The sequence below is a fragment of the Bacillus rossius genome, chromosome 1 (genome assembly GCF_032445375.1).
Source record: "Bacillus rossius redtenbacheri isolate Brsri chromosome 1, Brsri_v3, whole genome shotgun sequence".
Classification (NCBI taxonomy): Eukaryota; Metazoa; Arthropoda; class Insecta; order Phasmatodea; family Bacillidae; genus Bacillus; species Bacillus rossius.
In genome coordinates this window covers 259,839,746-259,911,834 of record NC_086330.1, presented here as the reverse complement: position 1 = coordinate 259,911,834, position 72,089 = coordinate 259,839,746, and the positions used below count along the sequence as shown (strand labels likewise).

Here is a 72,089-nt window from a genome sequence, read left to right as displayed (position 1 = left end):
ACACACGCCTGGCCAGATAACAAGGGTCGTCGCTACCACCTCCCCCCCCCCTGCACCCGGCAACGTACCTGCCTCGGCGCAGTTATCTATCGCTGAGCGGCCTTGGGAATTCCGCGGGCCGCTGCATGAGCAAGCGATGCCACCTTTCTTGATTGTTCGGACGTCAGGTCGGCCCAGGATGACGCGAAGGTTCGAGAAGGGCGCCACAAACTACTTAAGCAGCGATGCCGGTCTTCGCGACAGTTTTGGGGTGACAATGTGCCGTGAGTGCTGCGGGTGAGGCGAGAGTTTTTGTGGGAGACAGAGTCTCGCGATGGTAAGTACCGCGAGTGTGGCGAGAGTTCGGCGATGGAGTTTTGGCGACAGAGTCCTGCGATGGTGAGTACTAGTGAGTCCAGCGAGAGTTCAGCGACGTGAACCTGCGATGAGACCCTTGACATAGTGTGCCGTGTGAGAGCTGTATTCCGAGCGAATTCCGAGCGAGTCCCGCGACAGTTCCGGAGTTCCGAGAACATAGGGAAGTGCCACATCAGCGAAGAGGGTGATAAATCCCCAGCGAAAGTGACACTACGCAGAGCTACGGAATCATGAGAGTGCGACCGAATGGCGCGAGATTGTGTGTGTGGACAGGTGCGTGATAAGGGGTGAACCACTGTTGAGCCTAGGTCCAGTGCGAGGTGCAAACTGCGGAACTTTACATACATTGAGTGACTTTAAGGTAAAAAAATGTTTAAGTTTCAGTCATTTGAGATCAGACATTTTTAACTACAATTATTTATCATAAATGTAAATATAAGTAATCAATAAAACGGTAATAAAACCTAACTATGCTATCTCTTAGGAACCCAGTTCTCCCCTCGCATTATTAAATCTTATCAATATAGAGTCTGTTACAGTCCTCAGTCATAACAGAGTAAACCCAAGTTATGTTATTACTTTGTTACACTTCACTCTCTCTTGATGACTGGGGTGACTACTGGATCTTTTAGTTTCAGAAGGCAAAATAATGATTTCGTCTAGATATTAGTACCTCTGACTTTATTTTACTTTTGATTATTTACACAGTAAGATTTGTTATAAATTAATTAACAATTATATATATAACATAGATATAACATGGATAATATCGTGGCTTAATGTCATTCTGAAGATCTAAAAAAATGAAGAACTGGAAGTTTGACGATGTCTGGCTAAAGTTATGTTACTAACGAGGCGTCTGGGCGCCTTAGTCGTCCCCATTGATGGAGGAAGGACTCGAGGGTGGAGTGGTCAGTTCAGCATCTGGTCCTTGGGAACTTGAATGGTTCTTGGAGACTTGTCCGTTTCTTGGACCCTGTCAGGTACTTGTAAACTGTTCGGTACTTGGACCCTGGCTATGAACAGATTCGAAACACATATGTTCAGGACTGGTTCACAGATAGTTGGAAAAATAGTCAGAAAATGCCTTCTAATCACGATGATGGTCGGGGAGTAAAGGTTGTCAAAACTCACCAAACAGGGTAATGGCTTCCAGGATCAGCACGGGTGCTGAGCTCGCGAACTCGCGTTTGTCGTGGATGTTTCCATGATTTAAAAAAATTAATTAATAAAATATGATGAATAAAACATGACTACTCCTACAATGTAGACCTACACGGACTGACTAAATGTTAATCACTAATGTTGTGGGAATAATATCCCTTGTCTAGCTGATTACATCTTTAAAGAAAAATGGAGACACATCCTGATGCCGGAGATACGGAGTGGTCAGTCCAGAGACGCGGTGCGCAGTTAATTTGGGGTGGCAGCGACTCGTAATTAAAAGGCCAAGTTAATAAAAAGATAGAGGGAAGGATTCGGTTTCCGGACCGAAAGGTTCCGATGATTACCGAGGGGCTTGTCGAGAAATACTGACTTCGATATCTCGAAATTGGTGGTATTGGCCGATGTCAGCTCGACCTACTGGGGTGTGTCTGAACCAAGTAGAGGTCGACTCACACGAGTCGACAGCTAAGGCAAAGAGCTTATGGAGTGGACTAGGCCAGCTCTCTGGTGGCCTGGGAAGGAACTACGAGGTACTGGTTGTTACGTGAGATGCCAGAGGGCAGGCGTTTAGTGGGCGTTCAAACACCCAGGAGAAGTGATTCGCAAAACTGCCACTAGGTGACATGAGCATGTACTTTTTGAGACTGGAGTCGTGGCCTTGGGACAGGCCGACCCTGACCGAGGTTAGTGGCCTGTCAATGCTCTGGCCAGTCTTCCCAGGAAAACTTGGGGAAGGGGTGGGTGGAGACTGCTGTGACAGTGGGAACGAGGCTTTACTGAGCCCGGAGGCGTGATTGAACGTTGGTGAAAATGACTCGAGATCATGCCCGGAAGTGCTCACAGTAGTATAGGAATGGGGATTCTGGGACATGGCTTCTGGCTGTGGTGCTTGGTGCCGAGCCACATCTCTGACGTCACGTCTATCTGTGACGTCACGGCGGCCATCTTGGACTCAAAATTCCTCAAAATTCCTCAAAATTGACTCAAAATTCCTCAAAATTGACTCAAAATGACTCAAAATTTCCCGTTTTAAGAAAAAAATTCCCGTTTTCGAGGGAAAAATTCCCGTTTCGATGGAAAATTAGGATTTCGAAAAACCACAAATGTCTTTTGCCTTAGAAAGAACACAAATTCCTAAAACTGGCTTAAGCATCCTTAACTCAAGCCAGCGTTAAGCCATTTATAGGATTATGACGTCACCGTTGCAATTTTCGTTACGTCCGCCATCTTGAAAATCCACAATTTTTATGTTAGAAAATCGGGAAAAATTTTAAAAATCATTAAAAAATTATTTAATCGAATTAAAAAAATATTAAAAACCACTGTTGCAGTTATCGTTACGGTTGCCATCTTGGATTATATAAATGTTACATATTTCGTTACACCCGCCATCTTGGTTGAGTACCATGTCATTCTTACACTTTACGTTACGACCACCATATTGGATCCTATTAATGTTGCAATTATCGTTATGGTCGCCATCTTTAAATTTGGATGCCATCTTGGAAATCCGTAGTTTTTATGTTAGAAAATCGGGAAAAATTCCAAAATTCATCAAAAAATTAATGTATTTAAATTCTGTATGATTATATCGATGTACGTCCTTGGTTCGATTCCCGACGAGAGTAAACGGTCGATCCTTCCTCCATGAAAGCTACCTAGACTGATCTACCACCACCAGTACCAAGGTTTATATCATCAACTGGTATGACATCATGTCCACCATCTTATCTTCATCCGCTGGAGTCCACCATCTTGTTTTCGTCTGCTAGAGTGTGCCGATACCATGTAGTATAATTATCTGGTCACCATACTTTTGTCCTCAACTGTTGACATTGATCATTGACCTTGGCCTTTGACCTTGACCTTTAAATTTGACCTTGACCTTGAAATTTGACCTTGACCTTGAAATTTGACCTTGACCTTGAAATTTGACCTTGACCTTGAAATTTGACCTTGACCTTGAAATTTGACCTTGACCTTGAAATTTGACTTTGTCCTTGAAATTTGACTTTGTCCTTGTCGACCATCATGGATCCGACATTTTATGTTCAGTACATGCTACCAGGAGCTACCACCTGCCAGAGTACTCCATCTTGTGTGTGTACTTGTATTATGGAGTACATTTCCATCTGGTTAATTTTATTCTAACCCGCTACAGTGCAGTAATCATTTATTACCGAGGTGCCCCCGCCATCTTGAAATTCGACCGCCATCTTGAAATCATGTAATAATGTAGCTAGAAAAGCGGGAAAAAATCCAAAATTCATTAAATAAATCACTCATTATCTTACATATTGATTCGATCCGCTCCCGTCCTTGGTTCGATACCCGATCGATGCAATAATGTTTAATTTTATGAAAAAATAATAATTTCAATATACCATGTTCATCATTCTTAAAGAGACTTTAAATCCTCTACTAACATCATCCTATCAGACATCAAGACCACCATATTGGAAATTCATAATTGTAATGTTAGAGATTCGTGAAAAAGTTCAAAATTCTTTAAATAAATTTGTAATCTATATACTGATTGATTAAATCGACTAAGGTCCTTGGTTCGATCCCTGGCCGATACAAATCAACTTTAATTTTAAAAAAGTACCAGAAAAGTGTAAGGTTCGAGAAATAAAACACCTCAAAGTCTTTTACAAACATAATATTTATTACACAATTTCTATCCTACTACAGAATCACTTGCGAAAGCCAGCAATCTTATAAACATTTAGCCCTGCATAGACGTGCATCGACTACTTCTTAGCTCCAAATGGCTACAAATGCTTCAAAAGGCTCCAAATGCTCCAACAGCTCCAAAAAAAGGCTCCAAATGCTCCAATAACCACCAAATGCTTAACACAGCTCCAAATGGCTCCAAATGCTCCAAACGGCCTCCAAATGCTTGACAGCCTCCAAATGCTTGACTGCTCCAAACGGCTCCAAATGCTCCAAATGTCTCCAAATTGCTTCAAATGCTCCAAACGGCTCCAAATGCTCCAAATTGCTCCAAATGTTCCAAACGGCTCCAAATGCTCCAAATGCTCCAAATGCTCCAAACAGCTCCAAATGCTCCAAACGGCTCCAAAAGCTCCAAATGTCTCCAAATGCTCCAAACGGCTCCAAATGCTCCAAATGTCTCCAAAAGGCTCCAAATGCTCCAAACGGCTCCAAATTGCTCCAAATGCTCCAAACGGCTCCAAATGCTCCAAATTGCTCCAAATGCTCCAAACGGCTCCAAATGCTCCAAATGGCTCCAAATGTCTCCAAAAGGCTCCAAATGCTCCAAACGGCTCCAAATGCTCCAAATGCTCCAAATGTCTCCAAAAGGCTCCAAATGCTTCAAAAGGCTCCAATTGCTCCAAACGGCCTCCAAATGCTCCAAATGGCTCCAAATGCTCCAAATGGCTCCAAATGCTCCAAATGGCTCCAACAGCTCCAAAAGGCTCCAAATGCTTCAAAAGGCTCCAATTGTTCCAAGAGCTCCATCTTCAATTGATTCCAACTGATTCCAATTACTTTTCTTATCGAACTTGGCATGGTTACTAACATGTCTTTATTAGTATACATTTTGACTGGCAGTGGTAACGTATTTTGTACCTTTACGTTATAAGTTTTATTTAGAAATCAGATTTCGATAAATGGTAGATACCATTTGGAAAGAAAATATATTAATTTATCTTCAAGTTTATACACATTTAATTTAAGCCATTATTGTATGTAGCCAGCTTCCCTCAGTTCTTTGAGTATGAAGGATATTTCTTTAATGTTCGAATAGTTTCCTGCACAAAGCGATCCATGTAGTAGTCGTAGCCTGTCAACCAATATGTTAGGATCTTCCCATGAGGTATAATCAAACTCTTCTGCTGCGTTCATCATCCTTGCATGTTTATAATAAATATTATTATCTCTGGTGTCTATCGTTTTAACACCAACCTCAAGGTCACTTTCGTCATCGTGACAGTGATTATCACAAGCTTGATCAGGATAATTTATTTTATTACGACGTTTCCATCGTTTTGGTCTCAAACCACCATCACAGTCTTCGCTCTTGCATGCTTTTGGTGCTTCAGCACAGTACTCAATCATGTCAGCCTTAGATGTGTCAGCACAGTCTTCGTTCACGCCAGCTTCTGATGTGTCACCACAGTCTTCAATCATGTCAGCACCACAAACTTGATCAGGATAATTTATTTTATTACGTCGTTTCCATCGTTTTGGTCTCAGACCGCCATCACAGTCTTCGATCTTGCCTGCTTTAGGTGCTTCAGTACAGTACTCAATCATGTCAGCCTTAGATGTGTCAGCACAGTCTTCGTTCACGCCAGCTTCTGATGTGTCACCACAGTCTTCAATCATGTCAGCACCACAAACTTGATCAGGATAATTTATTTTATTACGTCGTTTCCGTCGTTTTGGTCTCAGACCGCCATCACAGTCTTCGATCTTACCTGCTTTAGGTGCTTCAGTACAGTACTCAATCATGTCAGCCTCAGATGTGTCACCACAATCTTCAATCATGCACGCTTCAGATGATTCATCATAGTCTTCGACCTTGTAAGCTTCAGATGGTTCTCCATCTTTCTCATTTTCATGGAGACGACTAGATATTGGAGTAAATATATTTTCATTTCTAATGTGGTTACAACTTCCTTCGTTTGTTTTAGATTTTAAATTATTATCTTGATCTAGATCAGTAATTTTAGCATTAGCTTTTTCGCCTTCGTTCCTCTTCCGCGATGTTGTAGCCCAGTCTTCGTTATCTTTATTCATCTTAATTGTACAGGTCTTGTAATGTCTATCCAAGTAATATCTTCTACCAAAGGATTTCTGACACTGACTGCAATGAAATGGTTTTTGACAAGGACCCAAATTACACTCGCTTCTCTCATGTCGTTTAGCATTCTTTCTCAAGGTAAACACCTTGCTACAGTATCTACAGTGATGACGTTTCGATACAGCGTCAGATCCTAAATCGGAATTCATATTAGTTACCGAGACTAATGCCAGATGCAAACTAAGAGTTTTAAATTAGATATATTACTTAAATAGAATTTTTTAATTATTTCATCAGCGAGAATTAATTTATCTCATTCAAAGGTACTTTTTGCAAGTAGTTCTGCTTTTCAACAACAGATGTCGCCACATGTTACTTGCAGGTAAATAATATTTAGTTCTTTTATGCGGGATGCGGGATGCTCACTAACGATCGAAATAGAACGATGGCTTCGCTAGACTCCAAGGAGAAGGAAGTTCGTCCATCCTGTTAGTGCTTCTTAGATTTCTCAGAAATTATTTGACTGAGTAATGATAATTATTTTTTTTTAATTTCCGCCTGATAAAAATATTACAAGTAATGATTGAGTAGCAGAAGTTCACTAATTATATGCAACCTTGATTAAAAAATGACATGCTTCATTAAGTAAAAAAATCCTTCATGCAGAGATAAATTCCTCATCAGTAACCAGAAGCACTCGGAGAAAACCATCAGATGTATAGTCAGGAATAATCAGAAGCACCCAGTGAAAACCATCAAAATATTGTCAAGAATAATCAGGAGCACACGGAGAAATCCATCAAAATATTGTCAAGAATAATCAGGAGCACACGGAGAAATCCACCATAATACTGTCAAGAATAAACGGGAGCACACGGAGAAAACCGCCATAATATTGACAAGAATAATCGGAAGCACACGGAGAAAATCGCCACAAGTTTTCTTTGATATCATAAAATTTCAGGAAAAAATAATAAAAAATAAAAATAAATTAATAAAAAATTTAAAAAAATAAAATAAAAAATACATAAAATTCTGGCTTGTACTAGAACTATATCTTTGCTCAACAATGAGAAGTTCACAAGCTAGCAGAATCTGTTTATGTATTTTTTATTTTATTTTTTTAAATTTTTTATTAATTTATTTTTATTTTTTATTATTTTTTCCTGAAATTTTATGATATCAAAGAAAACTTGTGGCGATTTTCTCCGTGTGCTTCCGATTATTCTTGTCAATATTATGGCGGTTTTCTCCGTGTGCTCCCGTTTATTCTTGACAGTATTATGGTGGATTTCTCCGTGTGCTCCTGATTATTCTTGACAATATTTTGATGGATTTCTCCGTGTGCTCCTGATTATTCTTGACAATATTTTGATGGTTTTCACTGGGTGCTTCTGATTATTCCTGACTATACATCTGATGGTTTTCTCCGAGTGCTTCTGGTTACTGATGAGGAATTTATCTCTGCATGAAGGATTTTTTTACTTAATGAAGCATGTCATTTTTTAATCAAGGTTGCATATAATTAGTGAACTTCTGCTACTCAATCATTACTTGTAATATTTTTATCAGGCGGAAATTAAAAAAAAATAATTATCATTACTCAGTCAAATAATTTCTGAGAAATCTAAGAAGCACTAACAGGATGGACGAACTTCCTTCTCCTTGGAGTCTAGCGAAGCCATCGTTCTATTTCGATCGTTAGTGAGCATCCCGCATCCCGCATAAAAGAACTAAATATTATTTACCTGCAAGTAACATGTGGCGACATCTGTTGTTGAAAAGCAGAACTACTTGCAAAAAGTACCTTTGAATGAGATAAATTAATTCTCGCTTTGTGCAGGAAACTATTCGAACATTAAAGAAATATCCTTCATACTCAAAGAACTGAGGGAAGCTGGCTACATACAATAATGGCTTAAATTAAATGTGTATAAACTTGAAGATAAATTAATATATTTTCTTTCCAAATGGTATCTACCATTTATCGAAATCTGATTTCTAAATAAAACTTATAACTTAAAGGTACAAAATACGTTACCACTGCCAGTCAAAATGTATACTAATAAAGACATGTTAGTAACCATGCCAAGTTCGATAAGAAAAGTAATTGGAATCAGTTGGAATCAATTGAAGATGGAGCTCTTGGAACAATTGGAGCCTTTTGAAGCATTTGGAGCCTTTTGGAGCTGTTGGAGCCATTTGGAGCATTTGGAGCCATTTGGAGCATTTGGAGCCATTTGGAGCATTTGGAGGCCGTTTGGAGCAATTGGAGCCTTTTGAAGCATTTGGAGCCTTTTGGAGACATTTGGAGCATTTGGAGCATTTGGAGCCGTTTGGAGCATTTGGAGCCTTTTGGAGACATTTGGAGCATTTGGAGCCGTTTGGAGCATTTGGAGACATTTGGAGCTTTTGGAGCCGTTTGGAGCATTTGGAGCTGTTTGGAGCATTTGGAGCATTTGGAGCATTTGGAGCCGTTTGGAACATTTGGAGCAATTTGGAGCATTTGGAGCCGTTTGGAGCATTTGGAGCAATTTGGAGCATTTGGAGCCGTTTGGAGCATTTGGAGCAATTTGGAGCCGTTTGGAGCATTTGGAGCCTTTTGGAGACATTTGGAGCATTTGGAGCCGTTTGGAGCATTTGGAGACATTTGGAGCTTTTGGAGCCGTTTGGAGCATTTGGAGCTGTTTGGAGCATTTGGAGCATTTGGAGCATTTGGAGCCGTTTGGAACATTTGGAGCAATTTGGAGCATTTGGAGCCGTTTGGAGCATTTGAAGCAATTTGGAGACATTTGGAGCATTTGGAGCCGTTTGGAGCAGTCAAGCATTTGGAGGCTGTCAAGCATTTGGAGGCCGTTTGGAGCATTTGGAGCCATTTGGAGCTGTGTTAAGCATTTGGTGGTTATTGGAGCATTTGGAGCCTTTTTTTGGAGCTGTTGGAGCATTTGGAGCCTTTTGAAGCATTTGTAGCCATTTGGAGCTAAGAAGTAGTCGATGCACGTCTATGCAGGGCTAAATGTTTATAAGATTGCTGGCTTTCGCAAGTGATTCTGTAGTAGGATAGAAATTGTGTAATAAATATTATGTTTGTAAAAGACTTTGAGGTGTTTTATTTCTCGAACCTTACACTTTTCTGGTACTTTTTTAAAATTAAAGTTGATTTGTATCGGCCAGGGATCGAACCAAGGACCTTAGTCGATTTAATCAATCAGTATATAGATTACAAATTTATTTAATGAATTTTGAACTTTTTCACGAATCTCTAACATTACAATTATGAATTTCCAATATGGTGGTCTTGATGTCTGATAGGATGATGTTAGTAGAGGATTTAAAGTCTCTTTAAGAATGATGAACATGGTATATTGAAATTATTATTTTTTCATAAAATTAAACATTATTGCATCGATCGGGTATCGAACCAAGGACGGGAGCGGATCGAATCAATATGTAAGATAATGAGTGATTTATTTAATGAATTTTGGATTTTTTCCCGCTTTTCTAGCTACATTATTACATGATTTCAAGATGGCGGTCGAATTTCAAGATGGCGGGGGCACCTCGGTAATAAATGATTACTGCACTGTAGCGGGTTAGAATAAAATTAACCAGATGGAAATGTACTCCATAATACAAGTACACACACAAGATGGAGTACTCTGGCAGGTGGTAGCTCCTGGTAGCATGTACTGAACATAAAATGTCGGATCCATGATGGTCGACAAGGACAAAGTCAAATTTCAAGGACAAAGTCAAATTTCAAGGTCAAGGTCAAATTTCAAGGTCAAGGTCAAATTTCAAGGTCAAGGTCAAATTTCAAGGTCAAGGTCAAATTTCAAGGTCAAGGTCAAATTTCAAGGTCAAGGTCAAATTTCAAGGTCAAGGTCAAAGGCCAAGGTCAATGATCAATGTCAACAGTTGAGGACAAAAGTATGGTGACCAGATAATTATACTACATGGTATCGGCACACTCTAGCAGACGAAAACAAGATGGTGGACTCCAGCGGATGAAGATAAGATGGTGGACATGATGTCATACCAGTTGATGATATAAACCTTGGTACTGGTGGTGGTAGATCAGTCTAGGTAGCTTTCATGGAGGAAGGATCGACCGTTTACTCTCGTCGGGAATCGAACCAAGGACGTACATCGATATAATCATACAGAATTTAAATACATTAATTTTTTGATGAATTTTGGAATTTTTCCCGATTTTCTAACATAAAAACTACGGATTTCCAAGATGGCATCCAAATTTAAAGATGGCGACCATAACGATAATTGCAACATTAATAGGATCCAATATGGTGGTCGTAACGTAAAGTGTAAGAATGACATGGTACTCAACCAAGATGGCGGGTGTAACGAAATATGTAACATTTATATAATCCAAGATGGCAACCGTAACGATAACTGCAACAGTGGTTTTTAATATTTTTTTAATTCGATTAAATAATTTTTAATGATTTTTAAAATTTTTCCCGATTTTCTAACATAAAAATTGTGGATTTTCAAGATGGCGGACGTAACGAAAATTGCAACGGTGACGTCATAATCCTATAAATGGCTTAACGCTGGCTTGAGTTAAGGATGCTTAAGCCAGTTTTAGGAATTTGTGTTCTTTCTAAGGCAAAAGACATTTGTGGTTTTTCGAAATCCTAATTTTCCATCGAAACGGGAATTTTTCCCTCGAAAACGGGAATTTTTTTCTTAAAACGGGAAATTTTGAGTCATTTTGAGTCAATTTTGAGGAATTTTGAGTCAATTTTGAGGAATTTTGAGGAATTTTGAGTCCAAGATGGCCGCCGTGATGTCACAGATAGACGTGACGTCAGAGATGTGGCTCGGCACCAAGCACCACAGCCAGAAGCCATGTCCCAGAATCCCCATTCCTATACTACTGCTCACGTCAGGGGAGGTCTTAGAAGCAGCGTGCCATGATAGCTTGCAGGACATAGCAGTACTCGTTACGAATCGGAGGCAAATTACAGGCGACGTTCGTGCGCCAAGGCGGGAATAAAAGGATACACAGTCTGACTCGCAAAAGACTCGGCAAAATCGAATCTAGGGCTGTGAAAAATTGAGGAGGCAGGCCTGACAAAGATTAATCTGGAGTTTACAGGAGGAGGAACAAGTTTAAGTTCTTGCAGCAAGCAAATTAAATGACTGTCAACATTATTTTTTAAAAATTCAAATTTAAAATTGTGTCAAAAATACTAGTTGGCGGCACAAGTCATGATTAAAGAGTAATTTCAAGATTTTCTGAAACTAATGAACATCATCAACCCTAAAATACTATTCAATATGGAAGCAGAGACAAATTGAAAACTACCCTTTTTAGATAACTTAAACACATGTGGAGAGAAAAAACTGCATCTGCCACAGTGTCTGCAGAAAAAAAAATGACACAGACAGGTACATACAGTAGAGTTCATACTACCCAAAATCTGGGAAGAAACCAATAATTTCCACTCTGGTCAAATAGATAGCAGCTATTTGTGAAGATGGCAGCTTTGGGGAAGAGATCAAACACTGAAAAACTGCATTTTATGCAGATTGGTTCTTAAATCCGAAATAAAAATGCCACAAAGCATGCAGAAGTCAGATGGGCATCGAAAATCTCACAAGCAAAAGGTTATTTTCCTACAACAAAAGAAATTTCCGAATAAGTGGCCAGACTCCACATTAAATACGAAATTCGTATAATTTTCCAACCCATTAATAAGACTGGGGCGACCATGACATCAGTAAACGACATGACTCCAGAGGAAAACCATCAGCGACTATAAAAAATTAAAACCTATGATCAGCCAAGGCGGAACAGTGTATTGAAAAAAGTCACATAATTGACTTTGATCGATATAAGACAATATTGAAAATCTTCAAATACAAGAAACGATGTATTTTGAAGCTATGGAAATGTTAAAACACAGTTCAAACATAAACAGGGAAAATGATTTTAAATTTAGTTGAATATATGGACCCTTATTTTCATACACCTCCAAAATCAATCAAAAAACTACAGTTGCCTCTAATTTGCACTTAGCCCAGCTAATCAGAAGAGAAGAAGTCACTGATTCGCCAGCAGCTATGATTTATAATGGAAGCCCATCTCCAATTGGCCAAACCAACCAGCCATCATTAAGCAATAAGTATCTGATTAGCATACAGCTAGAGCTAATCAGGAAACATATATTTCCCACACAAGATATAATGGCAAGAGAATATCTACCTCAGTAGGATGCTTCCTTGATGATGGCGACTACAATTTCGACATCGGTGAAACTTCACCTTGGATTTGGATAAATATCAGGTCCAAGAAACTAAAAAAAAAAAAGGCTGTGAAAGCTTGCAATCTTTAATAATAGGTAATGCACTTGAATTTGCTCAAGTCCGGCTGAGTTATCTATGAACCCCTGAAATAACTTTCTTACAACAAAATTTTCGCACTGGCAGTTGTTTCCCGAAGTAATATTTCAGCAAACAACCTCAATCACGGGCGGCGGGCGTCAGATGACTACAAAATAAGCTGCACTTATATGAGGATGATGAGTTGAAACTATTTACAATTATGATCATGTTTTTTGTTAAGCTTGACGCCGTCCCCACTACCTCCATTGATGTTTACGTGATTTTTATACGGTTTGTGATCTCAGGGAAGGTTCGGCCTCGTGGCTAGAGGTAGGGGTTAACGCAGTAGCCCCCCCCCCCTCCGAGCAGTTAGCTGCCCGTCCTGGCCGTAACAGTTGTCCCGAATTGAATAGTCACACGCGCAGCCACTTCCTCAGTTGCGGCTCACGATTTTACTACGCATGAAGGACCTACTCTTGCGCATGATGCGGCGGTTACAGAATAAACCCTAGCATGACATATTACACCCTGACGAATAAAACACTTCACTATTACACTTTACGTATTACACTGGGCTAATGACACGTAGGCCCGTAAACCCGGCGACTCTACCTGACTCATAGACTTGTTCCAGATATTGACTCGTTAGTAAATTTAGTGGCACGATACCGTGTGGTGGTTACAAATAAACCCTAATATGACATATTATACCCTGACGAATAAAACACTTCACTATTACACTTTACGTATTACACTGGGCTAATGATATGTAGGCCAGTAACTCCGGCGACTCTACCTGACTCTTAGACTTGTCCCAGATACTGACTCGTTAATAAGTTTGGTGGCATTTGTCGCCTACTGGCTGCCCCGTGCGGGCTGAAACTATGTAGCCGGTCGGCTAGGTTGCTGCAAGAAGCGCCGACGTAACTTCTCGTAGACTCCCCACAGTACTTACGTATTATGCTGAACACTCGTCTTGGAGTACTGATTAATTTAAGTGAAATACCGCATGGTAAATTAAGGCCGACCACGGTACTGTACGAAAAAGATTGAGAAAGATTACGGCTACTGAGACTAAATGTCGGTCAAAACAAAAGTTGCTGGTTCCGTGTTGCGCGGAGCTGCCGGCCTCTCCGAGCTCCTGAAGGACACTGCCACTCTCACCGCGCGCGACCCCCCTCCTCCACCGGCCGTCCCGCGGAAACGTGTGATTTTCGCGGGAAACTGAACCGGCCAGGTTCGGGACCAGGCACACAGTGAAATATAATTTTTAAGAGGACTGAAATATTAAATGATGAAAATAATGTCTAATAAAAACTTGTGGAAAATATACATAATTACTTTTGTTGTAGTTCGGCGGAGGGATATGCCACACCCGACCGGATCCTTCTGCCGACGTAGCACTTGTTGCCTGGTGTTCGCCTCGTTGCACGATTTACACTTTGGTGCGCGCACGAGCATGTTCGGTGCACACGCCTTTGCGAGACGTTGATGAGGCATAGCGGTCTATGCGACATAAAGGAGCATTGGCGGTCGGTGTCAAATGCCCCCCCCCTTCTCTGAGACCGCTATGTGCATCAACGCCTCGCTTCACATGCTGAGTACTTCACTGACGTCCGCCACACTGCGAGCCCTACACTAAGCGGTGGAGTGGTGGTGTGTTGTAAAATAATGATTCTGCCCGGAATGCGTCTTCAACTCGATGAATAACAAGGGAGTACGCCCTGACCCGTGCCCGTTACCCCCTGGGGATGGGCGGCGACGTGCGCCTCTCCTAGCACAACCTGGTGACATGTGGGTGGAGGGGTCAATGGGGTCTGGGTGTAGCATGGTGGTGGAATGGACGACATGGATTGGTGGGATGATATGGGTCGGCCATGTGTGTTGGCATCACTGGACACCCCCTACAGGCCACGCCCGGGTGGAGTAGCTCGACGGGGACCTGGACCACTTGTACTCCGCCAGGTAGGCCGGGGGTTGGTGGGTCTTCTGTGGTCGTGTGGCGGGAACTGTGTTGGTGTGTGTCTCTACTGGGCAAAGTGTGGTAGGCTCACTCGTGTCCGGTTGGGTGGTCGGGAAACTGGACTCCACTGCGGGGACATGGGTGAACTATACCGGCTCGCTGTCGTCCGTGCAGCACGTCCTGACCGGGGTCCGACGTATGTGTGTGGGGCGTCTACCCCTCCAGGCCGGTTCCTCCTCCCCGTCCTCGGGCTCGACCACGGACACCCGAAACGTGGTGTCCGCCAGGCTTACATCAAGCGGCCACAGTGGCTCGTCGTCCTCCTCCTCAGAAACCTCTCCCCTCTTCTCGTCAAGGAACCAGACTAACTGACTCTCTACCTCCGCGGGGACATGCTGAACTGTGACCAGTTGCACTGGGGACCTGATCGGGGTGTCCTGGAGGTCGTATTCGGTGCATTCGGGTGCCTGATCGTGGTTACCCCCCTCTGGGTCTCCCGTGTGCATGTCCCCCTTGGTGGCGAGTTCGGGTCCTGCTCCATCCCGCGGTGTCTCTGTGGCCTCCTGGGGTGTGGGGAGTGGGGAAGAGGGGGCTGTTGGGCCAACTCTGACCCTGTGCGCGACTAAGCGCAGGTCGTCCAGATGTACTTTAGCGGGTCGCCCTCTTGGTGTCCGGACTGCATAGGATGAGGGGCCCGTCCTCCACAGGACCTCCCGCGGCTCCGACCATCGAGGCGCTAGCCCCGCACAAATGTTCCGTGCCCCAGATGACAAATGGTGCTGCCTGACGTACACCAGCTGACCTGGCTGGATCGGGGGTGAAGGTGGCTACTCAGGGGCATGTGGGCCGCCAGGAATTGGGCCTGTTGTCGTCTGGCATCAACCCTCCCCTCCTCACGATTGGGGCGCACCACCGTGCCCCATGGCGACGTCGGCCACCCTGCTCTCCCCGGGCAACGCCAAGTTTTTCCCGTACAGGAGCTCGGCAGGATAATGGCCGGTGACGGCGTTGGTGCGGCGCCGGAGACAATAGAGCCGCTTTGGCAGGTGAATGTCCCACTTGGAGTGGTCGTCCCCCAACCTTAGCCGCAGTTGCGCCTTGACATCCTGGTTTCACCTTTCAGTGGGGTTGGCCTGGCGATGGTAGATGGGGGTGGTGTGGTGGTCGAGGCCCCATCCGCGACAGTCAGTTCGCTAGCGCCTCCCGCTGAACTCACAGCCGTTGTCCGTCATCAGCATGCGCCGAAACCATACCGCGGGAAAATTTCATGGTCCAGCAGGGCTGCTATCGTTCCGGCGCACACGTTGGACACCGGGAAGGCCTTGACTTACCGGGTAAAAATGTCAGTGATGACTACCAATAATCTCTTTCCCCGAGTGGTCCACGGGTAGGGCCCCATTATGTCCAGGGCCAGGGTGTGAAACGGGTCGCAGGCCCGGCGGGGACGCTGCTGTTCCACTCCGTCAGACCGCCTCGTCTTTCTCTGCTGGCACTGCTGGCAGTGCCGCACCAGGTCCCACACATCCCGCGTCACCCCTGGCCAATGGAAGGTCTTACGATGTCCAGCTGTGTCTGGTGTGTGTCTGGGTGGCCCGCCAGCTCGTGCGTGTGGTGGAACCCCATGGCCTGCTCATGGGCCTGTTTCACGAACTGTACTAAGTCGCTCAGGGTCCCCACAGGCAAGAAAGCGGGATGGTCGGGGGCCCTTGGGATGTGAAACAAGGTTGAGGGAGCCTCCTCTGGAGTGACTGGCGGCGCGACTCTCTCTGGTGGCAACAGCCCTTCCCAATCTTGGTCATCCTGAAAGGTGATGTGTGGGTCGGGATGGCGCGACAGTTCGTCGGCGAACTGGTTGTCCTGTCCAAGGATGTGCTCGACCGCGAAGTCAAAGTTCTGGAGCATTAGCGCCCACCTCGTGTACTTTGACTTGCGGCCCTGAGCGGAGTCCAGCCAGCGGAGACACTGGCTGTCCGTCCGTAGCGTGAACCGGCGGCCCTCCAGGTGGTGGCGGTAGCAGTGCATAGCCCAAACGACGGAAAGGCACTTCTGTCCGTTCACATGGTACCGCCTTTCGGGCTGGCCGAACTTGGTGCTGGCGTACTCCACCACCCGGTGCACGCCTTTGTCCCCCACCTGGTTCAGGACAGCCCCCATACTCTCCTGACTGGCGTCCGTCTGAAGGTACAGGGGAAGGTCAGGCTGCAGCTGGGCGAGCTGGTGGCACTCGCGGAAATGCCGCTTTACCGTGGCCAGTGCAGCGTCCGCTCCGCTGGTCCACTGAAACCGGAGGTTGGATGACAGCAAGTCCGTCATCGGGGCTGTGACACTGGCGAAATGAGGAATGAATGAGCGCAGCCAGTTGAGTAGGCCCATCAACTTCTGCAGCTGTGTGTGGGTTCGTAGGGCGGGTTTTGACTCAATCAGGTTCAGGTGCTTTGGCAGGGGCCGGCAACCCTCGGTGTCCACTATGTGCCCAAGTACTCCAGCTCGGCCGCGCCCACGTGGCATTTCTGTGGGGCGCATGTGAGGCCGTGTCTGGCCAGCCGCTCAAGGACCAGGCTGAGGTGCCGGGCATGGTCCTCCCACGACCGTGACCAAATGATGACGTCTTCCAAGTACGCTGCAACTAACTCGTCCGCATACCTGTATAACACACGTACCATCATGGCCTGGAAGGTCGCTGGGGCGTCCATCAGCCCGAATGGAATGGCACAGAACTGAAAACGTCGGCCATCAGGTGCAGTGAATGCGACCTTCGGATGTTCCGTTGGACATACAGGCACCTGCCAGTACCCGGACTTGAGGTCCAGGGACGTGAAAATTCGGGCGTCGCCCAGCCCTGCCAAAGCGTCCGTAATATTGATAAGCGGTGGTGGGGCAGGTATGGTTACAGAATTGACTGGTTTGAAATTAACGCAGAAACACATTGAGCCTTCTTTCTTGTTCGCCATGACAATCTGGCAGTTGTACGGCGATTCACTGGCTCGATGACTCCATCGCGTAGCATTTCTGTGATTTGGGTCTGGATGACATGCCTCTCAGTTGGTCCGAACCCGTACGGCTTCACGAACTGGGTTTGGCGAGGTCGGGTGGGGATGGCGTGTTGTGTGGTTGTGGTACGGTGGAGCATGTCCGTGGCTGCAAAAACCTGAGACTGTTGGGACAGGACACATACGTGTGGCTGGCAACCGTTTCGACAAGAGCATGCACTGGCTGTCCATTCATCCTGACAGAAATCCTGAGCAACTGGCCCGCCCCAGGTCCCAACTGCCCTAATTGGTACGACTCACCGCACTGCTCCAGTGGCGCTGTCGCTGCCGTCAGGCGGTCCGCAGGTGCTGCCGGTGTCGCCTGGGCCACCTGGTGTCCGGTGCAGCTCGCCGACGACCCGGTGCGGGCCGATGACGGGTCGGGTGAGCGGCGCCTGTCTGTCCTGATGGGCCGAGCTGGTGTGTCAGTGGGCAGCGCCGGTGCTGCCGGTGTCGCTGGGGCCAACTGGTGTCAGGTGATGATTTTTTTTATTGGAAATTTGCTTTTTAAACCAAGGTTTTTTTGATGTATTTTCCTATCTCTGGCTGGGGAAAGGTCTTTCAGTATATTTATAATGGTCAGTCAGATACAGTAGATTGCTAGAAGGATTGAGTACTGGGTAGGTCCTTCACTTTTTTTCTCACAAATCTGATAGTTTTCATAAACCACTTATGAATACTTATCGTAAACCTCTTAGGCCAGCCTCCCTGAGTCACTTTGCCATTTGGAGAGGTAGCCCATCACTTTTGCAATTGTACGGTTGTAGCAGTGGCAATCCTTGTTCGGCACATGCCATCTCTAGACTTTAAATTTTTCTGATTAATTATCTTGACTACGTTCATGGCAAGTCTCATAGTGATGTTTCGGACTGATCGAGCTTAAATGCCAAGTTTGAATTTTTTTCTTTCCTGAGCCATTTCAGTGACCAGGACGGATGTGTAATGTCATTTAAGTGAGCATCCCCTGTGTTACTGTGTGAGTTAAATAGAGACCCCCTTATATAGGCTAGCAGAGTACTCCCAGGTGAAACACAATGGCTCAGGCATGTTTTTTTATATACTTCCTAGCAGGCAACTTGACTGATTGCAAGTCTACCTACCCTCATCTGGGCGGAGGTGCTTTAAAGAGCTAGTTCCAGGTATACTAAAACAATGTCCAGTAACATTCCACGTCGGAAATGTCTGTCATGTTTCTTATCACTCCCAAACAGAAACAACTGCTCAATTACTAGCATTTGCTTTCAATTGTTGTGCTTCATGAGGATTTTCTCAAATAATTAAAAATAAAAAGAAGCAAATTTTAATTTTAATGGTAATGTCATATATCACATAATAATGTTATAATTTATTAAACAAACACAAATATGTTTTGACGTGACAACGTCTAATAAATCGATGAACGCTGGCTGCACGCACGAAAAATTGCCCCACTACAGATGTCCCAATATGGATGTCCCACTACGGATGTGTCCTGTTCAGAGAGCCACTGCTCATCAACTGAGTCTATTGGGTGCTAAGAAAATAAATAAATAAATAAATAAATAAATCTCTCTGGTATGTTGCGGATGGTACAGAGAACTCAGCCGGCACGTGGCGGCGTACTGCTCAGGTTTCACCCTGTCATGCTGCAGGGATAGGCGGGTCGCGCCGGTTGGATCACGCCTGCGCATGTCGCCACACACGGCTTTGGGCAGACGACAACATAGCAGGGTTTTAGGTTATTGTTGTGCACCGCGCCACTGGAGTATATTCGCAAGGAAATGGAGCTCTTACAAGTACATATTATTTTAATTACTAGTGTAAATCAGTATATTTAAACAGTGTTGTATGAGTATTGTTTTAGCTGTGTAACTAAATATTTATTGCTGGTATGATACTTTTCATGCTTTAGTTTGACATTGGTAACTATTTGATCAACTAAATCACACACTGCATTATAGTTATGAGCCCACGAGCGTGTAAATATTTCGAGTCCAACAGAGAATATGCTAAATAAAAGAAATTCAAACAAATATCGTGCGTGGAATATTCCGAATTTATAACATCTGAAACAATTATTTCCAATATGGCCTCGTGGCTGTGCGGTTAGCATAGCTGACTACAAATCGATAGGTTGGCGGAACAAATTCCGGAGGCTGAAATTTTTTTGGTACCTACTTGTAAAAATAAATACGGCGCGCACGACACTTCAAAAGTAATAAATATATTTGAATTAATGAATGCAAATATAAAAGTAAATTTATTAATTAAATTGTAGATTTAATTTCACTCCTTCTTTGTATCCATACAAAATAGTGATAATTCAATAAGAATGATTCAATTGTATTCATAAAAGTATGCAGAGGTAGATTTTATCATACAAAAATATAAAATTTTAAAAAAATTTCTTCCTCAAAGAATATAATATTTTTAATGCCTAAATGGTTTGGTTGCAAAAACCCATTATTGCTTAGTCTCAGGCTGAATATGATATTTCATTTTCTTCTGGATCAATCATTTCATCAATGTTTTGTTATGATGTTGTCACGTTAAACTATCGTCCGTAAACCGACTTTACAGACAACCAATTTTTTTGTATAATTTTTCAATATTTTAATGAGGAAATAGGCTGTAAATTGAGAATTCTAAATAGTTTCCTACTAGACAATTCTAGATACCTCTAAAATGTTTCCACCTGGTATTACAAACATTGTTACACAGAAAGTCTGATCTTTCTTTCTCTGGAATGTCACTTTACTTGTTTGGTAAATTGGTGCCACCTCAGCCCTATCAACAGGCCAGTAAAAATGTACAACTGATTTGTTTATACTGACATGCACATCAAGAAATCGTCAGGAAACCATTGCTTACAGTATGTTTTTATTTTGTTTTTTCTTAGGGTTACAATACTTAAAAAAGGACTTTTTTGACGTGATGTCTAATAAATCGGTGAACGCCGGCTGCACGCACGAAAAGTGTCCCGTTACACGCATTGTCCCGTTTCGCTGTGTCCCGTTATGCTCATTTTATATTGCTCTTTGCTAACCTGAACCTCCTACCATTGCGACCGAGTCCGTGGCGTAATTCTGTTTTCATGCATTTCAATGTAACATTTTCATTGCTCTTTGCTAACCTGTGTTCCTCCTAGCATTGCTGCAAAGTCCGTGGCGCAAATATATTATTTTTGACTGCATTTTGGTGTTGGGTAAGCCATTTTCCTTCACATCATCCTTGAAACACTCCCATTCGTTTCCTACTTTTCCCATCATCGTCCTATCCTTAACAGAATAACACAGATTGGAAGAAGTTAAATAGCAAACATGTATAAAAGTTATAGTTAAAATAATCTCTTCGTTAAAGTAATAAACATATTTGAATGAATGAATGCAAATAAAAGTAAATTTGTAAATTAAATTGTAGATTTCATTTCACTCCTTTTTATCCATACAAAATAGTGATAATTTAATAAAAATGATTCAATTTTATTCATAAAACTATGCAATCATTTCATCAATGTTTTGTTATGACATTGTCACGTTAAACTATCGTCCGTAAACCGACTTTACAGACAACCAATTTTTTTTACTATACAATACTATTGTGTATGACTATCATGTATAAAGGATGACCATATGTGGTTCATGTTTATGTCTGGTTGTACTTTGTTCTGGACACTGCTGTAATGAGTGCAGAAACTTTTAGTATCTGGACTATATTTACTGTTTGTAAAGGAGAAATGCAAAACAGTGTGTGCTTCTATTTGCAACATTCAAGACACATCACAGTGTAAACATCGACAAATAATTGTTTGCAACAACAGCTGACCAGTGTGTTTACTTATGTTACTTCCTGCTTGGCCCTTATATCCTTTTAATTATTTCCCCTCCCATCATGCTTCCACCCTCTTTATTGGAATCCCTTCCAAACATTTCTCTAGCTGTGGACATGCCATACATCCATATTTAAACCATGCTATCTGATATCCTGTCAATGCCAAACTAATCTTTGGTTAGTTTACTTAACACTGCTCCTTCTTATACCTAGCAACATAATGTCACTGACAGCTGAATACAATGCGAAATCATGTGTGCTATCTCAGGTGCCAACCCTGCCAGGCTTTTATGTACTGCCAGCACCGACAATACTCATAAGTCCAAATCAGTCTATCTGCAGGTGGTCTGATCTTTATTGTGACACTGCAAAACACACCGCCACCTTGCACCACTACGTTATCTTCGCCAGGGTTCACTTCAATGCCAGCACCTAGTCTGGAAGAGCATGCATTAGACAGTTTCATAGCCAATGACTTCAACTGTGTCGCCACACTGTACATACACTATAGACATTGCCACCAGTCATAACAATGACACTTCAACTGGGATTTCATGTGCTTCTAGTCACCACATTTATTTTTCCACGGATAGACACTGCTTACAAATTCGATAGAGGAAAGCATTCGGATTCAATATGTTAGAACACCACCTGTTTATGAGACATAACTTTTCGTATAATAGGAGGAATTGTGAGACATACAATGAAAGAGCTAATGGACCAATGAACAGTTGCCATTGTAATTCCGAATGCCACAATATTTGATCAGCCAAAGCACAGCTAGGTGCCTAGGAATAGTTCCGATAATTTTTTAACAGCGAATGACACAAATCCCAAAACAAGCTGTCCTTAGGGAAAAGTAAATGTGAACTACTGCCTCACTGCCAAGCGATAAAAAATAATTGCCCCTCTGGCCATTTCTATTCTGGACACCAATTCATCTGTCATGCCATCTGCACCTGAGGGACGAGACCACCTAAAGCAGAAACACCCAGATGTCACTCCAGAGCTTGTAGTTATGGAATAAGCTGCAAACACTACTACAGACTGATTCTATCAAACATCCAACATATTTTAAAACTAGTATCATATGAAAATATTTGATGGACACCTAAAAAATTAAATTTTCAAATAAACATAGTTAAGCTAGTGATGTGTATGGAGCAGTCTTAATTCTGTATCCTTATTGGACAAACTTTATTTGTTGATTTTTGAAATGATAATTTGAAAGTGAGGCAAAGCCTGAAGCATAATCGGGAATAACCTTTGCCACTGATACGGGCCTGTGTCCTACAGATTAGGGGAGATGCAGGCCCGAATCCGACAGCTGTGCCGGAAATGAGGTATTTCGGCATGTTTTTGTTTTTATTTTTATTATAATTTTAAATTATTTTTGGAAATTTTGTTTTTCATATTTATTGGTTACAAAAGGGTGATTTAAACTTTGTTAGGCTGGTGTATTCTACTTAGTTAAACTTTGCAGCAGTGGCCCGAGGCACCTTTTCTCAGGGACCAATCTGATCTTTTGCAAGTCTAATGAAGACAGCAGCCCGGATGACATTTCTCCCACTTGCCGTCACGTCCGGGGTCTTTAATATTAATTCCCTACATGACTAAATTTGCATAGGGCAACTTCTGGCTTGCAAGCACTATTTCATAGAGGCCCTCTGAGCCCAGCGAGTCTCGGCACGACCGAGTATCCCGTGGACTTTCCTTCCCAGCCTCGTTGCGTTTTTTGTCCACCCTCACCCCCCAGCTCCCCTCTTGGTTCTCAGATTTTGGCCCAGGATCATTGCCCTGACGTGAACTCGCCAGGCAGTGGCCTACTTCAAGAACGATTTGCCACAGGAAAAAAAAAGTGCACATATGGACCACCCACGACATCTAGTGGCAGAAACAGTAACTCCTGCACTTGTCGCCAGCGAGTGGAGCTAACGCCTGCGACACCTAGTGGCGACTTTGCTAACCTCCTTTCCTTCCCCTTTAGGCCTCAAAAGAGCAGCACTGGCTGCGCCATAAGGCCCTATGCTTTCCACTCGCAAACAGTAAAAGTCGATTGTATGTTTCTTTCTGTGCCTGCCTGTAGAGAGCGCGGTGGTCGTCCTTCGGCGCATTTACTGATGTGTTGTTGTTACGCCCACCTATATCACCTCCGGAAGTTCTCGGCCCAGAGCCGAACCTTCGACCACTTTTCCCTAGGGCTGAGTGCCTGTTTTAATTAGGAGCATTGTCTGCCATTGCGACACTTAGACTTCGGCTACTTACCGCTTCATCTCGGCATCCCCTCTGTTGAGATGATTTTTCGCGGCCACGCCGAACTCTTTCGTATAAGGAATGTAGTCAGTGGTGTTAAGGGATGTGATCCCAGTTTCAAAATTGTAACGCCCCTCGTGCCTCAAAATAAAATTATTTTATTTTGATAAAAAGTCCTTGGAAACTGCTGGGAAAAAAACAAAAGAAAATTAAAGTTAATTACCAGAGGGGGCACGAGGCGGTGCACAAGACAAAATTTACACTCCCTGCACACTAGTAACTAGGGGAGTTCGTGGATCGATAAAATGAAGAAGGTATTTGATAAATAAATACACTATATCGGTAATCACGGAAATTTCGCGGATTCATTTAGTCGCAAGCTAGAATGCAAACCTCCACACTGTCGCACTGTGTTCATGATTGGACTGCAGTTATTTTGACACGCCCCTCTACGAACTTTTTAGTGCATATTATTTTGTGTTGGAATTGCTTATTTTGAAGTCGGTTTTTTTTTGTTAAAATGTTTTTAAAATTGTGATTCTTTGTTTCACGAGGTGCTTTCCAAAGGTGATAAGAGTGATCTTAGTACCTTCCACTGAGCGCTTGTGGTTGGTTGGTCCCATCGAAATGGCTTTGAGGGGGAAAAGTCCTCAGGTAGAAATTCCGGTCACCCGTCAGTACCCATACAGCACAAAATGTTACAGATATGTTTCAGAAATATAACTTTTGAAACATTGTAACATGTTTGAAACATTTCGCAACCTACCTGAAACATCTCGGATATATTTCAGAAACGTCCAAATGTCCGCCCTGTGAAATATTTCAATGAAACCTCCCTGCAACATCAAATGGTAATGTTTCTGAAATGTTTCAATGAAACCTCCCTGCAACATCAAATGGTAATGTTTCTGAAATGTTTCCACTAATGTCCCATCAATATTTCTGAAACATTTAACCGAAATATTTCCATAAATGTTCTGAAATACATATAAAATGTATCATGTGACCCAAAATACCTCTGTAAATTAGGATGACTGAGGGTATATTTATAATTTAAAAGAGTATTGCACTTTAACAGATACCATAATGTTACAGCTGCATTGGTCAGCTAGTTGCAGTGAAGTGCAGTGACTGTGTTCTAATTCATCACAGCATTCCCTCGTACACTTCCTCTTGATCACTTTTTGCATAATGCCCCTTGACCACACCATTAGAAAGTGTTAATCGGTGGATTGATATGATCTTGTTCGTATCTTCTTGTTATCGTCAAGTTTTGCTTGTCCATAGTAATGTGTCATTTTTTGATTATATAAAAAAATAGATATTGTAATATTATTTTGTTTGAAATTATTTTAAAGATGTGCTCTGGTAGGGCATAGAATGTAAATTTTTGTCGTTTTTAATGTAATGATAATTGATTATATTACTTAATAATTTGGCTTGTACAATAATTAAAAATTTACTTATAATTTCTAATGTAAGATTAAAAAGGCCTGCCGACAAAATCCAACAATTCAGGTAAATTAATGAAACCATATTCTCCACCCTACTGAGCTTAATTTATATATATATATATATATATATATATATATATATATATATATATATATATGAACCAAGTTAAAGAAATAATTTAATTAATAAAGACATCAGATGTTTTCCCAGGTCAGCGTACCAGACTTGCCTAACATTAATTTTACAAACTATTTTATTATTCTAAAAACAAATTATGGTTATAAAAGTAAAATTTAAATAAGTCTTCAGTATGCTTGCAAAGTGAATGAAACTTACATGAATGTAATAGGTAGCCCAGCATTGGTGTCCATGGTTCCTGTCCATTGTATTTTATTTTAATGGGGAATTTGAATGTGATATAGTGGCAGGCAGGCATGCATCTACATCAGTACATGGGGAAAAAGGGACAAGCTAATGCACAAAGGTTCCATTATTAAATACAATGACAATGTCATCTTGTAATGAATAAATTAAATTGAGGCTCCCCAAGCTATCTGGATGTGATCTCCTTATGCTCAGCACAGAAAGTATGCTAATATTTACTTAATCCATAAAAACCAAACCCCACTTGCATAGGAGACATGATTACTGAGAATTTTAAAATATAATTTTCACAACCCAATGTGTTATGGCCACTTCAAGTTTGTTTTTGAGTATCATAAATGAGCACTTGTCCATCGATGTCTTTATCTGTATTTGAACAATGTCTTGAGAATTTGGGTATGGTTTTCTATTGCATTCCAGATGTTGACATTCTCAAAAATCACGACACTGTTATTGTGTACGGTATCAGTGGTCTAGATAATCATGTGGTATTACATTAACTTAAAATACTTGATACACACAAGAAAAAAAATCGCATTCAACCTCAAACAAATGTTATAGAAATAAAAAAATAATATACCTATATACAATACACTAACATATTATAATAGAAAATTCCTACTTGTATGTTGCACAGGAAACCGGTATTAACATAATGAACAGCCATGAGACTTGACCTGTGCTCGTATTGTGATGTACTTTTCTCCTTATTTAATGCTATAGTAAGTATATATGGCTGGTGCTTGTTTTTTGGACATTTGCAAGAAAAAAATGTGCGCTTGAAAACCCTCAAAAGACATGTAACAATTTTATGTTATAATTAATGTATTTTTCTTCTTAAACACACATATACTAATTTACAGAGGGTCTAAATATGAAACAATGCAGTCTTAATACAATTTCATCATATAGCTTTATAATCGACATATTGTTTTCCATTTCACACAAGCTCAACATAAATGAGACTGGACTAGAATCGGCTGTCCTCACTAAACAAAAAACTTGTCTGACCAGCCTAAATGAAGTGAGATGGTGGTGTAGTAGTGGAATATAAATGGGAATGAAACAAATGTGCAATGAGAAATACTCTTTAACATTGCAATGTCACTTTCCCTAATTGAAAGACTTATTGTATCAGACAAGAGCTCAAATTGATCCAGCTTCCCTAACATTGAGTGGCCAGTGACTTGCTGAAGATAAATAGTGGCAGTCCATAAAAAATCTGGTTTCCTTAATTTTTTCTATAGATAGCATGTTAATCTACCTAAAGTTCGTGGATTAAGCTAGGTTTTATATTTGTATTTTAATACTACCAAATTGACTAAATAGCCTAAGGATAAAACAACAAATACAATATGGCAATAGTATATAGGGTCTCTAAAATCCAAATTTTCAAAGTAAATACACAAAATAATATTAACACAACAGTACTTCCACACAAACTATATTCAAATGAGATCACAAATTTATTGTAAACAAATAATATAAATAATTTTATAATATGCAGTACAAAATTTTAAAATAATATGAATGGCGAGTTATACTCTGTACAAAATAGAAGGTAGCTAGTTTGGCCTAACTCGTCAACAATGAAGTCATTAGAGATAGAGAAACTTATTCAAACAGACAATAGGGTTTTGGATTGTAACTTCTATGATCTATGTTATGAAACCAGCCAAGAATGCACCTGAAGTAAGTTAAGAACCATGTATAACCATAATCAGAAAGCCACACCAGGTCAAACCAGGTTCTTTCCATTTGAATACTTAACAATAGAGGCAAAGATGCAAAGGGGTATTTTCAATAACAAATAACAATGTAGTCTGAGAAGTAGACTTTAATAAAAAAAAACTATATATATATATATATATATATATATATATATATATATATATATATATATATAATATATACAATACATGAAACTTTTAACTGACTCTCTATGCAGATGTTCTTGGAGATTTTTGCTGGAAAAAAAAAGAAGAAAAAACAATTATTTTTAACTTGTTTCAGGTCAATTATGACATGTATGTGAGATTTTTAAACATGTAGACACTAAGTTGTTACATTATTTATTTTTAAATTACCATGCAAACAGAAAAAAAAAGTTTCTGATGCCAATGATAAATTTCAAAACTGAAAGCATCTTAAAATTGACAAATTGGTATTGCAACCTATGCATTTTTTTTTTCAAACTTATTAAGCAGGAATACTTCTTCACTGGGAATTTCTTAACATGCTATTTACATTCCTAATAATCAATTTAATGGTGTCTGGTTAATGCAAAGAGGCCCATGACATTGTATAATAACACATTTTAAGCAAAGTTTTAAAAGAAAACTTAAATTTAAATCCTAATGATTTCCTAATAAGTGTCTGTGTGAACAGTGCCTGTGATGTTACATCATTACAATTCAGCCCATGTTTTTGTGCAATAATACTCTAAAATTTCTAGTAATTTTTTGAGCAGATTCTCAATATTATCCTTTGTAGTGCACATTTAATGTTTATTTTCATTATTTAAATTGCTACCACTACATAACTATACACATGTAATCTAATAAATCATCATTTAATGTGTTTCCTTTATTGTCATATAATGGATGGAATTAGGTTTTGTCAAACTCTCCAAATCAAACATAATTTGTTACTACTATAATTTAGCATAAGAAAAACTAATTTAAATAGAAATACCAATGATGCTTATGCTTAGTACAACACAACTCGAAGACTTGTACCTTCTCTGCGGGAAAGGATAAAATTTATTTCAATTATTTTGCGCTGTAATCCCAGCCCACCAATAACATGAAGGCCAGATTGCAGAAATAACTTTGTTAAAACGAAATGGCAATTAATGAAACCGCTGTCTAATTATATGTGTAGGCCTAGTGCATTCACTTACAATAAATTACATTTATGACAAGCCAGATATAATAGAAGGCTTTATTAAATTTCCATTAATAGTAATACGTACGCCTACAACATACAATAAGTACTACTGCATAGTGCAGAAAATAATAAAAATAATTACTTAACCAGCAGAAATGTAAATTATTTAAAATGAAACACTTCAATATTTATATTAAAATAAACACAACATAATTAATTTATGTGTTGTGCACAGTAAATAAACATTAATTACCCTTAACTACATATTATAGGTTATGAAATATATTTACTTAAGTATATTATAAAAGCCCGAAGGTGATAACTGAATAAAATAAATTGGTTTAATCAAATGCTATTAAAACCAAAATATTTAGGAACCTATAAGCCTATATTTGTGTGATTTTTAACTAAAGATAATAAATAACCCATACATTAGCATTCGTGTTCTACAGTCAACGACCATATATAGCTACAGTAAGTAGAAAACTCATTAGATGCTTTCGCAATTTTATTAAATCGCGAATATCCTGTTAATGCATCACATAAATTAAAAAATCAGACTGAAAACAGCGCACATATAAATATGGCACGGGAATGTTAAGCATACCGACAAAAAAAGACATTCCTTAACCTACAGCTTTACACATTTCGAAGACGCATAAAAGAATGTTTCTATACCGGTACTTGCTTAAGTGCGAAAGTAAAAACAAAAAAAAGTAAACTAACATGAAATAAATAATGTTAAAACTTACAATTTATTCACCACATATAAAAATCCAAGTACCAAAATACTGCGCCAAAACAAGAAATAATACACAAAGACAAAGATTTCTAAACTTCAGTGCCAACAAGCATGATGGGAAGTTTCAATATAATGTCTCAGATACATTTCAGAATCAACCACAATGTAATATTGCCAAACGAATCTTGCTGAAATGTATCTGAAACTTCATTTATAGACATGAGTACTATGTTTCCAATGAAATGTTTATGAAATATTCCAGACACATGACAGATGAAATGTAATCTATTCGAAACATAGTAATGTTACTGCAATATCACAGACATGTTACTGAAACATTGTGTGCTGTATGGGTAGCTTTACGAAATTTAGTCGATAGAGTTTCATTTTGCCCGGTTGCCAAGGGAAATACGCAGGGATATACATATACATATCAATTCTTAGGAGCCTTCCATGGCGCTAATTAGCAATAGCAACATTTTTTTTTAAGTTTGTTATTTTAATTTCATTTAATTTGGTTAAACGTGACTTCAAGAGGTAGTTTAAAAAACATTTCATACCTGTATTTATATTTACGAACTTAAATTAAAAAGTATAAAATAAATAATACTTCAGAGTCCCTAAAAATGTAACTCTTCAATTCTTAGGAGCCTGCCATGGTGCTAATTAGCAATAGCAACATTTTTTTTTTAAGTTTGTTATTTTAATTTCATTTAATTTGGTTAAACGTGACTTCAAGAGGTAGTTTAAAAAACATTTCATACCTGTATTTATATTTATGAACTTAAATTTATAAAATTGAAATTCGAATATATATACAATTATGTGGCCACAATATCTGTCACAATTTTCAACAAATCTCTTCCAAACTGATACATAAAAAATAGTAGTGGAAAATCTTGGTCCAGTTCGTTAAGGGCGTGTCTCCCATTTCAGGTCATGATTTTATATGTATATTAATCACTGATTATCGTTGTGTGTCTTTACTTATTGTTCTTGATGCTACAGTCTCTTCGTTGGTAGCCCACTGTGTTCGTTTGTGCTATAGTAATTCTCTGACTGGTTCATTCCATGCAATTTTCTGTTTTGTCTGTGTTCAAAATTTTTTGGATAGCACTTGATTTTGGCTTATTTTCTAATACTTTTTAGTGCATATTATTTTGTGTTGGAATTGTTTATTTTGAAGTCGGTTTTTTTTTTGTTAAAATGTTTGTTTATTTCCACACCTTGCTAAGTATTGTAAAGAGAGGTCCGTCATGTAGTGAAAATTTAAGACTTATATGGTTTTCTCATGGATGCCATTGTCAGAACTGGACCAAATTTAAATGGGACCACACGGGAAGCACCATAGGGACTCTGAAGTATTATTTATTTTATACTTTTTAATTTAAGTTCGTAAATATAAATACAGGTATGAAATGTTTTTTAAACTACCTCTTGAAGTCAGGTTTAACCAAATTAAATGAAATTAAAATATAATGAAATATATATAATAATCAAGAACCGGAGACCATTGCCACGGTATAGCCGTGGCCCTAAAGCTGGGTGATTCTGCAGTGGCAGGCTAGTGCCTTTCGCGCTATGGAGGCCATATTAATATTTTAAATTTTAAGTTTGTTATTTTAATTTCATTTAATTTGGTTAAACGTGACTTCAAGAGGTAGTTTAAAAAACATTTCATTCCTGTATTTATATTTACGAACTTAAATTAAAAAGTATAAAATAAATAATACTTCAGAGTCCCTAAAAATGAAAAAAATAATTTGATTATTAAGTTGTAGAAGAATACACAATTATTTTTTTACTTTTTAGTGCATATTATTTTGTGTTGGAATTGTTTATTTTGAAGTCGGTTTTTTTTGTTAAAATGTTTGTTTATTTTTTTCATTTTTAGGGACTCTGAAGTATTATTTATTTCATACTTTTTAATTTAAGTTCGTAAATATAAATACAGGTATGAAATGTTTTTTAAACTACCTCTTGAAGTCACGTTTAACCAAATTAAATGAAATTAAAATAACAAACTTAAAAAAAAAATGTTGCTATTGCTAATTAGCGCCATGGCAGGCTCCTAAGAATTGAAGAGTTCCGTTACTTTGTCATGGATCCCATGATCAGAACCTAACCAAACTCTCATTAAAATACCCTTGAAGTACGTCTTTTCCAATAAAAAAAATTTATCGAAATCGGTTGGCGTGATATTGAGTTATTCGTCCTTTTGTTGCGCACACATTTAATGAAAATTTAAGACTTATATGGTTTTTTCATGGATGCCATTGTCAGAACTGGACCAAATTTAAATGGGACCACACGGGAAGCACCAGCTTTCAAATGAAAAAAGAATCATCAAAATCGGTTCACCCAGTCGAACGTACTGAGGTAACAAACATAAAAAAAAAAACATACAGTCAAATTGATAACCTCCTCTTTTTTTTGAAGTCGGTTAATAAATACACTATAATATACACTAGCCTGCCACTGCAGAATCACCCAGCTTTAGGGCCACGGCTATACCGTGGCGATGGTCTCCGGTTCTTGATTATTATATATATTTCATTATATTTTAATTTCATTTAATTTGGTTAAACCTGACTTCAAGAGGTAGTTTAAAAAACATTTCATACCTGTATTTATATTTACGAACTTAAATTAAAAAGTATAAAATAAATAATACTTCAGAGTCCCTATGGTGCTTCCCGTGTGGTCCCATTTAAATTTGGTCCAGTTCTGACAATGGCATCCATGAGAAAACCATATAAGTCTTAAATTTTCACTACATGACGGACCTCTCTTTACAATACTTAGCAAGGTGTGGAAATAAACAAACATTTTAACAAAAAAAAAAACCGACTTCAAAATAAACAATTCCAACACAAAATAATATGCACTAACAGTATGCTAGTTTATTTGTTTCCTTGGCTGACACCGACTCCAAAAATAACAATAATTGTAACTACATTATATTATCGTAATAATTTGATTGACTTTTAAGTAGTCTAATATTTTTCATTTAATTTTACTTAGGAGACCTCTATAAAACATTTTGATCATTGTTTATTGTTATTCATAGGTATGTGTTGAGTAAGGGCGCGGTTACACGGGACCCTGAACTTATTCAGGTGAATATGTTTAAGTAAACACGTTTACAAACGCGAAAGTGTACGGTTACACGGTAGTTGCTGAAAAGTGTGTTTAGCTCTAAAACCGATTGTCTACTGTCAACGAATGACTGTGTTGTTGATCTCTATTTTGTAATTGTATCCAGAAAACGCGGGATTTTCTCACTTGTTCATACAGCATTATCAGCAGAAATGGAATGTGTTTACATATTGCTCAATATATTTTTTACAAATCGGGAATTCAAACAACATGCACAGTACAATTTTTAAACTTTTTTTTTAGCGAGAGTACTTATCTCAGTTTTAAAAAAATTAAGGTCAGGATTAATCAAAAAATATATATAATTATCTGTTGCTTTTTTTTTGTTGCATTCGGTAAAATATTACTCGAAATTGTGCCAGAAACACTTTCCATCTTGAATTTCTACAAAACACTGTTTATATTCTAAACAGCCAATCAGAGGCTAATGTAGAAGATATGTCGATCTGAACTACTTTGCCAACCTGTTTAAGTTAAATGGGAAATGGCCTCGAACGAAACATGTTCAGACTGTGTGTAACCACACTCAACAGCTGAACATGTTCACCTGAAGTAGTTCAGACTCCCGTGTAACCGCGCCCTTATATTTGAATTGGGTTGGTACCTACCTACCTTCTTGCGTGGTAAACACATAGATCGTACATACATATTGATGAGTAGAAAAAGTAATTTGATTATTAAGTTGTAGAAGAATACACAATTATTTTTTTACTTTTTAGTGCATATTATTTTGTGTTGGTATTGTTTATTTTGAAGTCGTTTTTTTTTTGTTAAAATGTTTGTTTATTTTTTTCATTTTTAGGGACTCTGAAGTATTATTTATTTTATACTTTTTAATTTAAGTTCGTAAATATAAATACAGGTATGAAATGTTTTTTAAACTACCTCTTGAAGTCACGTTTAACCAAATTAAATGAAATTAAAATAACAAACTTAAAAAAAAAAATGTTGCTATTGCTAATTAGCGCCATGGCAGGCTCCTAAGAATTGAAGAGTTCCGTTACTTTGTCATGGATCCCATGATCAGAACCTAACCAAACTCTCATTAAAATACCCTTGAAGTACGTCTTTTCCAATAAAAAAAAAAAAATTATCGAAATCGGTTGGCGTGATATTGAGTTATTCTTCCTTTTGTCGCGCACACATTTAATGAAAATTTAAGACTTATATGGTTTTCTCATGGATGCCATTGTCAGAAATGGACCAAATTTAAATGGGACCACACGGGAAGCACCAGCTTTCAAATGAAAAAAGAATCATCAAAATCGGTTCACCCAGTCGAACGTACTGAGGTAACAAACATAAAAAAAAAAACATACAGTCGAATTGATAACCTCCTCTTTTTTTTGAAGTCGGTTAATAAATACACTATATCGGTAGCTTGGTCTATAGGTTTTCCTGGTTTATTAGTAAGAGATTTAGTTTTTGCATTATTTCAACATGACAATAAAGATCTTAGTAAGTAAAAAAATTTAAGGGGGCACCCCGGGATTATTTAAAACAATACATATTACATCTTAACAAATAAAAGATTACATAAACAAAAATTAAAAAAAAATTGCCCCAAATTTGAATGTCCCAACGATTACATATACATGAGTTTCCTTGACTTTACATGTCCCTGAAGATTACTTTCTTACAGCCCTGCTCACTGGTATCTTGTTAGTTAATTTAGTTGATTCGATGCAAGTGGAATATTTATATAGCTTATATCACCCGGTTCTTCCCAGGGTGACGTCGGACCGAGAGGAAAACTCTTCTAAAGGGGGAAATCAGCAGCAGGTCCCGAAGATCATGCGGGGAGCAATTTCTCTCCCCGGAAATTTTGACCCTGTCTGAAACACAGCCCAAATTCAATACGAATTAGACCTGCGTCCAGACAGTCATACACAGTTGGCGCGAAAGCCAACAACGGGAATTTGGGGAGAAAAAAAAAACGGATTACTCACCAAACAGGGTGTGAAAACAGGGCTCGCGAGGTGTCTCGCGCCGACATCAGGATGACGCGCATCGAGAAATCGCGGATGACACGGAAGAAACCAAGATTTTTAGGAAAATAAAAAAATATTAAAATTTAACTAAACATGACTTTTTCTAGATAATACATCTGACTGGCTACTGTACCACTGGGATCACATCCCTAAAGCAAGCTGACTACATTCTTGTGCACACGATTTCGCCTTTGCCGCGACAAGCCTCTTAGCACAGAGGGCGCTGAGAAGACGTGGTCAGTAGCCAAGCTCAGAGAACTAAGTGCCACAATGGCGGACAAGGCTTCTAATTAAAAACTGGCGCTAACGCCCTAGGGAGGAGGGGGGAGGTTCGGTTCTAAGCCGAAAATTTCCGAAGGAGTCCAAGGCTGGCGTGACAAGAACACGACATGCGCGCTCTCTACTGTCCAGAATAGAAGGCAACAAACAATCGACTTCTACAGGCCGCGAGAAGGAAGCATAAGGCTTAAGGTCGCCGCGGCGCTGCTCTCTAGCGGCGTAAAGGGGAACTAACTGAGGCGGTGAGCTGACTTGCCACCAGGTGTCATGAGGGTGACCTCTGCACGCTGGCGACCAGGCCCGCGGTTACTTTTTCCTCCGCTAGATGTCGGGGACGTCTCTGTCGGACCAGGGAGAAGGTCCTTGAATTAGGCCATCGTCCCATCAGGTCACTGCTCCTAGCTTGATTTCTCAGAACTAAAGTGAGGAGGAGAGAGAGGAAGGGGGGACAGAAATAGCCACTAAGGTGGGAACGCAGCTCCACTGGAGACTGCTTCGTGACGAGACTTGCTATTTTCAGCAAGCCTGTATACCAAGTAGCAGCTTGCAGCCCAGGAGCTGCTCTATGCAATTTTGGTCATGAAGAGAAATAATATTACAAACTCGGGACGTGACTGCAGGCGAGAGAAATATCAGCCGGGCTGCCCATGTCCACATACACAGCAAAATATCAGATAGGCCCCCCGGGAAGGGGCTTCGGTCCACTGGCACAAAGTTTGAACACGTGGCATACACCGGCCTAACAAAAAGTAAATCACCCCCATGAACAACCAGATAAATTAAAAAATTATAAATCCCAAAAAATTTTAAAATTATAGAAAAATTTAAAATGGTGACGAAATGCCTAATTTCCGGCACAAAATGTAGCAGTAGCCAGTCAGTCGTTGTCATTAGGCAGCAAGTTATGTCTTAGTTTAAACTTTTATATTTATTTTTTATTTTTCTAAATCATGGTTTCTTTTGCGACCTCCGTGCTATTCTCGGTCCGCGCCTTTTGGTGTTCTGCGCGAAACTATTCGTGAGTCCAGGAGCTACACCCTGTTTGGTGAGTACTTCGGTCTCTTTTCCTCCCCAAATTCTCGTTTGTAGGCCTTTTCGCGCCAACTGTGTTTGACTGTCTGGAAGCAGGTCTAATTCGTCTGAATTTGACTTGTGTTTCAGACAGGGTCCAACATTTGGGCGCCAAAATTGCACCCATCATGTTGTCCAGGACCTCGAGCTTCGAGTCTCTTTAAGAAGAGCTTTATCCCGGCCAGACGTCCAACCTTGAAGCCCCGGGTATATTTAAAAATATAACTTCTCCCTTACAACCAACGAACGAACTTATCTTAATGAATACCAGCGAGCAGTGGCATAAGGAACTTAAAAAACAAGAATATATGAAAATGTTTAGATGAAACGATAATCACTGTAATAAGTGGACAGATCTAGTATACTGTATTATGTAAGGAAGGATACTTCATATTTCTGTTTCTGTGATTGATCTGTTGTTAAAAGTATAGCATGACTTGTTTTAATAATATCGGGCTGGCTCTCTTTTAATAACTTTAATATCTTGTTAATACCCTTCATTGTTAATCTTAAAGAATCCAAAACAAATTGCAAACAGGTTTAATTTACTTCTTTTTAAATAAACCAGGAAACCTACAGACCAATCTACTTATGTAGTGATTTATTTCTTATTAACCTATATCTATTTAAACGATCCTCTAACTCCCAAGTTACTTGTGTGCAGGGAGTACCTATTAAATTGTCTTGTTCACCACCTCGTGCCACCTTTGGCAATACTTGTCCTTTTCTTTATATTTTTACTCAGCTGTTTCCTAAGATTTTTTTATTAAATTAAAATAATCTAATTTTGGGGCATGAGGGGTGTTACACAATGTGGAGGTGATTTGGGGGATGTCACTTGGTCGCTTTTCTGATGATGTAATAGTTATTTGCCCAGAACAAGATCTGGGAAAGAAAAGTCCTACACTTTGATGTGGGAGTGGACCCTCCAGCCAAGTGTGACTGACTGAGGACGCACCCCCATTGGTGAACACTGGAGGGAAAACTTAGTGAAACAATTGGTTGGTCCATATGTTGCGAGCCTATGGACACATCTCTAACCATGCTACCCCTCGCACACAGGTATAGGACATGGCAAGTAGTAGGCCAGGAGTTTATGTCATAAAGGATTACTAACAGTTTAGTAGTAATGAATAGTCATTTTACTCTAGTACAGGGAACTAAGAAGTGCCACTAACAAACACACAAAATACACTGGCAAAACCATAATTATGTGTCACTACCTATCTAACAATCTGTGATTCAAAAACAGAGACAAAAACATTAATTACTAACAAAGAAAAATATGTAAAACAGAATTAAAATAGAGAAATACTGGACAGCCTCACGACAGTGTCTGGCCTTGGCGGTGGCCAAATGGGATTGGATGCAGGACTACAACATGCCACTACCACATTCACAGAACAGAATTTATGTTATGAACACAACTTAATTCAGAAATTCTTTTGGGCAGTATGTTTAGTTTATTACTGAAAAAGATGAAGACAATTTATTTTGTATGATGATAGTTTTCCATTCATTTAAATAGCAAACAACACAACTATTAATTATAATTATGGTGGCTATTGACTGCAGCAATCTGTACAGATTAAGCTCCTGTGTGCAATTCTGCGGACAGAGCTGAAACCTTGGCTTCAATTATTGGTCAAGGAGCTATGATGTCACTTTTAATGTAACTTTTTTACACAATAATATTTTATCGGGATAAAATTGAGTTTAGATCATGCTATTTTCGTATTATGATGTATTTGCTAGACTGTTGATAGTATATAAACAAATGTATTTATATAGGATTCAAAGGCAGTAATAATATGTATTGAATTTTAAACACCTAGATCGTGGTGTTTTTTGTTATATAATTAATTATAATGATTATCACTTTTTATGCTTCTTTAATTGCTGAAAGTGTGTTTTCAATGTGATGAGTGCAACATGACTCTTGAACAGTTAGTAAGGGGAATCTAATCGAACACACAGTATTTTATTAAATTGTTAATATATTTCTACGCCTTCACATCTTAGCCAGGAAATCGTTTTTTTTTTTGTTTTTTTAAGACGCACGTTAAAGCCTTGTCTTTTTCCTCTAATAATATGGACGTGGGTTGCTAACTAGAATAATGAAGGTTTGTATTAAATGTGATTATAATCGAAATTAAAAAATAGTTCCACACTTTTAGACGTACATGTTGTGGGTGTTAGGTGGTTATTGAACAGTGATTTTATGAGTAGCATTTCTGTAGATGTAATTGGATGCATATTTGGGTGTACATTTGATTGAAAATGTATTTTTTGTTCTTAAGCTCAACGTGTCGTTCCCGGCAACGGGATGCCAAAAGCTGTTTGAAGTCACGGATGAGCATAAGCTTCGTGTATTTTATGAGAAGCGCATGGGCGCTGAAGTGGAAGCAGATTCTTTGGGCGATGAGTGGAAAGGTTATGTTGTGAGAGTTTCTGGTGGAAATGACAAGCAAGGATTTCCCATGAAGCAAGGAGTTTTGACCAACAGTGAGTAATGCTATTTTGATTCATTATCCTTTTATGTTGTGTTTTGAAGATGATGCAACTGAGGTTTAAATTAATGTAAATCTTGGGTTACAATAATGATAAAAAGTGAGGTAAAATTATTTTGTCACGGCTTTTCCGTAGTTAAAATATCAAACATTTCAGAATATATTTTTTCTAACACTAGGCATTCCTCTATTTACTCTCTAAACTGCTTTTGAGTTCCTACTGGTTTCTGAGAAATCATATATAATCATGTTACGTGTGAATTGATGGTTCCGCTGCTATTTTTTTGTTTTACGGTGTGTACCGTGTGTTTAACTTATGAGAACTTATGTCAAATATTGAGAATGGTTAATTCGGTTAGGTTTGCTACATTAAAAATACTTTAAAACTATGGTGATAGGTTAGTATGACCAGTAATTATCAATTTATGATGTAGTTATCCTGAACTAACCTTTATAGTATTTGTAATGTAGCTAGACTTATTTAATTTCTCCTTCACATGGCTGGCTTAGAACAGTAATTATTTGAGATGAAGTAGAGTATTTTTCCATTTGATTAACCTGCCAAGTGTTTGCTTCGACTTTACTCGCCTGACACTGCAAGCGGCCCTATGAAAGATAAAAGACCATTTGGACGTCTTTCATGCGCTTATTTATCCTGTAATATGTGCTCCTGAGTTGCTTGTGCGATCTGCGAACTACGTTAACCTTCAGTGAACTTCAGAAATATTTGGGCCTTGGAATGGTCTGATGTGAACTGGTTGCTAAGCTATTTTGTAATTCCTAAGCAACCATTAAAAATATTTTACAGTATTTTCAATCTAGTTATACTAACCTAGCTAACCGTTCACAATATATTAAGGGGGCAATTGTTCGGTATTACGTAACTGTTCATCCCTTGAACCTGATGGCAAGAAAGATGTAAATTTTGTCTTTTATAGACTTCAGTTATGGAGAAATTACAGAATTGTCGAGCTATATTTAAAATACTTAAAAAATAGTGTGGACAGTTGATTAGATGAGGTTAGCTACAGTAATACCAAGAAATTGTTTGAACATTTGGTTATGTCAGGACATTGTTCTCTTAAATACATAATTTCTAAGTAACCATTAAAAATATTTTTGAAGTATTTTTAATGTAGCTAAACGAACCTAACCAACTACACATATTTTAAATTTTAATTTTCCTAACTTTATCTAATTGACTATTCCCACAATTTACAAATTTGTGATATTTACACCGAAAACACACAAACATGTCCTCTGTATGGACTTGTCAAGGTTAGGTTTGCCCACACAGGAAAGAGGAATAAACTGTGACCACATCAATGCACTGTTATTGTAATGTAACCTACAAATGGTATTTATTTAGAAACATTGTTTTCAGGGTAAATATAGGAATGTCTTAGTGTTCGATAAAAGAATATTTGGAATTTTGTTATTTTATCTACGGAAAAGTTGTGATGTAAGAATTTTACCCTCAGCACTAATGTTAAGTTTCTCTGTACGACTAGGCTAATAGAAGCCTAGTATTTCGCAGTGTGGTAGTTAATATGTTTACATCTTTAAAACTTAAAAAATTGTTTTCACTGTAAAAATAACTAGTGGCTATAATTACTTTTTTTATGTACATTAAAATAAATTTCTTAAAAGCTAGAAATTTAATCTCATTTGGATAATTTTCAAGATGGGTGGACTTCTTGGAGAAAGAAAAAATGGTAAATATTTACTTGGGCGGTATTTCCGAAAAAAAATGTTAAAAATCCGAAAATACCTTTATTTTATGCTCTTCAACTTCCTCTTTTCATTAAAAGTGGCGGAGGTAAGAAATTCCAAATACTTTAGGAGATATCGAATTTTTAAATTTCATCATATGTAGTTGAGCGGTATTTGCAAAAAAAAAATGTTAAAAATCCGAAAATACCTTTATCATATGCTCTTCAACTTCCTCTTTTCATTAAAAGCGGCGGAAATAAGAAATTCCAAATACTTTAGGAGATATCGAATTTTTTAATTTTGCAATACAAGACCTGTGGAACCATTCGAGCGGCGCCATTTTTGTTATTTTGCCGTGTGTTCGTGAATCGTGAATGCGTAATTAATAAAATAGTTGATTAGGTCAGGTCAGTTACATTATTAATACTTTCAAACTAAGCCGACATTAAAAATTATTTTGTGAATTAATTTTAATGGCTGTTTAGTTTTAAAATATTTATAATGTAACTGACCTGACCAAACAAACCCGGACAGAGGGTGAACAGTAAACTAAAATGGTCGATTAAGTCAGGTCAGTTACATTATAAATACTTTCAAACTAAGGTGATATTAAAAATAATGTGAATTAATTTTAATTATTATTTAGTTTTAAATTATTTATAATGTAACTGACCTTACCTAACAAACCCGAACAAAGGATGTACAGTAACAACTCACGTAAATTTTTTTGTTACTTATTACTTGCGCAACAATATCAAAATAACAAATAAGACTTTAAAATTAGAAACGTTAAAAACTCACCTAAGTTGGAGGCGGTAATTAAACACCGTTTAAACAATAATTGAACTAAATAATCACGTATTAGTTCATTTGAATTCTGGCCTATCACGAACAATCACGTGACATCATTATCCAATAAAAAACGGATAAGGTAGATGTACCAGTAGTCGTCATGCTAAGAAGAGTTTTATAAAAAAAAAATTGTGTACATAACCTTGTAGGTGTATTACTGCCCCTACATGTTTGTTTTTAACCTCAAACTTTACTCTACAATGCTATCCAACACTCTTCGATAAACACAAATTATTTTTGTAGATTTATAATTTTGAAAAAAGTTTGATTTCGAGCCAGTAGTCGTCATGCAAATTTTCGTGTTTGCCAGTGTTCGTCACATGTTTGTGCCAGTAGTCGTCATGTGCGATTTCGGCTGCATTAGTTTTAATTCATGGATCCAGAATGGTAGTATTGTACTATTTGGGCTTCAAATTTTATTTGGTACTATATTTTAAACATCAAAATGGCATTTCATAAAGATCGTTCAGTAATATAATGAATAATCCTCATTAAATTTTGAATTTACTTACAGCACTCACGGAACAAAGAGGGACAGCACATAGAGCTGTAGCAAACCGAATGTATTCGTTACTGAGTAACGGGTGTGCCGTCTAGTAACGAGTAACGAAACGTTACACACGGCTGCATTTTGTTACTCGCATTTCTTGTATATTTTACGCATGTGCGCGCATATTCAATGAATTTACGATACAAAGAACGATGTTTGTTTATTAATAAAGTATAATTTGGAAATTCCTCGTCTAAGTTTTTTTACTGTTTATTAAAGGTATTATGTGTGTAGACAAAGTTTGAGATTGGAACAGAAACAACGTAACAAAGTATTTTTTTACAAATTAGAAATATGTATGTTTTTGTTTTTCACTATCGCGTATTTTCACGTTTTTTTTTGTTCTTATCTTAAAAGAGATATAATAAAGCCACTCTAATGAGATTTAATTGTTTCTTGGTTAACAAAAACTGTTTAATTATCAAATATTGTTAATTGTTTATATTATATTTATTATTATTTACGCGACGTCATACTGTACGCGTACGCAATACGACTCAATTCGTTGCTGCAACATAGCATGTTATGCGGTATCACAAGTAAAATATAAAAATGAATCAGGGCCCGCCCATCTTCCTACCCAAGGGCGATTTGCCTTTGTGTTTATCGGACAATGTGTTCCTTGGCACACTATTTTTTTCCGCTGCACATTTTATACTCATACCATTCGCTACATCTTTAAGAGCAGCTTCCATGGCTGACTCTTCATACAACAGTATTTTCCGTTTTGGCATTTTGCCCTGTAATTAAAGAACGAGACACATTACAATGTTTAGTTTACTTATTAATGTCAAAATATATATCGAATGACCCCTAAATTAATGTAAACAACAATGCCTACACAATTTTTGCAATCAATAAAGTAAAGTAATTTCCGACCCAGAAGTCGTCATACACATGCATCGGAAGTCGTCATAGGTGACGACTACTGGATCTGATCATAATAACGTACTTTGTCTATTAACAACAAAGAACCAATATTATTTAAGAACTTTAGGGTGTAACTTAGCACAACTTTAAATAAAATATTAAATGTACCAGTGCTCGTCAGGTATGACGAACACTAGCAATACAAGGTTTTTATTGATCCGGTTTTCGTCACCCTAACTAAATCATACAAAGAAAACGAATTTTTTTAAATAAACACTTTCACCTCTTCAAGAACATTTAACTAACACATTCAGCACAAAACATCACGAATAAACATGAAAAATTACAGAATTAGAAGTAAAAATGTGCACTAACGTCCTTAGTGTTTTAGTATAGGAATTCCCCTATTTATCTTCACTGCTCTACGAACTTTTGATGCACGGACTTTTTTTGATTGAAAATAGTGTTTGTTCCGAAAACTATTGTGGTAATTTCAGCTAGAACGTCGACTAAATTTTTGTCAATATTTAAGTTGGCGATATATTGAGCTACTTCTCTATTATTTACATTTGAAGTTGCTAGTGACGACCATTGGAGCAGTGACGAGTACTGGGGCACTTACCTTACTCGTACGTAAACAAGAAACAATGGTGCACCCACGCCACAGGAATGCGCTGGTTTTGTGCTGAAATTTAAAAATTCGATATCTCCTAAAGTATTTGGAATTTCTAATCTCCGCCGCTTTTAATGAAAAGAGGAAGTAGAAGAGCATATAATAATGGTATTTTCGGATTTTTAACATTTTTTTTTCGCAAATACCGCTCAACTACATATGAAGAAATTAAAAAATTCGATATCTCCTAAAGTATTTGGAATTTCTAATCTCCGCCGCTTTTAATGAAAAGAGGAAGTTGAAGAGCATTAAATAAAGGTATTTTCGGATTTTTAACATTTTTTCGGAAATACCGCCCAAGTAAATATTTACCGAAAAAATTAGTAAAACGGTTTTTTAGAGCATTATAAAAGTTTGCAAGCCTATGAAGTCTAGGGAATACGTGGGATAAAATCCATTTTAAATAAGATATAGTGATTCGAAAATTATTAAAATATGTATCAGCAATATTTGGCTGAAGTTAGCTTTATTTCAGACTTATTTTTCTACCCCTTTTTTCCCGCAACCAGCAATGTGGGCGGAGCCTTAGCGTACAATACTATCTGGGTCATTCTCACGAAAGTGGCATATTTGGTTCATTGATTTTACTCAACTTAAAGTAGCTCCTAAAATTTAACAAAAAAATTTAGTTGTGTACATGGTCATGGTAGACTCATTCCAATTAGTAGCCAAAATCAAACTTCATATTTATTATATATAAAAATTATTTCTTAATTTATAGCTCCATGGTAATGTATCAGTTATCCATATGGTAATGTTCAATAAAATTAAAAAAAAAATACATATAGTAAGTAAATGTTATAAGTTATTAAATATATAAATTCCACATGCGAACAATGTACAATGTGTGTATATATAATAATAATAATAAAAATAAAAATATTTTAGAGAAAAAAATTAAGGTTACCATGGTACATATTACAAAATGTAATAGTACATATTACTAAGCCTACCATTTCTCTTCGTGCTTTATTGTACACACAAATCCAATGGATTTTAAAATAAAATAAAAATAACAAACATGGTCCATCTGAAGCCATAACATCTCTTTAATAACTACGTATTTCATGATTGCTAAATCAATGTTGTGTAATATCTGATACTAAACATGGTTTCCATAGATTTTAAAAGTCAAACTTGAACTGGCTTCCACGGCTATCACATGGAACAGGTGGACTGATTTTCCGTATAATGTCAGAATATGGGTAGGTATGAATGTCTTCACGGTGTGGCCATATGAAATAGTTCTTGATGCCAGAAGGTTCCATGGCATTCACTTTCACAAAACTTTATACTTCATCCTTGATAATATCAACAACTTCTCCTGGATATTGTTTGTTTTGATAACTGACGAGCACCCATTCCCCACGAATGATAGTTTCACCTAAAACATTGCAATAATACATTAAATAAATATTTTTCAGTTTGATCACAGTAGCAATAAACCTGGAGAAAAACATTTTAATGTATTTAGTTGCATTCTTTATCTCATAGTGTTCTATATTTTACAATTTTAACAGATTTTATTGGGCAGAACTTGTTCCTTTCCTCCAGGTGAAAGTGTGAGTAAGTTCATTTTCAATTGCTGTTCCACATAAAAGTCTTCTTTTCACTTCATGGGATACTACCTGTTTCTTTACGATTTCCTTCACTTTATTCTTTGGAGTCAGCTCTGTATTTTTAGATTTATCTACAGCTCTAGAATATCTTTTCTTATAACATTCCACTCTTGTCTTCAATTTCTTAATTTCTTTCTCTGCGTTTGCCAGGCGGCGATATACCTTAGCCCTGTCCCGTTTGATACGGTGATATCCAGCCTCCTTTCGTGAACTTCCTCCAGATGAAAGCTTATCATCACAATTTTCCTTAGCAGGTACATTCTAAGATCACGTGTTTACTCCACTAGTAGTACTAGGTTGAGAGTGTGGTCTAATATCATTTGGCCTAGTTTCTTCACGTGGTTCTATACTTGCTGGAGGTGTAGCGAGAGATTTCAAGGCTTTTAGTTTATTACTATGGGTTTGATTGTTCATGCACCATTTTTTCCTTTGGATTCTTTTTTCACATTCTGTCAAATCTTCTATCATTTTAATCTGGCCTGCTTTGTTCTCTTTAAACACCTCTCTTTCTCTTTTTGCAAAGCTTCTTTGTATGACTTTGGATCATTTTTTATTGTTTCTCTTCTATTTCGTTCACACTCCTTTTTCAATCTTAATTTCTCTGCTTCTGTAATTTTGTTTGGATTTTTCTTCGCCATAGCTAAGTCCTATGAAAATAAAATGAAAACTGTAAGGAAGAAGAACAGTGTTTATCTAAATATTACAAGCTAAGTAGCACTTAAAGAACCTTCTGAATATTTCATATGCAAATGTACAGTAAACCATATTGTGCCCTTGAAATCATTTGTATGGGAATAGTTTAGTTAGATACCCTTATCCAAAATAGAATTTCTTTTATTTGGCTAAAATTAATTATTTAACCTAATTCAAGTTTTTAACTTATCTACTTAATAATTTTGAGCACTAGCATGTAGTAGCAGATGTTAGACAGAATTATATTAGTGGTTAAAACATTACCATGGTTGAATGCATTTATCATGGCCCACGGTAATGTTAGCCATGGTAATGTAGAAACCATGCTTTTGATAGGTTCACTGCCTACAGATTGAGGTTATATCTGTGCCCTCTTTATAGAGTAAAGAAATAGCTTATGTACACACATTTAAGTGTGTTTACTAAATTTCTAAGTTGGAAAAAATTACTAAGTCCACGTAAGTACGGTTTAATTTTAGGTCTATGAATTGTAAATATGATAACATTTTTATGCCATAAGTGATTCTCCTTGAAATGTATGTGTTTAATTATACTATTTTGGCTAGTGCCCCATTATAGGCCGACTCTAGATTTCAAGGTTGACAAAACTGGCAAAAAAGGTCTGCCTATATTCGGACCAATACGGTATTACATCAGAAAATGCAGCAATACAAAACTGACTAATTCACTTCTGAAGATGCATCCACTTAGCAAACATCATGTCAAATCATATGCCAAAACTAATTTATTTTTTGACTATTCGTGCCCCTAACCTTTTGTGTGAATCATAATACTACTATAAATTACAAACAACACAACTCTACAATAATATTTAATATAGTACAAATTTAAATTAATTCAAATGCAAGCTATCTAAAATAACTTTTCAGTATATTTGCAATCACACATGAGAAAACCATGTACATACGACCATTTTTATAATTAATTTAATACCACACTTAACTCAACTAGTACCAAAATTAAAACAAATTTGGCCCTAATGATGTACTTATGTACCTGAATACAGCACTTGAACTGTAACACGTTTGCAGGTAATTAATATTTCACAATCTTCCACTCCTGTCTTCTAACAACCACCACAATAACTAATAGTTCTTAAATGTAACACATTTGATTTTTTTTTTCTTCACAGAAGCAGCTAATCTAGAAAATTATGCTCTTAGGTTGCCATTTAAGTTTCCATGCGCTCAGAAAGCAGCAGACGGAGAATGGTTCTGTGCTGTTAAACATTTTAACGTTTCCATGTCTTGGTGGGATGGGCCTCATGAGAATTAAGGCTGTGTCTGAAATAATGTACAAAGTATTGTTCTTGCTACATGTTATATTCTACTTACCCTTGTGGTGTACTGGCGCTTGTTGGAAATGTAGTATTTGTGGCCCCTGCAATTGTATTACCCAGCTAAACAGGTTGACATTTGCATTTGTTTTTCAAAAAAAAAAATTCATTTAAACAAGAATGTTAGACAGAAATAAGTGTTTTTGTACACTACATTATGTACACACATTGATGGCAACCTATTTGATGACTACCTTTTTTTAATTTCATTCAGGGTATGTGCAATAATTTTTGGAAATTTCATATTATCCCTAACATTGAAAATTTATTTAATTAATTTATTAGTCTCAATATAATATAAAGTGAAACTGAAATTATTTTAAGAGTAAAATTACTTAATAATATAACCTATAAAACACTTCTTAAAATTCAGAAGTTCCTTCACCTGGAAGTATGCCAAAGGTACACTTGCAGACCTGCATACTTCACTTCCAGATCTGGTAGCCCTAGTGATACACCTCTGGGCACCAGTACATGTAGTATATACTTCAGGTGCTGTTTCTATGAATTTAAACATGGCTTTTATTTCTGCGATAAATTTATTATCTGTTATCCTATAGTATGTGCAGTGTAATGACCATTTTAGGTAGATTTCAAAGAAATGCTACTTATTGTAGATGTTACCAGGGTGCGACTTTCAAAAAATGTTTATATAGTTTTTTGTTTCATGGTCCAGCTATGTGTGTGTATGTACACACATACATATACATACATACAGATATATTTATATACATCACAATATTGTGGACATAATAACTGTCACAATTTTTCACAAATCACATCCAAACTGATGCTCATAATCTAGTAGTGAAAAGTCTCGGTCAAGTTTGTTAATGGGCAATATGCAACCAAAGGGGTAGAAATGGAGGTTTTTTGAAAAATCACTGTAACTCCCATAATATGGAAAATATCACATGTGTTTGAGCGTATTATAACTCGTAGGAGTAAACCAAAAATCTTTTGTCTGAATAAAGTTTTGATACAACTAACCATAACTGATAGGGGTTGAAAATACAAGGGTTGAAGGACAAAAAAAAATCATTGCTCCGTTCGTAGGCACAGCATCCAATTCATAAAAATTATGTATAATCTTATAATTTTCATCTAAAACTTTTGTCGTAAACAATTTTTGATTAGTTGAATCACTGTTGCAGAGATGGAAAAAATAAGGGGTAGATTTTAAAGAAAATAACTCCCTTAGTAGGTACTATATAAAATCCTTTAAAATTGTTTGTAAAATTATAATTTTTATCTAAAACTTTTGTCTGAAATAATTTTTTTATAGGTTTACCATGACTGCAAAGAGTGAAAGTTAAAACAAATTTATAACTCTTTTAGTAAGGACACATTAGAATTCATTCAATTTGTTTGTAAATATTATAATTTGTATCTAAAACTTTTGTCTGAAACATTTTTTGATAACACAAACTATTATTGCAAGGGATTGAAAAAACCTGGGGTTGGAATAAGAAAAGAAATTAAATTTTTCCCACCTGGTACACTGTAGAATCCATTCTTATTTTTGTTTCACTTTCTAAATATTGACTAAAACTATTGTTAAAATAAATCTTTGTTTACCCAACCATTAACTGCAAGGGGTAGAATAACAAGGTTTGAAAGTAAAAAAAAATAATTACTTTTTAAATAGATTTATTATATGAATCCTTAACTTCATCTAAAACTTTGCCTGAAACAATTTTTGATGAAAGTAATTATTATCATAAAAACATAGGTTGAAATTAAAAAAAATTCTTAACTTTTTTAGCATCGAATTTGTTTGTATTTATTTGAAACCATTTTAATATTGTCTTAAATCTTAGTGCAAAGCAAATTTTTATACGACCAAGTTATTAGTGCAAGGGATGAAAAATAGTGTTCAGAGGTCAAAAAAATTAAATAATCTTGGTATGTAATTATAAACTCGCTAAGTTATTCAATACTGCGTTCTATACTGTTTGTAATATTTTAGATGCATGGAAAATTAGGCAATATTTAATGTATCAGTTTGTAAATATGTTATGTACATTAAGTTCTTAAAATGTTCCAGAAGTTTCCAAAATATTTCCAGAATTAATTGCTACTTTAAAATCTACCTACACCTGTAAGATGTGGTGAAAGGTATTTTTTTTATTTCTATTACTGCTGTTTGTGTTGTATGAGAGCCTAAAATTTTTTATGAATAATCGTGGCAAATAAACTTCACTTATGTGTATGTTATAGTGTATCTGATTTTTTTCCTTCTAGGCCCATGTAAAGAGCTCAAAAATGTAATTTTGTAACTCCCTTGAATAATGTATAATATATAGTTTTAAAAATTATCTAGTAAGATTAAAAAACTTTTTTTTGCCTCGTACAACAGTCCCAAAACTGAATGAGTTTTGGTTAAAATAAAAAAAAATCAATTGTTTTGTAATTTAACAATTAATTTTTGGTGAATTCACCCAATTATCAACTATAGCCCGGCAACTTAGTAATTGACCTTGTACGTTTCTGTTCCGCGCAGCTCCTCCCTCCCTAACTTCCACCCCTCCTACCCCTCCGAATCGTCTGCAGGTAGGGGAGGGCCACTCCTCCCTCAAGGACAACTTACACGAACGCACTTCACTCGCTTCGCGATGAGGCTGAAAGGTATTCACTCTAACAAGATATTTGTTGCGTTTGACGCAGCATTATGGGGGTCATTTGGTTGACGCAATAATGAAATCGGTAATCGAGGGGGAAAAGACTCCTGAAACGTATTTTGGAAACCCTCAAAATTACGAAAACTACATATATTCATTCCCACTTCTATATCTAGATGAACATACTTATCAGATGCATGGGCACATCTATAGAAGCATGCACTTAACTTTTCTAAATATATCCCATTAATGAAATGTCACTATCACCGATGAAAGTCTAATAGGGCATTGGAACCTGTGAGAAACAACTGCATGTCTATTTAGGGCATTGAACATAAAAAAACTATACATTACATGCAGCCGGCAATCGTAAAGTGTCAATTAAATGTAAACAAAATTGACAACCAAGTTGAGTCAAAATGTTAGCTGTCAGGTATAAGTACACCATTCCCCTTAATAAGTAATATTAATATATCAAGCCAATAGAACATTTATTCACATAGGCTATGCAACCTGCATAGTTATCACATACAGCTGCAAAAGAATCATTAGAAAGATTAATTAATATTTTGAATAACCATAGGAAATATTAACCTTACCTAGTCGAGTCGAAGCTATGTACAGTATCTGTTCCACTTGAATTTTCATCAGATGATGATTGAAGGGTTACAATAATTTTGTCGATTTCGATGTCCATGATTCCATCACTTCTGAAATATTCAGCTTCAATACCTTTAACATGTTCGCAGCACTTTTCCCACTGTTCAACGGAGTACGAAGTAAACAATTTCTCACATAGTTTTTTTTTTTTTTTTCGTCCAACGAGTTACCTATTTCCTCAGAGATCTTCCTCTTGATGTCCCCCCACGCTAGCTCGATTGGATTTAGATCCGGGTGGTAGGGGGGCAATCAAATCACATCATGGCCATATTTGTTTATGATTTCGTCTACCTTGAATATTTTTGGGGAAGGATGCTGTTTCACCAAACACAAAAAATTGGCTTTGTTCATGTCAGAAGAAAACTGGATGCTATTTTCCCTAAGCCAATCTTGAATGTCATGTTTAAGAGTAGCTAATGAAGGTTTTCTATTGGTTTGAACATTGTGGTAACTAGCATTGTCTAAAACAATGACACTTTTCGTTGGCAAATTTGGTAGTAACTTTTGTTCTAGCCACAACAAAAAATTTGCATAGCTCATATCATCGTGATAGTCACCGGATTTTTGTTTTTTATTTAAAAATCAATAACACATTCTGGACAAAGCCTTGTTCGCCACCAGCATGCACAATTATCAATTGTTGCCTTTTACCGATAGATTCTGTGACCCCCATTTCAGTGCTGGATTGCCAGCAAGAACTTACACTGTGAGTAGCGTGTAGATATGTTTCATCAATATATACTATATTCCGCCCTGCAATTCGGTATGCACGAATGTCTTGTAAATATTTTCCTCTCCATGCGGCAATTTCAGGTTTCTCTATCAAAAGTTTTCTTCTAGACTTGACATTTTTTCCATCGAAAACCGAGACGTTTCAACAGTTGCGCAAGTATTCTTTGCTGCAGTTCACAATACCGTCATCTGGTAAGGACTTTGTCAAATTCTATGTCGGCACTGTTTTTCTAACTGTCAAAAATTCATGAATTTTCCTATGAATCGCACATTCGGAAAAGTCATCAACTTCAATTCTTTTCTTTCGATCTTTGTTCTTACCCGTGGGTGTGGAAAATGATAAACTACTTTTACTAGTAATTTTACCTTCCGCAATGAAACTTTTAATGGTTGATTGCGAAACACCTGTCGCTGCACTTGCCGATTCTGTGACGTAATTTAATTTTTATAAACGTTTCTGTTCTTTTAAATGTGTTCCAACATTGTAAACGATTTCCCTTGCTTGTCTATGTAATGGTGTACCGGCTGAAATGCGTGACTTAATTCCTGAAGTTGAAGCCATAATGCAAACCGTATCGTGTAAACCGACCTGCGAAGCACTATCTCGGGAGCGGCGTATCCAGGAAGCACAACCGTCAACTGATCCCCTCCACTCCACTCCGCTAGAGAATCACGTGACCGCCGCCTGACACTGGGGTCTGCGCATGTCGAAAACAAAGTTGCCGGATTATAGTGTAGTAATTTTGTGCTGTGCTTATAAAAATGTGGCAATCCTTTCATACGTTTACCTCTGGTTTTTTTAATATGGTAATACGTATTTTATGTGTTTTCAATCCAGTAGACATCTACTGTATGCACTCCACATGCTTGTCAGACCCAGAGTGATGGTAGCTGTGGTTGGACTTGTCGCGTGGTAGACTACCATCATTTAGGTTTGACGGTTGCATATACCGTGTGCAGTCGTCAGTGAATAAATGACACACTTGTGTAACAGGTACTTTCTGATGGGTATTGTCATATGTTTGTAGGTTATTGTGTGGAATGTTGGGAAGCAAAATAAGCAGATTTATCTGTATGAATAACATTTGAGGATCACGGTTGTATTTTTTTATTCACATTCTATATTGTTATCTTAGGTTTAACATGTTTTGTGTTTGCAGCTATTAGCTATAATGGGAGTAACTCAAGATAGTAGTGAAGGAGTTAGAGTTCCTCGCTCTTTGAAGCCCATTGTATGTTTATTTACAACAGCACAAGTTGAGGTTATTACAGATGTGTGAATCAGTGAAATGTGATAATTAAGTAATGCACTGATGTCCCGTTAATCTGGACCCTGCTCGTCTAGATATCCAGTCAATCTGGGATGGATTAAAAAAATAAAAACAGGATTTACTTATTTTAAGTTTACCAATAAAGTACTGAGGTTTTTTGTACTGTACAACTGAAAAATTTTGAATTTAAATTACAAAGATTTTTTTTTTTTAATCCTACATCAAGTGACCCAGACAGGGTCCGGTTTAGGGGAACCCCTGTATTCCAGTGCAAGTGCATGTTTGATGTGAATTTTAATTTAGTAAACTTCCATTTGCTGCTAAAAGATTTAAACTAGACATATTAGCATATTTAATTGACATTTTAGTTGTCCACGTATGTTTAGTCAAATATTATGAACGATATTAAAAATTTACTTGGCATAATCAGAATTTTTTTCTGTTAACTTTTCTCTGTAGAGTTCTTTATATATTTAGATATGCCCTGAACTCCAGGGAGAGACTAGTGTTGTTTCATTTTTGAATTGTTTCTTCTTAAGTACAGTAAAGGTTCTTTAATTGGGCATTTTTGTGACCACGGCTGTGCCAGGTTTGGAAATGTCAGTATAGTTTTTTAGGGGAACACAGAAGAAAAATTAATGCACAGTACAAAAAGATTTAAAACCATTTGTAATAACTAGAGACCGGATTATATGCATTTGCATATTTAGCCCATTTTCGTTGATTATTGCATATTTTACCTAAAATCTTATGATGATGCATAATTTTGCTATAATTGCAATATTTCTGGGTAGGATAGTTAATGATTGATAATGAACAAATGAAATCTTACATTGTAGCTGGCCATATCAATTAACTGCACGATTCGAGCGCACATAGCAGCCACCCGTCTATTGTTTTGGTAGCATAATATTACTCTAGGTCAGTTGCTCCAATCAATTGTTTACAGAATACAAACCTCTGGGATTTGTTTTCGTTAGTTCAACTGTTCACTGTTTGGAATATAATCGTACACTACTATCACTAGGCAATTAAATTACGCATGTAATTGTTGACACGCTCTCATTGCATTTGTGTAGTGTTGTATTTGTTTGTGCAAACTTTAAAATGTACCATGCCACCAAAAAAAAAAGTATTTTTTCGTGAATAGCCGACTATTCTAAAATATTTACATACGATGGAAGTCAAGTGTTTTATATTGTCAAGTTTGCAAGAAAAATATTCAGTGTGCAAAATAATTTTCAAATTTACCAGCATGTCAAGATAAGTCTTCATGTCGCAGGATTACAAAAGAAAGGCCTAACACAACAACTTATAACAGCGGCAAGTAGCAATAATTCTACTTCAGAAGGCAAACAAAATCTGTTTAATATGCATTTATGTGAAGCATTGCTTGTGAGTAATATTCCTCTCCATAAACTTAGAAATTCTACATTCAAATATTTTCTGCAAAAATATTACTTGAATCCAAATATACCAGGTGAATCAACTTTGCGTAAACATTACATACCAACAATTTACTTACATGTTGTGGAAGACATACGCAATTAACTCCAGGATAGCATTATTTGGATTTCAGCTGTTGAAACTACTGATAGTTGTGGCCGCTACATTGCAAATTTAATTGTCGGTTCATTAAGACTAGAGCCTTCTGCTTCCTATCTGGTGGCCTGCAAAGAACTTGAAAAGACAAAACATTCAACAATTGCCAGATTTGTGAATGAGGGTATTAAAAAATATTTCCTGAAGCTTCTGCAGATAAAAGATGGTTTATATTTATCTCAGATGCTGCTCCCTATATGATCAAGGCAGCCAAAGCCCTTCAAGAATTTTATCCCAATTTGATTATGTGACATGCTTTTCTCATGGAGTGCATCGACTCGCTGAAGAAGTATGATCCACATTTGGAAATGTAAACAAACTGATTTTGTCAACAAAAAAAAGTGTTACTTAAGGCACCTGCTCGCATCTGCCAAATATCCCTTTACTCGGTGGGGTACATGGATTGAAGCTGTACTGTTTTACAACAAACATTACAAGGACATCAAAAGTGTACTAAATGACTTTGATAGTGCAGAGGCTATGGCAATTTGTTAGTCTAAGGAAGCATTTAACTATTCTGGTATCAAGAAACACATAGCAGTGATTAGCACAACTTTCCCCATATACCTGCAAGTATTAAAAGGCTTGAAACTCAAGGTTTGGCCTTGACTAAATCAATTCAGTTCAAGAATAAAATCCGTCAAATGAACTCCACATTGCCAGGTGTGTTCCCGTTTAAATTTAAAGAAAAGCTTGAAAACATTTTGAGCAAAAACTAGGGCTTTGAACATTTGTGTCAAATTGGTAGTTTTATTAATGGGACAGGTGAACTTTTGCCAGAAACAATAAGTGCTAACATAGCACCCAAATTCAAATACTGCACAGTTACCTCAGTGGATGTGGAATGGTCTTTTTCCACTTATAAAATTATTTTGAGTGATCGAAGGCACAATTTTAGTTACAAAAATCTGGAACAGTACCTGATTGTTAACGTCTAAAAGAATACAAAATGTTAAATAATTATTAAATTTTCTGTCAATATATGTGGTTTTGAAGTAAAAAATACTAAAGACTACTATTTTTTTATAATTTAATGTTGCAATGCATGTTTCATGCATATTTGCATACATATTTCAAGCATGTTTAATGCATATTTGCATGCATATTTCATGCTTGTTATGTTGCATATAATCCGGTCTCTAGTAATAATAAGAAAAACTCTAGCAACAACTTTACTGTTTTAAAAAATCTCTGATATTAGATTAGTAGGTCCATAATTTAAATTCCTTCAAATAGTTGTATGTGTTACACTCAAGTTTATGAGTTCGGCCAGCTTACATAATGATATAAAAATTCATGTTATCTCTGATATAGAGGTTAAATACGATTCTTGTAACTTGTTTAAGGGTGCCGTCTAAACGCTGGAAGAAAGACACTGTAGACATTTACCTCTATGACTCGTTTAAAAAGTACTTGAAATTTTTAATTTTTGTTTGCGCAGGAGAGGAATAAAAAGTACATTCAACATCAATTTGGTGGTTTTAAGTTGCCCTGTACCCACATTTTAATTTTTGTGTCCCCACCAGTATCACAAAAATGACCTTTTTCAGTCTACTTTTTTGTGTAGTAAAAATCGTCAGAATTTAAGGAACTCACCTGTCGGACATCCCCTGGACCTTCCTGCATTTATTCCTGCATTTTAACAGGCATGTCTCAGCGAAAAAATTTAATGGCAATACTAGAGGTAAACGTCTGCGAAACTGCTTGCCGCTTGTTGTGGCACCCTCTGTAATGCCCTGCCATATGCTTCCCCTTCCGCCGTGCTGAAAGTAGAGGGAGGTGGGATGATACTTGCGTATCAATTACATCTCTTCTCACGAATGCTCGCATGAAGTTAAAAATGTGAGAGCACGAATACACGCTGTGTAAAATTCAGTACCTACCTGTGTCCGTGAAGTGAGTGATTGTATGTATATACATACATTAAATGTAATTTACTTTAACTTTAACTCAGTGATATATTTGAAAACAATTTTGTTTCTACGCATTATTTATTCTTCTATTTGCTTTAATTTGTGAATTCTTAGGATATTTCAAAGAAAGACTACCTATTGTAGCCGCGACTTCAGGAAAATATTAATATAATTTTTGTGTTAGTGCCATAGACAATATTACCGTAATTTTGCACAAATCATTTTCAAACTGATACATAAATTATAGTGATAAAAATCTTGGTTGACTTCGTTAATGAGCATAATCCCACCAGAGGGGTAAAATTGGGAAGACCTTTTGTTAAACAGAAAAATCGCTGTAACTCCCATAGTATGACAAATACCATATCGTTTGAACGTACTCGGAGTAATACCGAAAACCTTTGAAAAAATTTTTGATAAGACCAACCATAACTGCAAGGGGTGGAAAAATCATGATTTGGACAAACAATTTTTTGTCTGAAACAATTTTTGATAAGACAAACGATTGCCCAAGGGGTTGAAATAAAAAGGGGTAAAAAAAACTATATTTCCATACCACATACACTATAAAATTTGTTCTTATTTATGGTAAAATCTATAAAAAATATTGAAATGTATAACAATTAATTGTAAATCTTCTAAAACTTATCCAAAACAAATTTTTATTTGACTGCAAGGGGTTGAAAAAAACCTCATGTGGGTATAAAAAAATAAACAAAACTTCCGTACTATCAAAGCCATTCTTATTTTTGTTTAACTTTCTAAATATTGTCTGAAGTGTTTGTGAAAGTAAATTTTTATGTAACCAGCCATTACTGCAATGGTTGAAAGACAAAAATCATAACTTTTTTCAGTAGATACACTATCAAATCCGTAATAATTTGTTGCATAAATCCTATACATTATCCAAAACCTTTGGCTGAAACTATTTTTGATGAGAGAACTATTTACTTTAAAACAGGGGTTGAAAAAAAATTCAAAACTTACTGTCAAATACGTTTAAATTTATTTTTAACCATCTTCATATTGTCTTAAACCTTGGTCCAAAGCAAATTTTTGTGTGACCACTTATTAGTGAAAAGTATGAAAAATAGTTTTGGAAAGTAAAAAATGCATAAATACATAAATACCTTAGTGGGAAATAATATGAAAGTCATTCTATGTTATTTAGTGCTTGATGCATTGAGCTAAAAAATAATTTTAAAACTGTTTTGTGGCATGGAATATATAAAAAATGTTTAATCAATTGATTTGAAATATTGGAGAACGTATAGAATGTAATATACATAAAGTTCTTAAAATGTTCCAGAAGTTTGTAGAATATTTCCATAAGCAATGGGTACTTTGAAATCTACCTTGTAGGCTGTGCTGAAAGATGGATTTCTTTTTCTCCATTTGTCATACTGACGAAACTGTGTGGTTTAACACTTATGAAAAAAGTTGAATGACAATTTTCTTTTGCAGCTGCCTTGAAAAAAATTTTTTTGCTGTAAGGTGCATTTTTAGTATGTTACTTGAAGATTAATGATTATTGAATGCATGTTTTGCTTTAAAGATTTAGCATTTGGAAAAAATTTGGTTAGATTTGTTTCAAAGACAATTTGGTTGTTATTAAATGTCTTTAAAACGTATCTACTTTAACATCCTAAAACTGAAGTGTAAAATATTCCATTATCACATTCAAAAATGTAAAAGTCATTAGTAACAAATATGAGTTGTTTAATTATTTATGTTCTGAATATCCCGACTACCGACTTCAGTCTGGAAACTTGCCTGTTGCCAACATTGTATTTTTGACACTCTTGTGACTGAATAAAACTGCCTGCGCCACTGGTGCAAAAATGCTGTTAATTTAGTAACCAACTAAACTTTAAAAATATTTGCAGATTAAAATTAAAGAACATTTCAATAGTTAAACATTTTTGGTATTGAAAGTTTGTAAATTAAAATGCTCATTCACAGCACGGCTGTACTGGTGGCACCATATAGGTTTCAAAGTAGTTTTGCGAATAACTGAGAAACAATCACATTGAAATCAACAGTCTATGTATTGTAGTGTCCAGATATTTATTTCTAGGACAGTGATACAGACAGAATTATTTTTACGCATGAGGTCACAATTGTCTGTGTCATATACACATACCTTAAAGTGTTAACATGATACTACTAACCACTAAAATAAGTATTTTGCAATATCGCAACACAAAATGTGTGTGCTATTGGCGTGCCAACTGTGGCAAACTGAACTAGAGAAGCAAAGAACGATTCGGGTGGCGGCCCCAGTCTCCAGGCGAGCAGTACTGGAGGGGAGGAGGGAGGGTACTAGGAGCAGGGCAGGGAGAAGGTGAAGAGAAGAATGTGGCAGAAGATGGTGGCGAGCAACATTATACTTCCTGAAGTCACCACCCAGCTCCAAGCAAGAACAACATGCTATATATGCCGTAGCGCGTTTACGCATCAGCGGAACACCACCCTTAAACTTGATTGATTGTTCAGCATTGCTACAGGCCTTCATGTGTGCTGTGCGTGCCTGCAGGCCGTGTGCGGCTGCTGCTGCGCAAGGGGCAGTCGTGCTACCGGCCGCGGCGCGACGGTGAGCGGAAGCGCAAGTCAGTGCGCGGCTGCATTGTGGACGGAAACCTGAGCGTGCTGGCGCTGGTGATAGTGAAGAAGGGCGAGCAGGTGAGTCTAGTGTCGGCTCACTGCAGTCCGTGGCTGCTAGTGCTCCGTAGATTTCCCTCAGTCGGGGCCATTCCATGTCAGATCAGCATAGTTTTAATTTAAATTTAACTTGACCCTCATAGATTTCAATGAATTTTTGTTTATAGTTTACTAGGTTTGTGCGATTCCATGATTTTCAGTTCGATTCGGATTCGATTCTCACAAGAGTTCAAATTCGATTCAGATTTCGATTCTTTGGGTAACTTTATCTACATAGTCATTAGTCTGGTAGGAATAACTAAAAAAAAAATTGCATTTATTTTGAACCGTGTGTATTTAACTTAAATGAATAAGAAAGAAAATTCTGGAATAGTACCTATGTAACTAATAAGTTCATTTTAACATTGATAGGGACCTGATTCCTGCCTTATGTTATACCAGGTACATAACTGAAGGATGATATTTACACTATACAACACAATGCAGCTTTAAGTAATTGCTAACATTTAAACACATTTCAGGTGATAACTGGGTCATATTAGTAATCCTTTGAACACTACATTATTTCACGATCAGGCCTACAGGTTCTGATGTTAGAAGGTTAACTGTTCTACACTTTCAGGAGACAGATTCTCTCTCCGTGCTGTTACGATATTTCCTGCAGAGGAAAACAGGCGTTCACTTGGAACAGATGTTGCAGGAATGCACAATAGTGTTCTCGCAGCATCAGAAACATATCTGTGGCGAACTTTGTTTTCTTGCCACCACTGATATGGATTAGTAGTACGTTTCTGAATGGGTTCATTTAAGTACAAAAGGATGTCTTTTTCCACCATATCTTTCCGAGTATTTTAACATGATGCATCCAACTTTACAGACTGTTCATCAAAGCAACTCCAAACACTTAAATTAGACCCTGAGGTTTAAGTTTGGCTTTTAACTCTTTGTGCTTTAGAATTTGCTGCTATCAGAACAGTCTTTGGAAATTAATGTTTTTAAAATAGTTACACCTTTCTTTTTCTCATGATCCTTCAAAAGTACTGATTTAAATCTAAGATCAACAAGCATTGCAGCAACATATTCATCTTTTGATTTGTAATCAGGAAATCTTGAGAATACAGCCTTCAACAAATTTCGTCCGAAAATTATGCCTTCGCCTGGTTCTGCTTTGCACACAAATGAATCTAACAAGTTTTTTATCCCATAAATAACTGGTATAACTAGAGAAATTGTGGGGTAGTCTTGTCTACTAAATTCTTTAGTTGCTTCATTTATTGGCTCTAAAATTCTGACTGGCCCTTCTGCGAGTTTCCATTCATTGGCAGTTAAATTGTCAACACCATCAAAAGAAGCTAATTCTGCAGCAATAGGCTCTTTTTGTTCAACAAGTCGTTTCAACATAGCAAACTCACTGTTCCATCGGGTGTCTACATCCTGGATCAATTCATGTTCTGGTTTTCCCATCTGCTTTTGTAATTCATTAAGACGCTGACGAGCTTGGGAGCTATGTTTGTAGTGCCCCACTATAGCACGGCTTTTTTTGCACAGCGCCTTAATCCCAGGAGTTTCCTTTTTGGCATCATTTATGGCTAGCTGCAAAGTGTGCCCTAAACAGCTAAATGAATGCCAACTGGTTTTAGCAGCTGCAGATTTCATGTTTCTAGCAGAATCTGAAACTATGTAAATAGGTATAGTGTTTGGAATTTCCCACTTTGCATTTAGTCTAAGCAGAATATTGGCAATTGCTTCCCCACAATGTTCTCCGGTGAAAAGAACATTCCCCAGCATGTGATGAACAGGAACGAAATCTGTGTCCACATAATGACATGTTAATGATAAATAGCTGTCATTACTGCGTGACGTCCACATATCTGTTGTAAATGCCACCGAATTGACGCCTTCTTTGAAGTCATTATTGATTTTCGTGTGCATTTTTTCCACGAGACCATTGTACAGCTCTGGCACTACACACCTAGAGAATGTTGTTCGGTCTGGTAGGGAGTACTTGGTTTCAACTAGCGCCATCAAGTCAAGCCTTTATCTTGAACTATACTGTATGGCTGTAGATCCACAGAAATCATTTTGCCAATGGCATTGGTTATGGCAATAGCTTTGGGATGGTCTCTACCATACTTTACTTGGCTACTAAACGAAGCTGACAGAGTGAGTTGTAATTTGTTACTTGATGTGGAAGGTGCATGAGTTAATTCTTTCTGTAGTTGTAAGTACTCTGCATATACACTCTTGTTTAATGTTAAGTGCTTCGCCATGCTAGAAGTGCTACCATGCACCTGTTTGAGTTTACTTCCACAAGTTTTACATTTCGAATGGCTTTCTGATATTTTGTCATAAAATTTCCAAAGATGACTACAGCCCTTAAACTAGCCACAATTCTAATCCATTACTTATTTAATCACTTCACCACTGTTTAAAGATGTCAAATGTTACCAACGGTAAAGTCAGCTGCCTCACTGGAGTCACCGAGATAGTGCGATGCGTGCTGCGCACAGAAGTATAATTTATTAATTAACCTACATTTGCACATATGGCCTAGCCAGTAGGTTTATTTAAATTAAAACCATTAAGTAACATATATTTCTTCAACAAGATCTGTTCCCCTAAAAACGAAAAAAAAAAAAAAAACAACATAAATATGATTAATTTATTAACTTCACGAAGTTAAACCACACAAAGATGATCAGCTTAAATGAAGTTTTGTAAAAGGCAAAAGCATAAACAGTAAACAGTACTTCGATACTGACAGAATGTTACGATTCAGTGATTCGATTCCTTTGTGTTGGCACGCGGAATCTATGATATGGTGGCATGTCAACTGGTCTACACGTCCGGCACAGCTAAAATATTTTCATGTCGTGAATGTTTTAATGTTGGTTATTCTGTTAACAGAAGACTGTCACAGAATGGCGATCTTTGTAAATGTATGGTTGAACAAGGAAATATTTTAACTGTTAACAGAAAATTGTGCGTTGATGGTTGTAAAATTCATTTTTAGTACGTGTTATTTATTTTTCAAAACAAATAAACCAACAATATTTTTTCCCTGTACAACGTGAGAAATGGTCATGAGTAATATGCCGTAAGTAGGCAGAAATAAAAATGTTTGAGCAGATTGTTAAACTAATTCATAAACAAGCAGTTTTCGTAAGGTATTTATCTTTACAAGCCTAAACAGTTAATGGTTCTGAATGTGTAAATTATATCATACACGATCTTTGAAAAAATTTAATGTTCGGCCTAACATATATTTCATAACGTTATGAAATTTGCTTGAGTGAAAGTGCGTGGCAATTTTACGAGTTATACATATTATAAAGCTGAAGAGTTTGTTTGAACGCGCTAATCTCGGGAACCACTGGTCCGATTTGAAAAATTCTTTCAGTGTTGGATAGTACATTTATCGAGGAAGGCTATAGGCCAGGGCTGCCACCACTTTGAAAACAATATCCTTGATTGAAATGTGAAATATCCTGTAATATCCTTGTTTTCAATACAAAATATCCTGTAAAATCCTGTACATTAAAAAATACAAAAAATATGCAATTTTTATGAAAATTACTCGATCATTATGTACGTGAATTCTGCCATATTCTTCCTAGAAGAGATATACAACAAAGCACTTAGCATTGGCAATTCAAGATATGACCTGTGCCCTGTCTTGATAAGGTTGAGCTTACTAAATATCCTTTCCACCCCTGCATTGCTGTGTGGAAGGATAAGTATTGCTTGCCTTTGCAAGTTTACAAAGCAGTGGAAAACATGTTTTCCCATTAATTTCATACTGTGACACTTTATGCCAGGCCTGCCACCAAATTAGGTTCCTAAACCCTCTTTACAGCATTTAAAAATCCTGTAAAATTTATAGCCGTAATTGACATAATTGACATAATTTATTTTTCGCAGTAATTTTAAATATACATTGCATTCCAAAACATAATTTAAAAAAAAATCAAATGAATGTAAAAAATGTTTAAGATTTGCCACTTACATTACAAAACTAATAGTTGGTATCACAATAAAATGAAAAGTAATTTAAAAATGTATCTTCAGTATAGGCTTTGGTGCTTTTATTTACAAACTATAAATACATCCATACAACTGAAGTTATTTACAAGTTTAAAAAAACAAATGTATTTCACATCATTAACTAGCTACTTTTTCATGTTCTGTGCTCTTTTCCGCATCTCGTCAGTGGACTTGAAAGCCAGACCTGCAGATGTTCTCATTGTGCAATGCAACAGCGCATTTAACATTGGTGATTCCATTGACGATCTGTGAATAGTTTTAACCATCTTGAGATTGCTGAAAACCCTTTCCACAGCAGATTTTCTCCAGTTGCAGCACCACTCAAAGCCATTACTTTGTACAGATGAGTTTCAACAATCTCTGATGGAAAGAACCTTCCTAACACTACAACCTGCCTAGTGACTGTCAGTTGATTCATCAATCATCAGTGTGAAAAATTGTGTTTTCATTGCATAGGTAACATAATCTGCAACTGATGTACCCAAATATTGAATAATTATCTGGCTAGTTTTATTGCGAGAACAATGAAAGTTTCTTGCAATTTCACTATCAGGAAACATTTGCGGGACAAGTTTCATGAAATTATCACTGAGTTTCACAGATAAATTGTTTTCACAAACGAAGTTCACCCATAACAGTTCCGCATCAATTATATTGTTTGGTTTGGTTACAAAACTCGTCAAAGAACAACTCTGATCAGCAGCTCGTTGGTTTTTCGCATGAACGTACGTCTTCAAGCCGCCCTTTGTCACGTTCAGTTCCGAGTTGCAAGTCGAACAAACGGCGGAAAATTCAGTTTTGCCACGCCTCAACCATTTCAATTCTTGCTCCCATTCTTTACGATAACGCTGTTTATAAAGTGACCTGTCCGGCAAAGCCTTTCATTTTTTCTCCATCACAATCAGCTAAGACCAAAACTACTACTTAAATCACGTATGAAGTTTGTAAACAAATGCCGCACCTAAAACATTGTAATGGCAAAAAATACCAATGTTTACTGACTCCATGGCACTTCTTAGCGTTTAACTCAACAAACAAAAAACATTTCCCCCGAAACCATGGATATTGTACTTCATGAAACGATATGTGGGAGTAAATGTTTTTGGTTTGTGGTTAAACGATTGGAAGTTCCATGGCGCTATACCTAATGTGAATGTTTGCTTTACTGTTGGATGCTTGTATGGTTTGACAACTTCAAACAGGTAGTTGAATGTAAAAATTTACACGAACGAAATTCAAATATGAAAATATCGGCGAAGCGTCGTAAATATTCGTGAATGTCGCCATTTATTCGTTAGTCCGTTTTAAGCTTCAAATATCCGTGAAAACGGATAAAATCCGTGAAAACGGCAGGCCTGCTATAGGCTATATTATACTATCAATAACATTAGGGATCCTTACTAAAAGTCCAATTTAGAATCTAATGCGTTGGAGGGGGTTAGATACAACATGTGGTACACGTACGAAGTTTGTGTTGCAGGCGCTAGAAGTTTATTAAGCGAAATACCACTCACTGACTCACTCATCACGAGATCTCTAAAACTATACACTCGATTGACTTGAAATTTAGCATAGTTACTCATTTTGTGTTGTAGACGCTCACTAAGAACGGATTCTGCGGAAATCCGATCCCAAGGGGAGTTTCGGGGGCGTAATATATCAAAATTTCCAGTTTTTGGTAGGAAATCACCATGGCAACGGCTGTTGCTTTGTTGATGTTTCATTCGTCTCTATGGCAACGACTATTTCATTGTTAGTGCAGTCCTCATCACCGTTGAAATTTTGCGGGTACTTTAAATATAAAAAATTGCCTTTTTTTTTTCAAGTATATATATTTTACAGACTTTGAAACTTCACAGTAATGTTCCTTATGACATTTTCCGAAAATTAGATCCCATGGGTGGTTAAAACCAGGCAACAGTGGGTACTTTGTCTGCATGAGAACAGGATTTTGCATTGTTCATGCCTTCTGCGTCTCCATGGCAACGGGCATCGCGCGGCAGTGGCGTACCCACAAGGAGGGGCATGTATAATGAGCGGCGCAAGAGTGATCTGCCTGTAGACTGCCGTAGCGAAGTACGGGTACATCAGTTGTACGTTGCGTGCACGAGTCGGGAAACCATCTGTGCTATTCATTTTCTCTCCGGTACATTATACAGCATTGTAATAAATTTTCACTGAATTTTTTTTTATTCACCATTACTGTAAATGGGAGATGTGGCTTAATTTTTTTCCATTAGTATAGCCGTCGGGCAGCTAGTTAATGATAATTGGCAAATAAATTTATGTCTAGCAATCAGTTAAACAGTAACCGTCAATTTCTTTCTTCGATTTTTTTACTTTTGAAAAATTGGCCCGAATTTTTTGATTCCGAATTTTAGTTTTGGTTCCGGGTTCAAATAGTTGAGGAATCGAATCAAAGTTGAAATTATCGGGTACCCGCACATCCCTATAGATTACCTGCGTAAAGTAAATAAGAATTAGAATGTTTTTAAGTTAAGTAACAATTTTTAAAATTAATTTACAAAATAATCCAAATTTTGTATGTTTCTGATGAGAAAAAAAATAGTTTTAAGAATGGTGATGTTAGAAAGTTAAAATTGGTCCCATTTTAAAGCTTGTTTTAGTGGGTTTTGATATTGCACACAACGCAATAGGGGTGGGGTTATTTAATTAAAAATTAGCAAAAAAAAATATATGATAAAAACTTTTAATTTTGGTTATCTCAAAAAGTGAAAAATTTTAAAATTAAAAAATTCAGCTTTTTCGGTGCACAAACTGTGTGTTGGTACTGAAATGTAACTACTGGTTTTTGGAAATCTCCAAATGCCTTAATATAAGTTTCAAATATATAATGTTTCTTAGTGTAGGATTTTCCATACTATTTAATTTATCTTAACGAATATGTTCTCAGAATAACTATAACTTAGGGTTGTGCGAATGTTCGGTATACCGATACCGAAATCGAAATTTTGCTACTTTCATTTTCGATTTCGGTAAGAATTTCATCTGTCGAAGTTCGTTTGTTCTAGTTGAAAAAGAAATCGTAATTTAATAAAAATGTACAGTATAATACCGGTACAATAACGTTCCTTATTATAAAGTATATTTCACTTAACGAATTTATTTTAAGTCCCCGCCAAAAATCGTATCTTCGCCATGCAAAACGGTTTCAGTTTAAAGTATCATTTTCACTATAACGTATAAATTCTACTAGTAGCGTGGCATTACTACACCAAAATTTACTTAAACTGGTAAATAAATTTCCAGCTAAATGATTAATGAAGTAGAACAAAGATACACAAATACCACCGCAACGTATTTTCTAACCTCTAAATTCTCAAAACAAAGTTAACAAACAGTTGCGCGCACAACCATAGATTATACCGTACGTAGTATGCGACGTGAGCAACACAACACCATTCGATACATCGAAAGACGGAGGTTTGAGAGAAGTATTAATTATTTAGACAAAAGTGTTACGCTACGCTAAAAATACTGTTTGATGTCTGTGCCGGGATTGTTTATTGTTATTGTTGAGTTTATTTTCAGGTTACGTTATTTAGACACCGCATTATATTTGTGCTACAATATGAATGATCCTGGAGATAAAAAGAAACGAAAGCAATTCACGCTTAAGGAAAAAGTGGATATACTCAGAGAACTAGACAAGGGGAAAAAAGCAAGTCGCAGTTGCGAATACATATGGCATTGCGGCTCTCCTGTAGCTATTTTTTTTATATTTTTTTTTTCTCTTTGTAAAGATATGTATGCATGCCATGTTTCAGTACTAAGTACAAAAACTTGAGGTACCTGTAAGTACTTAGCACTGGGATTCTACTGTAATGTCTTTATATGATTTGCTTGTTATTACTAATAATGTAATAACATATGCAAATCATATAAAGACATTAATTAGAAAAAAGATTTCCATTAAGATTAATTTACGTGGTGATGAAAAAAACTCACGTTAAGGTAGATGTACCAGTAGTCGTCATGCTAAGAAGAGTTTTATAAAAAAAAAATTGTGTACATAACCTTGTAGGTGTATTACTGCCCCTACATGTTTGTTTTTAACCTCAAACTTTACTCTACAATGCTATCCAACACTCTTCGATAAACACAAATTATTTTTGTAGATTTATAATTTTGAAAAAAGTGTGATTTCGAGCCAGTAGTCGTCATGCAAATTTTCGTGTTTGCCAGTGTTCGTCACATGTTTGTGCCAGTAGTCGTCATGTGCGATTTCGGCTGCATTAGTTTTAATTCATGGATCCAGAATGGTAGTATTGTACTATTTGGGCTTCAAATTTTATTTGGTACTATATTTTAAACATCAAAATGGCATTTCATAAAGATCGTTCAGTAATATAATGAATAATCCTCATTAAATTTTGAATTTACTTACAGCACTCACGGAACAAAGAGGGACAGCACATAGAGCTGTAGCAAACCGAATGTATTCGTTACTGAGTAACGGGTGTGCCGTCTAGTAACGAGTAACGAAACGTTACACACGGCTGCATTTTGTTACTCGCATTTCTTGTATATTTTACGCATGTGCGCACATATTCAATGAATTTACGATACAAAGAACGATGTTTGTTTATTAATAAAGTATAATTTGGAAATTCCTCGTCTAAGTTTTTTTACTGTATTAAAGGTATTATGTGTGTAGACAAAGTTTGAGATTGGAACAGAAACAACGTAACAAAGTATTTTTTTACAAATTAGAAATATGTATGTTTTTGTTTTTCACTATCGCGTATTTTCACGTTTTTTTTGTTCTTATCTTAAAAGAGATATAATAAAGCCACTCTAATGAGATTTAATTGTTTCTTGGTTAACAAAAACTGTTTAATTATCAAATATTGTTAATTGTTTATATTATATTTATTATTATTTACGCGACGTCATACTGTACGCGTACGCAATACGACTCAATTCGTTGCTGCAACATAGCATGTTATGCGGTATCACAAGTAAAATATAAAAATGAATCAGGGCCCGCCCATCTTCCTACCCAAGGGCGATTTTCCTTTGTGTTTATCGGACAATGTGTTCCTTGGCACACTATTTTTTTCCGCTGCACATTTTATACTCATACCATTCGCTACATCTTTAAGAGCAGCTTCCATGGCTGACTCTTCATACAACAGTATTTTCCGTTTTGGCATTTTGCCCTGTAATTAAAGAACGAGACACATTACAATGTTTAGTTTACTTATTAATGTCAAATTATATATCGAATGACCCCTAAATTAATGTAAACAACAATGCCTACACAATTTTTGCAATCAATAAAGTAAAGTAATTTCCGACCCAGAAGTCGTCATACACATGCATCGGAAGTCGTCATAGGTGACGACTACTGGATCTGATCATAATATCGTACTTTGTCTATTAACAACAAAGAACCAATATTATTTAAGAACTTTAGGGTGTAACTTAGCACAACTTTAAATAAAATATTAAATGTACCAGTGCTCGTCAGGTATGACGAACACTAGCAATACAAGGTTTTTATTGATCCGGTTTTCGTCACCCTAACTAAATCATACAAAGAAAACGAATTTTTTTAAATAAACACTTTCACCTCTTCAAGAACATTTAACTAACACATTCAGCACAAAACATCACGAATAAACATGAAAAATTACAGAATTAGAAGTAAAAATGTGCACTAACGTCCTTAGTGTTTTAGTATAGGAATTCCCCTATTTATCTTCACTGCTCTACGAACTTTTGATGCACGGACTTTTTTTGATTGAAAATAGTGTTTGTTCCGAAAACTATTGTGGTAATTTCAGCTAGAACGTCGACTAAATTTTTGTCAATATTTAAGTTGGCGATATATTGAGCTACTTCTCTATTATTTACATTTGAAGTTGCTAGTGACGACCATTGGAGCAGTGACGAGTACTGGGGCACTTACCTTAATGAAAATACGGTAAAATCATAATTTGAACAAACATGGCAGATAAAGTAAACAAAATTCAACCGTGATTACAGTAGGCCTAGGTATCAAAACAAAATCATGCAATATTTGAAAAATTACCTGATTCATTTGCTTTCAAACAGTAGTGTAGGTACTATATTCGTAAAACATACATTCCAGAACTGTTAGTACACTATTTAGTATTTACCGTATACACGTAAACAAAGAACGTACCTACTTTTATTCGCGCACAGCCAAACAAAAACATTGTCGTCTGCTTTATTTAAATTTTACATACTCTGACTGGCATATAAAATCCTCATAATATACAGCCAATTAGACAAAAAGGTCAACAAGTCACTGCATGTAATGACCACTTGGCAGCAACCATTTGTTATGTTTTGTTTTGACCATGTCCCTTGCCTGGTTTACAGCTTCCTGAGCTAGCCATGTGTGACAGTGGTGCAAGATGGCGGCCGTTCCGCAGTATTCACGTATTTTTTCATCAGTAGGTACCATGCACGTGATAAATATATTATCATAGACTGCGACATTACGACTGTAAAGGAAATAGTCTGTGCGCTGAAAGATCTGGATTGATTCTTGAAATTTACGAGTGACATGGGGCTGTGTTGTGTGGTCTAGGGCGGATGTTGATTTTATTAAATAGTAATATTTATATATACATCAAAAGGTACCAAAATGATTTATGTAATAGAATTTATTACTGAAGAGCAAATTTTGGGGCACTTTTTTTCTTTGTTAATTAAAAAATTTCTCTTAACTTTCGTTAAGAATATATTTATCTCATAGAAAAATTCATTTTCGTTTCACTTTCGCGAAACTTGAAAAATTTTCTTTCACTTTCATTTCGTGTGGATAAAGTCACTTTCGCACATCCCTACTATAACTTCTAAGTAACATTTGATTTTGAAATTATTTGTGCTAGGAACACATTTCATGTTCATTAATAAATAAACTAGCTAATACAAAGTAACTGCAGGTTACCTGGTCGTTATTACAAGAAATGATATAATTATGAAATAGTGCAGTCCGGTAGACAGCTAGTGTGTAACTGCAGGGGTGGTGCTCCCCAGATTGATTGGATTGGGTGAGGGCCCCGTAGCCTGCGCAGACTGACTGCCGAGATTACCCTCCTGCGCACGCTGCTCTTGTGTGCGGGACCATTAGGCTCGGCGACAGTGACTTGCTTGTTTGCTATTTTGTTGTTTCAGTAGTTTTAAGGGGTGGGTCATATATTTTATTTACGTAGATCTTGTAGATTAAAGTGAACACAGATGTTTACAGGTCGTGAGTCACAAAATTTTAGGACTGGCATTGAAAAAGTACTAAAACAAATGATGTTATAAGTCATAAAACTTTTAATTTCCAGCAGTCGTTTGCTAACTTGCATTTTGTTTCTGACACCACACTTCAGTGTTAGTCACACTTTAAAATATAAATAGCTCAAGAAGTTGGCTTCTAAACTTAAAAGTCAGCATGTTTCTTTAATAGTAAATCTATTTTGTATTGCATTTAATTATCTGAGGGATCTACAAACCTTTTATACTAAGGGCCACACTGACTCCTCCACTAAGTCCCAAGGCCCAAGACCAACATACTGTGAAACTATGGTGGGCCAGATACCGTACATGTTTGGCCGTATTGGTGCCAGTGTTCGGGGATGGTTTAGTTAGCGTATTATAATTAAAAAGGTAACACTATGATAACATTGTAAGGAAATTTTATTAAGATATCTGAAGTAGTTCTGAAATTGGTTCACCCATTATTTGTAGACTGTATCAGTTGGTATTCATAAACATTGGTGTGAGTGTGGTTGGGAGGCGTCCAGGTAATGTTGTGTGCGCTGGCAGGAGATCCCGGGCCTCACAGACAACACCATCCCCCGCCGCCTGGGCCCCAAGCGCGCCTCCAAGATCCGCAAGCTGTTCAACCTGAGCAAGGAGGATGACGTGCGACAATACGTGATCAAGCGCCTGCTGCCGCCCAAGGAGGGCAAGACCAAGCAGAGGTTTAAGGCACCCAAGATCCAGCGCCTCATAACGCCCGTCACCCTGCAGGTACTACTGCAGGCCTCCAGCAGCCTGTCCTACCATTTGGGAGGACTTTTTTTTAATTTTTCAAAAATTCCAGGAACAGCATTGTAAAGTAAGGGGATTTAAATGAATTTGTAGGTTTCATGACTTATTGTATTTGGATTCCACCTTTGTTGTTATTTTTTGACACGTGAGGCTAAATTCCATCTGTGTCTAAGTGTGAAGAAGAAACATCACTTTTGTATAGTTGCCAGGATAGTTGTTACTGTTCGAACAGTTCTGCCATGACATTGAAGAATCTGTTACATACGTTGTGACTAGGCAATGTTAAGAATTAGTGAAGAAGTAATACTGGTTGTTTAGTATCAGAATATTAAATTTTTTCACCATATTCTTGTTCATTATTTCACTCATTTTGTCTTCTCCTATAACATAGTTTTGTGGCTAAAGTATAAGTACATTCATTTTTACCCTATAAATAAATTTTCCACCGTGTTTATTTCATGCTTGTTTGTTTTCAAAGTATGACATAAAATTAACATTTTTGGAATGTGTAGGAATCTATTTTGGTCCAAGCATTTTGTTATTATTCTGCTGTTTATAAGTATTTGTTACAAAATAATTTTTCCTGTGGCTAGTTAACTTTAGTTGTGAGATTTCACTGTGGTTGCAAGTGGGTTATCAAAATGTGCAGAATTAAAGGCAAGAAAGTTAAAACTAAACCTTCCCCATTTTTTTTATTAAATGGTTGGCTGACAAATTCCAGTAGTCTTCATGTCTTTTGAAAGTGTAGATTTTTTTCAATGTTCATTACTGGTAAGTAGGCTTTTGCGAATCCTGTTTATTTTTTATTAAATATGACACTATTCACAGGTATTGAATATTTTATGAATCAATTTTAAACATACAGTAAAAGAAACTTTTTGTCACAATTAAGAGATATTAATTAAAAAAATTAGTAAAATGTGGGGGGGGGGGGGGGGAATGTATGGGACTATAATAGTGTGGTCTAAAATGCAAGGACAAAAAACACTTGAAAACACAATCCATCCATCTGATTATACACATAGAAATAGAGTCTTTTTAATAATTTTTAATCATAGTCATAAATCCTTGCTCCAGAATACAAATACCAAATTTTTTGATAAATCTGCTTGGATTCATGTATGCTACATTCTTCACAATTTTTTTTTGTGTTTAGTTCCTTTTGCTGTATATATTAGTAACAATATTAAAAAAAAAATTACTTGATTTGAAATGTTGAACCAAATATCAAATTATTCTTATACCCATACTGTAAAGTTGACCGTATCTTCTTATTTTATGAATACGGTAATGCTACAGGTGTGACTGATAGTAGTATTCTAGTTATTACAGCAAGGAGTGTGATTGCCTGCGCAGAGGAAGCGTCACCGCATGGCGCTGAAGAAGAGGCGTGCGCTGCGCTCCAAGGAACAGCGAGCGGAGTACGCCAAGTTGCTGGCCCAGCGCCAGAAGGAGGCCAAGGCACGGCGCCAGGAGGAGATCAAACGCCGACGCTCTGCCTCCATGCGAGACTCCAAGTCCTCCGCCCAGAGTGCGCCCCACAAGTAACATGTACATGCTGCGTGATAAATAAAGATCTTGGCTATACAAGCTGCTGTTACAAGGCTCTGTCATTCCTTTTTAGTGCTATGTTGCAATATGGTAGTTTATGAAAGGCTTTTCACACAAATTATTGTATTAAATAAAATAAGTACGCTTTTTACCCACAGACGTTTCCCCTGCATATGGGTCACATCTATTATTTTTGGCATAAAAATCTTAATTTTCATGAAGAGGGTTACCCTCGAATATGGATTGCACTACTTAGTTGTTTTCTGTAGAATCTGAATACAAGGGAAGCCCTTATGTACCCCTTAACAGCTTATTGGCTCTTAAACAATAGGACATCGGCATTGGTGTTGCAGACAATCCTGTCCCTCCCCCCAAGGAAAGTAAAGGTGGCAAGCTACTTTTTAGTGTGGTTTCTTGTTTAAAAGTAGCAAGCAAGCGTGGGAACAATACTGTTTGGGCATTTTTGCTTCATGAAAACTTGTG

At 37.1% G+C, this 72,089-nt stretch overlaps 1 protein-coding gene across 1 annotated transcript; it reads left to right on the top strand.

The window, feature by feature from the left end:
- Positions 1 to 37,678: 37,678 nt before the first annotated feature.
- Positions 37,679 to 71,658, top strand: LOC134527527 (small ribosomal subunit protein eS6). Its single transcript, XM_063360273.1, has 5 exons — positions 37,679 to 37,797; positions 37,975 to 38,179; positions 57,847 to 57,992; positions 69,828 to 70,034; positions 71,412 to 71,658. Exons 1-5 carry the CDS (start codon positions 37,792 to 37,794, stop codon positions 71,601 to 71,603), a joined length of 756 nt encoding a protein of 251 aa, XP_063216343.1. The 5' UTR covers positions 37,679 to 37,791; the 3' UTR covers positions 71,604 to 71,658.
- The last annotated feature ends 431 nt before the right edge of the window (positions 71,659 to 72,089 follow it).

Excerpts from the sequence above, each read along its gene's own strand:
- LOC134527527 (XM_063360273.1), top strand. Across the intron at positions 57,993-69,827 it reads TAGTGAAGAAGGGCGAGCAG|GAGATCCCGGGCCTCACAGA; the intron begins GTGAGTCTAGTG and ends GTGCGCTGGCAG. Across the intron at positions 70,035-71,411 it reads TAACGCCCGTCACCCTGCAG|AGGAAGCGTCACCGCATGGC; the intron begins GTACTACTGCAG and ends TTGCCTGCGCAG.